Below are 72089 nucleotides of genomic sequence, written 5' to 3'. Positions count from 1 at the left end.
TCCCCATTTTACAGATAACTGAAGCATAGAGAAGTTGTGACTTGCCCAAAGTCACACAGCTGACAAGTGGCAGAGACGGGATTCGAACCCATGACCTCTGACACCCAAGCCCGGGCTCTTTCCACTGAGCCATGCTGCTGAAGTGGCGTAGCCACTCTCTTCCGCCGGAAGCTGCCGGAAAATGTCTGGATACTGAAACTCTCCCGTCACCTGGGTCTGACTCAAGGAAGGGTCAGGAGGGAGAACTTTCCCAGGTGCAGAAAGCTGGACTGCTAGCATCCTCCCAGAGCAAAGGGAAGAATCGGCCAGAATACCAAGTAGCAGATGTCATACTCCTTCTTCTAGTTTATGACGTCTCTAGACTGTAAGTTTCCTCTGGACTGTAAATTCACTGTGGGCAGGGAGCCAATTCTGTTATATTGTAGAAGCAGCGTGACTCAGTGGAAAGAGCCCGGGCTTGGGACTCAGAGGTCATGGGTTCTAATCCCAGCTCTGCCACTCGTCAGCTGTGTGACTGTGGGCAAGTCACTTAACTTCTCTGGGCCTCCGTTACCTCATCTGTAAAATGGGGATTAAGGCTGTGAGCCTCACGTGGGACAACCTGATTACCCTGTATCTACCCCAGAGCTTAGAACAGTGCTCTGCACATAGTAAGCTCTTAACAAATACCAACATTATTATTATTATTATTCTCCCAAGCTCTTAATACTGTGCTCTGTACATAATAAGAGCTCAATAAATATGATTTTTTATGGTGTTTGTTAAGCGCTTACTATGTGCCAGGCCTGTGCTAAGTGCTGGGGGTAGATATAACCTAATCAGGTTGGACACGGTGCATGTCCCAAGTGGGGCTCACGGTCAATCCCCATTTTATAGAAGAGGTAACTAGTGAGTCCGTTGTGGGCAGGGATTGTCTCTATTGCTGCACTGTACTTTCCAAGCGCTTAGTATAATGCTCTGCACACAGCAAGAGCTCAATAAATACGAATGAATGAAAGAATGAATGAATGGAAAATGACTTGCCCAAGGTCACACAGCAGACAATTGGTGGGGCCAAGATTAAAACTCAGGTCTTTTTGACTCCTGTGATCCATGTTCTATCCACTGGGTCATGCTTGACTGATTGATTAATCAGATTCAGGAACATTGGATAGCAATTTATTTTTCTTAGCTAAAAGGAAAGAAACAGTGGATTTAACCAAGTCTGAGTTCCATTATAAACTTAGATGTTAGAACCATGTTTATTGGCAATATGAATGCTTCCTTTTCATAATAATATTAATGATAATGATGGTATTTGTAAAGTGCTTACTATGTGCTGAGCACTGTTCTAAACGCTGGGGGAGATACAAAGTATTCAGATTGTCCCACGTGGGGCTCACAGTCTTAATCCCCATTTTCCAGATGAGGTAACTGAGGCACAGAGAAGTTAAGTGACTTGCCCACAGTCACACAGCTGACAGGCGGCGGAGCCGGGATTAGAACCCATGACCTCTGACTCCCAAGCCCTCCCAAGCCTGTGCTCTTTCCACTAAGCCACACTGCTTCCCCATCATATCACTGGAAGTTCCACTTCAAAAATGCACTAACCCCATATCAATACAACAATAAATGTTCCAGCAACTTCATTCTCTGTGACTGGTTCTCTGCAAGTTTAAGGCTCCTTCCTTGCTGAAAATGAATAATGGTATTTGTTGAGCACTTAATATATGTCAGTCACTGTACTAAGCACTGAGGTTTTGTCAGGTTGGACACCGTCCCTGTCGTACAAGGGGCTTACAGTCTAAATTGGAAGGAGGAGGATTTAATTCCCATTTTTGCAGATGAGGTAACTGAGGCCCAGAGAAGTGAAGTGACTTACCCAAGGTCACCCAGCAAGCAATTGTCAGAGCTGGGATTAGAACCCAGGTCCTCCGATTCCCAGGCCCATGCTTTTTCCACTAGGCCATGCTGCTTCTCAGAAGTAGTTCACAATTACTTTTTCCTTTTCAGATAGCAATGCCAGTTGATTAACGTTTGTATAGTTAAAATCCTAATGAATGTGTCCTTGTAACAATTCGGGCAACCTTGGAGCCTTTGCTCTAAATCTGAATGAAGCTCCAAAAGGGCATTTCTTGCTACGTAATTCACACAGTGGAACTGAACCAACTTTCTTGCTTTCCAAGTAAGCTTCTCTGTATCCAAAATTAAGATTTATAAATGTTTAGTCATCATCACCCCTCTCGGGATCGTACCTGGAGAGTTTCCGGTACTCTACCAGTCTCGACTAAGGAAGGAAGAGTCAAACAGAGGCTTATCCATTGCGTTCCCAGCTTGCCCGGTGGCTAGCGAGCGGCAGGCAATCTGCTACAAGTCAAAACTCACCTGTGCCGGACAGCAGCGGCATTGGAGAGTTGAGGGCGGAAACTCACCTTTACTGTGTGGGAGAAGGCAGTGATAAACCCCTTCTGTATTTTTACCTAGAAAACTCTCTGGATACACTCCCAGAATGACTGCAGGTGGAGGTGGGGCGTTCTGGGAGAGGTCAGCCTCCTCTCTGATCTCATCTTCCTCCTGCGTCTCCCCACTCCAGTCTATTCTTCATTCTGCTGCCCAGCTCATCTTCCTACAGAAATGCCCTGGGCCTGTCACTCCCCTCCTCAGAAACCTCCAGTGGTTGCCTATCAACCTTCTCACAAAACAAAAACTCCTCACTCTTGGCTTCAAAGCTGTCCATCCCCTTGCCCCCTCCTACCTCACCTCCCTTCTCTCTTTCCGCTGCCCACCCCGTACGCTCCGCTCCTCTGCCGCTCACCTCCTCACCGTCCCTCATTCACACCTTTTCCACCGTCGACCCCGGCCCACTTCCTACCAGTGACCTGGAACGCCCTCCCTCCTCACCTCCCCCAAACTAACTCTCTTCCCCTCTTCAAAGCCCTACTGAGAGCTCACCTCCTCCAGGAGGCCTTCCCAGACTGAGCCCCCTCTTTCCCTCTGCTCCTCCTCCCCTCCCCCCCGGTCCCCTACTCCTCCCCCTTCCCCTCACCTCAGCTCTGTGCTTATTTATATATATTATTTATTACCCTATTTATTTTGTTAATGAGGTGTATAACTCCATGATTCTATTTATCTTAATGATGTTGTCTTGTTTGGCTCTGTTCTGTTTTGCTTTGCTGTCTGTCTCCCCCGTTCTGACTGTGAGCCCGTTACTGGGCAGGGATTGTCTCTATCTGGTGCTGAACTGTACATTCCAAGTGCTTAGTACAGTGCTCTGCACATAGTAAGCACTCAATAAATACCACTGTATGAATGAATGAATGAATACCATAACACTCTGTAGACTATAAACTCCTTCTAGACTTTAAGCTCGCAGTGGGCAAGGAACCCAACTCTGTTATATTGTGCTCTCCCAAGTGCTCAAGCAATGCTCTGTACACAGTAAGTGCTCAATAAATACGATTGCTTGATGCTTGTCACCTTGGTAGCTTTCGAAAAGAACAAAAAGAATTTCATTCAATCATATTTATTGTTTGAATAGCAATTTCTTTGGAAGGTTTCCATTCATTTAGAGCCCCATTCTTGAGGGCTAGACTCTCTCCTGAGTAATAATAATGGTAATGGCATTTGTTAAGGACTTATTATGTGTGAAGAACCGTACTAAGCACTGGGGTAGATACGAGGTAATCAGGTCAGATACGGTCCCTGGTCCACATGGGACTCCCAGACTCAGTAGGAGGGAGAAGAGGTGTGAAATCCCCTTTTTGCCATTGAGGAAACTGAGGCACAGGGAAGTGAAGAAACTTGCCCAAGGCTGCACAGCAGGCAATTGGCAGAGACAGGATTGGAACCCTAATCCTCTGACTCCCAAGCATGTTCTCTTTCCACTAAGCCATGCTGCTCCTCTATTATAATAATAATAATAATAATTACGGTATTTGTTAAGTGCTTACCATGTACCAAGCCAATAACAGATAGAGTCAAGTGCTGGGGTAGATATAAGGTAATCAAGTTGTTCCACATGGGGCTCACAGTCTCAATCCCCATTTTACAGATGAGGCAACTGAGGCACAGAGAAGTTAAGTGACGCCTAAATTCACACAGCAGACAAATGGTGGAGCCGGGATTAGAACCCACGACCTCTGATTCCCAAGCCCGTGTTCTTGCCACTAGGCCATGCTCCTGCAAAAACAGCATAAATTGCTTAAATTCAAACATGACAGCAACAAGGGACAGTTACCGTGTGTGCTTGGTGTGGTCGGTTCTGTTTGTCCGCTCTGTATTTTTGCAACCCTGTCCATCCACCGGTATTCTCCACCGTGGAGAAGCAGCATGGCCTAGCGCATAAAACATGGACCTGGGAGTCAGAAGGATCTGGGTTTTAATCCCAGCTCTTCCACTTGTCTGTTGTGTGAGTTTGGGCAAGTCACTTCCCTTCTCTGGGCCTCAGTTCCCTCATCTGTAAAATGGGGATTAAGATCGGGAGTCCCCATGTGGCACAAGGGCCGTGCCCAACCTCATTAGTTTGTATCTATCCCAGTTCTTAGAACATTGCTTAACGTATAGTAGATGCTGGACAAATATCATCATTCTTCTTATTATTATTGAGTTTCATTATCGATGATGTCCTCAAATATGGAGGCCTCGTGTGTGTGTGTGTGTGTGTGTGTGTGTGTGTGTGTGTGTGTTATGCAGCTCAATCTGGAAACGGCTAGTTCCAATCACATCTTGCACTTCTCTCCAGAAATAGAACATAACAGAGCCAAGAATGAAGCGTTTGCATTTTCCTTTGAAAACTGCAAATTGATAATAAATTGATAATAATCACTTGTTTAAAAAGGGGCAGTGATCAAAAAGATGAAGCGATTTTCTATAGGTCCTCAAATATTGAAGAAAATAGTATTTGTGGTAATAAAAAAGGCTTTAATGATTACCCTAGGATTTCATATCCTGATACCCCATTAAGTAGACTTAATTGGTTCATGAAAATAGAGTGTTAAGCGAAAGAGGACCCAATGAGGTATAATACCCTAACGAGGAAAAGGCATTAATGCATTCCCAGATTCAAAATATTGACTAAAATGATATGAATATATTAAAAATCATGAGAAAAATGCAATAAATAGAAACGATCAAATAGCAATGTACATATGCGCTGCTAGTAAAATATTATTCACTGGATGTTTCATATGGGTCCATATGCAAATATTTAGTTTTCAGGATGTTATTTTTCACATCTGATTGGGCACACAGACATCTTGTGCTAACACACTACAGTTCTCTCATTTGTTGCCAAACAGAGCACAAAGAGTTGTTAAAATGGGCTTTTATTCTCTCTATTTAAATCAGTCAGAGTACTTCAGAGGTTGAGGGGGATGGGAAGAGACAGAGGAGGAGGTATTGAACCCAGGGAAACAGGCTCTGAAACTTGGCAAATTATCTCGAAGTCAGAAAGTGCTATAAGAAAGACCAGCAATTAAGTTCTGCTGTTGTAGGGAAAGCACTAAAAAAGAGCATTTTAACAGGATTGCTACAGTATTTTATATATTGATAGCATAATGGAGCTTGAAATCCTTTGAAACTCCATTCTATAGGGAATGTGTCTATCAACTCTTGCTATATTGTACTCTCCCAAGTACAGTGCTAGATGTGGAGTTGATTGATGCGTAATTAAGACTAAAAGGGAGTAAATTCTTTCAAAGAAACTTCTGATCTGTATTTTCAAGCATACATTTCTGGAGGTTTGTACTTTCTTATGTTCTATCAGGTATGCTCATGCATGTCCCTATTCTTTGGTACTCTAAATATTGGCAGGCTGAGATAATTTAAATCCTAGCCCTGTGGGGCACAGGGCAGAGATGTCTGAGACAAGCAATCAATATTTCCTAAAACCTCAAGATTGAATAAAACAAGTTTAGCATATAATGCGAAACTCAATATTACAAAGACCATTGTTTCTTTTTCTATTTAGACAATCGGGGCACAGTGACAGAGCAAGGAACTCTATGTCAGAAGATCTGGAGCCAAGTCCCAGCTCTGCCACTGGACTATATCGTGATCAAGGGCTAATAACTTGACCTCCCTGAGCCTCAGTTTCCTCCTCTGCAAAATGGGGATAGGATAGATTGTGAGTTTATGTGCTTGATCTCCTAACATTCGAAGCAGTGTGGTCTACTGGAAGGAGCATGGGCCTGGTAGTCAGAGGAACTGGGTTCTAATCACAGCTCTGCCACTTACCTGATCTGTGACATTAGGGAAGTCAATCAAATGATCCGTGTCTCGGTCTCCTCATCTGTAAAATGGGATTTAAATCCTACTCCCTCCTACTGCGAGCCCCGTATGAGACAGGGACTATCTCCAGCCTATCTTGTATCCTATGCTGTGCTTAATATAGTGTTTGGCACACATAATTATCATTGTTATTCTGTCTATTCCAGTATCTAGAATATAGTATTTAATAAAAACCATACACAGAAGTCTTTTTTAACAGAGATCTCCTTGGACGATGGACAAATTAAGTATCGAGCCTGACTTTCGGTCCAGTTGAAGAGCTACGTTCTGCAAGTAAGGAGGACTTTGTTGAAGACCCAGTTCTGCCTGATGATATTCTGGCAACATGCTGTGTCCCTGACCCTCTATTTGGTCTTTATATTCAATTATTTATTTAGCTAATTTTTATGGTGTCTGTCAAGCTCTTACTCTGTGCCAGGTACTGTTCTAAGTGCTGGGATAGATACAAAGCTAATCAAGTTAGAAACCATCCCTGCCCAACATGAGCCTCACAGTCTTAATCCTCATTTTGCAGATATGGTAACCGAGGTACAGAGAAGTGAAGTGATTTGCCCAAGGTCACACAGCATTTAAGTGGCAGAAGCGGAATTAGAACCCAGGTCCTTCTGACTCCCAACTAGGCAAAGCTGCTTCCCCTATTTCACCTGACACATTGTGCTACTTCCTGCCGGGCCTTTATTCCTCCTTCTGTTCTATTTGTAAAGCATTTTTTGTCAGCCTCCCCATTAGACTGCAGGTTACTTGAGGGCAAGGATTGTGCCTCTTGTTTCCATTGTATTCTCCCAGGAGGAAGTAACATTGCCAAGTGAACAGAACCTGGGCCGGGGAGTCAGAGGACCTGAGTTCTAATCCCGACTCTGGCAAATGTCTGCCATGTGACCTTCTGCCAGTCACTTGACTTCTTTGGGTCCTCATCTGTAAACTCAGAGGTCATGGGTTCGAATCCCGGATCTGCCACTTGCCAGCTGTGTGTGTGTGGGCAAATCATTTAACTTCTCTGTGCCTCAGTTACCTCATCTGTAAAATGGGGATTAAGACTGGGAGCCCCGCGTCTCCCCAGCGCTTAGAACGGTGCTCTGCACATAGTAAGCGCTTAACAAATACCAACATTATTAAACCGACAAACTATGAGACCATGTAGGATAGGGACCGTGTCCAACCTATAGTCTTGCATCTATATTTTTGCACTTAATACAGAGCCTGTGATATAGCATGGGCTTAAAAGGTAGCATAAAAAGGGATTAATATAATGCTTCACATGCAGAAAAGGAAGCAGTGTGGCCTAGTGGATAAAACATGGACCTGGGAGCCAGAGAACCTGGGTTCAAATTCCAGCTCCTCCACTTCCCTGCTGAATGACCTTGGACAAGTCACTTCTGTGCGCTTTTGTTCCTCAACTGCAAAACGGGGATTCAATACCTGTTCTTCCTTCTGACCCCATGTGGGACAGAGACTGTGTTCGACCTGATTAACTTCTATCTCCCCTGGTGCTTAGGGAGGTGCTTGACAAATACCCTTAAAACGGCTGCTCATTAAATAGAAATGAAGGAAGGAATGGTTAATAAACTCTAAGAATCCTATCTGCCTGCCGACGGATATCCTGTCATCCGAGTTCTGGGCTAGCCCTGAGGGGGCTCACTAGAGGACATGTCTCACCAAACATTAGTCCCACTGATATGCCTCTCGGCCTACCTCTAGGATGACTTGGGGCAAATTCGAGCCAAAGAAGCCATTTTCCTTTTCAGAAAATTCTTTAAGAATAATAACCTGGCCCTGGGCGGATGTGGCTAGTGTCAGTTGCTAATGCCATAACCTAAATGGAAAAAAAATTGATGTCATTCTAGTTTTAAACATAAATCTGGAGGGATTCAAGCTTATTTCTGAAAATAGGATTAAACTTTGAACGAATCTTACAAAAGAATCATTTTTTATTTGCCTGTACTTCATCGCTGTGGGGGTTCACTAGTGCCCCGTGACATAAATCATGATTTGAGACAAAACATGGACCTCACTGGAATAAATGGCAGGGAAAATTACCTTTTAAGATGCCCGTGCAGGCTATCGAATTCTTCATAATAACAGGGAAAATAGTAATTATTGAAGGAAGTTTGCACGGCTGCTGCTGCATTTATTTTGTGGCTTGAAGAGTTCAGTCTCACATTTGTCAATCTGGTGTCTTTCACAGGCTTTCAATTCACTCTAATTGAGAGGCACATCCCTATTTATATCTTTCACATGGTGCAAGGGATGCACGCTCTATTTAAGTAGAAGGGCCAAGCCTTGAACTGGGAATGTGGACGTCATTCCGGCTCCGTTTATTTCCAGTGGTTTCTAAATGCAGTGTCAGTTCATTTGAGGATTACAATACCCAGAGGATCTAAGGAGCAGAGATTAGGCGGGTGCTGGAATGATTCCGGATGTCCAGCTGACCGGAGGTCTGAAGATTGCTAGAGGTGAGCTATGTCTGTGGGCCTGTCTTTCATCCCTCTCCACTTTCTAATAGTAATGATGGTGTTTGTTAAGCATTCACTATGTGCCAAGCACTGTTCTATGCGCTGGGGTAGATACAGGGTAATCAGGTTGTCCCATAAGGGGTTCACAGTCTTAATCCCCATTTTATAGAGGAGGGAACTGTGGCACAGAGAAGTGAAGTGACTTGCCCAAGGTCACACAGCTGACAAGTGGCTGAGTGGGAATTAGAACCCACGACCTCTGACTCCCAAGCCCGTGCTGCTCTTACTATGATCCAAGCCCTGTTCTAAGCGCTGGGGTAGATACAAGTTAATCAAACATAGTCTCTGTCCCATTTGGGGCTCAGCTTCCCATCCCCAATTTTACAGATGAGGTAGCTGAGGCACAGAGAAGTGAAATGATTTGCCCCAGGTCATGCAGTGGACATGTGGCGGGGCTGAGATTAAAACCCAGGTCCCTCTGACTCCCAGGCCCATGCTGTGTCCTCTAGTCATGCTGCTTTCTAGACAGGGACTTTGACAGAAACTGGTGGGAAGGTGTAGATAATAATAATAATAATGATGTTGGTATTTTTTAAGCGCTTACTATGTGCAGAGCACTGTTCTAAGCGCTGGGTCAGGTTGTCCCATGTGAGGCTCACAGTTAATCCCCATTTTACAGATGAGGTAACTGAGGCACAGAGAAGTTAAGTGACTTGCCCACAGTCACACAGCTGACAAGTGGCAGAGCCAGGAGTTGAACCCATGACATCTGACTCCAAAGTCCAGGCTCTTTCCACTGAGCCACGCTGCTTCCCAGTGCAGAAGAGTGCTCTGAACACAGTAAGCACTCAATAAATAGGATTGATTGATTGATAGACCCTAGAACTGGGTGAATCTGACAACATTATGCCATTGGATGCAACCCAATAGAAAATTGCCTTGGAAGAAAAGGTGGCCACTGGAGATTCTTGAGGAGTTGGGAGAAGTGGATTGAATATTTTTTATTGAAAAAAGATCTGGACTGCACAATCAAGTATGGACTGGAGTGGGGAGAGATAGGAGGCTGATACAGTAATCAAGGTGGGACATCCCAAGTGCCTTGGATAATGAGAGTAGCAATTTAGTTGGAGAGGAAAGGGTGGTTTTTATCAATGTCGTGAAGGTAGAACAGACAGGATTCAGTGACAGATTAAATTTGTGGATTGAATGAGAGAGTTGAGTCGAAGATAATGCCAAGTTTATGGGTTTGTGAGAAAGGGAGGATAGTGGTGTTGTCTACAATGATGGTAAAGTCAAGGGGTTGACAGGGCTTTGGTGGGAAGATGAGGAATTCAGTTCTGAACATGTTTGGTCTAGACTGTAAACTCACTGTGGCCAGTGCATGTGTCTGTTTATTGTATTGTAATCTCCCAAGTGCTTAGTACAGAATTGCACCCAGTAAGCATTCAGGAAATAGGATTGATTGAGGTGTTGGTGGGACATCTCGGTAGAGAGATCCTGAAGGAAGAGGGAATGGGGGACTGCAGAGAAGAAGAGAGGTAGAGTTAGAGTGGGAAATTTAAGAATCATTCACAATGAGATGGGAGGTTGAAGCCATGGAAGCGAATGAGTTCTCCAAGGAGGTGCACGTTCATTCATTCAGTCGTATTTATTGAGCCCTTACTGTGTGTACTTACTGTACTAAGCGGTTGGAATGGACAATTTGGCAGCAGAGAGGGACAATCCCTGCCCAACAACGGGCTCACAGTCTAAATGGTAGATAGAGAATAGAAGGGGACCCAGAACTGAGCCTTGAAGGACCCCCACAGACAGAGGGTGGAAGGCAGAAGCGGAGCCTGAAAAAAAGACAAAGGAGTAATATAGAGATAGGAGAGGACAGTATCAGTGAATCCAAGGTTAGGTAATGTTTCAAGGAGAGGGGGTTGGTCTACAGTGTCAGAGGCAGTTGAGGGGATGGAAAGTAGATTGGAAGGGATCATGGAGAGAATTGGAGGAGAGAAAATGGAGGAAGCCGTTGTAGGTAATTCGCTCAAGGAGTTTGGAGAGAAATGGTAGGAGGTAGATGCAGTGATTCCTGAAGGGATCTGTGGGGTTAAGGGTGGGGTTTTTTGTTTTTTTTAGGACAGGAGAGATATCATCCTGTTTAAAAGCAGTGGGGAAGAAGTAGGAATGGAAAGTGAACTGTTGAAGATGGACATCAGGGAAGGAAGAAGGGAGTGGACAGGTGTTTTAATAAAGTATTAAGGCATGGGTCAGAGTCACAGCTGGAGGATGGGGGTTAGATTTTGAGAGAAGGCTAGAGATCTCCTCTTGACATAATGTTGGGAGAATTGGAAGGGTCCGAAAGGGTGCAGGAGGAAGGAGGAGCCTGGAGAGAAGCAGGTGACCATCTTGAAATGAGAAAGTGCTCACAGGAGCAAAAAGATTATTCAGGTAAGGATTGTTCAAGTTAATTCAATGGTTGCTGTTTAAATGGGGGCAGCTGAGCTAATTTGCCCGTGAGGGTTTGAGAAGAGGGTGGTGGATCTTCAGGTCGGATGGGTACTACAAAAAGAAAACAGGTTAATGAGTGGGAAAACAGTAGGCCTCCTGTCACTTTCCGGCAATGAATTGTTTTGACGAATGTTTTTATTTCAAGATGTATGCATGGTTCCCCCGGACGCACATCTGTCCAATCTGTTGGAGCTTGGGTAGAGGGGCGTTACTTTGATGAAGTCCTTTATCATTATTGGTTCTGCATATGTTCACTTTGTAAATTTCACCCCTTATCATTTGCACTGAATCACATTTCTCTTTGCAAGATGGGCAGGATTTTCTTTGTAAACATGGACATGGAACATGTTTACCAACTGTGTTGTATTGTACTCTCTTAAGCATTTAGTACAGTGCTCTACACCCACTAACTGCTCAATGATTTTGATTGATTCATTGATTCCATTTGAGGGATGCTCTGCGCATGTTTTTGTTTTTGTTTTCAGGTATTTGTTAAGCGCTTACTATGTACCAGACACTGTACTAAGCCCTGGGGAAGATACGAGGTAATCAGGTTGGACACAACCGAGGGACACAGTCCATATCCCACATAAGGCTCAGTCTTAATTTTCATTTTACGGATGAGGGAACTGAGGCACAGAGTAGCCAAATGACTTGCCCAGGTCACACAATGGAGAAGTGGCGGAATCAGGCTTAAAACTTTTTGATCCTTTTGACTCCCAGGCCCTTATGCTCTCCACTAGATCACAGTGCTTTCAGGGTGATTCTTGGGCTTGGGTTTCTGTGAACTATTTCAAATTTTGTTCTCACTCAGGGAAGGTCCTTAAAATATTTCTGAATTTTAATGTATCTTTCAAAAGTGTGACAAGCCCCACAAAAGACTTCCACCTTCCGTATGGATAGAAAATAGCTTTATTTGTAATTTTCTTTGACTTTTCCAACATCTCTGTGAAAGAAACGAAAACAATTTTCTCAGCACTATAGGATTCCTCAGTAGACCATCTTCTTGATTATTTGCCCGACGATATAACGCGAACAAGTCTACCATCGTTTTTTCCTTATTCCTCAGGCCAAGAAACAGATAGAGTTTGTGTTTATTTGTCTTACAGATGTTAGGAAGTCTGGCAGTGTCTTTTACAGCCGACATTTAAATCATTTTGATGCTTCTTGCCTTTCAAACGAACAGTGCTTCGCACATAGTAACTGCTTAACAAATACCATCATTATTATTCCAGGCCAACATACCACTCTGGGCTATTTGTTGGAAGTCTTATTAAGTTTGTGTGGCTCCTCAACAGAAAATTTGGTCCTGATGTAACACTTCCTTTCTTTATTAAGACCTTTTCCCCAGTGGGCTGGAGCTTCATTTATAGTATTGATCCTTCTCTGAGTTTTTCAGAATCTATTGTTCAATCTGTAGCTCCAAAACAAACTATGCTTTCGGTGCTGGCTATTACCCCTCTAAGTTACCTGGGAGAGTAATGGATTTCCCTCCTTTGCTGGGTGAGCCCAGACCCTTTTCTATTAAGGAATTCAAAATTATCTCTGCTTCTATGAAGTCCATAAATCCAGCACCACCCCATCAAATTATCCTCCCCGTGCACCTGATTCTACTTCTATTCTTTTAGCCAATTCCTTTTTTCAATAATAGCTCCAAGGCTGATGGGTTCTATCTAGGCCGCCATCACTGTCCCCACCATTTCCAAGAGATGCAGTCCTTGCCTTAAGGGCGGCCCAGACTGGACTGGGGTGAGATAGCGGGAGAGGGCAGGTTCTGGTAATGGTGACAGTGGCAGAGGAAGAAGGGGAGGATTGGGATGAAGGTCAGAGGCAGTGGCAGAGTGGGAGCAGTCTGGACCCTTTTCCCAAAGCATTACCCTCCTTAAAAACTACGACCATCCTCCCAGGTGAACTGGTGGGCTGCCGTGGCACAGTAGAGAAGCAGCGTGGCGTAGTGGATAGAATTCGGGCCTGGGAGACAGAAGTTCATAGGTTCAAATCCCAGCTCCCCCACTTGTCTGCCATGTGACCTTGGGCCAGTCACTTCTCTGGGCCTCAGTTACCTCATCTGTAAAATGGGAATTGAGACTGCGAACCCCACATGTGACAGATGACTGTGTTTAACCCGATTTGCTTTTTCCTCCTTAATGCTTGGTACAGTGCCTGACACATAGTTAGTGCTTAACAAATACCATAATTATTATTACCTTGCTGCCTCATCCTTTTTTTATAATATTTGTTAAATACTATGTGCCAGGCACTGTTCTAAATGCTGAGGTAGATACAAGTTGATCAGGTTGGACACAGTCTCTGTCCCACGTGGGGCTCACAGTCTTAATCCACATTTTACAGATATGGCAACTGAGGCACAGAGAAGTAAAGTGACTTGTCCTAGGTCATACAGCAGACAAGCGGAGGAGCTGGGATTAGAACCCACGTCTTGATTCCCGGGTCTGTGCTCTGTCCACTTTTCCGTGCTGCTTCTTACGCTCCAAACTTTATTAGTTCTGGAGCTAACTAGTTTGGCTTAGTGACAAGGGAGAGGAACCAGGGAAGAGGGAGGTGGAGCATTCTGGTGAGTCTGACTTCTACTCCTCCCATAGTGGCTTGATTTTCCCTCCTCCTCCTCCTTGTCTCCTGGCAGTCACCAGGGCTGAGGATGATGGAGGGGGGTGGCCAGGATGAAGGGGTCTTGGTTGTTCATCCTCTGCCTCCTCTCTGTCCCACTCCTGGATGGTTTTGGGGGCTTGGGCACACACGCTTCACCCTGGGGTCTTGCTCTTTCTAAAGCCATGGTCATAGCAGGGTGGAAAACCTGCTTTTCCCCTCAAGTCTTGGTGACAACCACGGTGTAGGGATTGTGAAGTAGCTGTGGTTCCTCACACCTGGCTAGGAAGGGATGAATGCAGCAGGGTGTTGGATTGGTGGGAACATGGAAGGATTTTTCAGGAACATTCTCTTTGTTTCTATGTCTGTGTCCCACTATTATCCAGGAATGGGTTTTTTTAAAAAATCTTCAGTTCATGTAAATTGGAAAATATCAACTGTAGTAAATCTCTCTCTCTCTCTGTGTGAGTCTGTCCCTCTCTCTTTCTGTCTCTCTATGTCTCCGTCTCGCTTTATCAGAACTCCCAGGTTGTCTCCAAAGCACAGACAAGTCTGGCTGTGAATTCGTACCTCTGCCTGCTCATCTACTAATAATAATGTTGGTATTTGTTAAGCGCTTACTATGTGCAGAGCACTGTTCTAAGCGCTGGGGTAGATACAGGGTAATCAGGTTGTCCCACGTGAGGCTCACAGTTAATCCCCATTTTACATCGAGGTAACTGAGGCACAGAGAAGTGAAGTGACTTGCCCACAGTCACACAGCTGACAAGTGGCAGAGCCGGGAGTCGAACCCATGATCTCTGACTCCGAAGCCCAGGCTCTTTCCACTGAGCCACGCTGCTTCCCCATCTACTATCTACCAGATGGCACACTTCACTCCTCTAACACCAACCTACTCCACCTCCACCTCATTTCTCTTGCCATCGATCCTTTGCTCATGCTCTCCCTCCTTCCTGGAAACTCCTGCCTCCTTCATATTTGGCTTGTCTTCCCCAGGAAGGTTTCCCTTTCTAGCCTTCACTCTCCACCTGATTCTCCCTTCCGGGTCACCTGAGCACTTGGGTTCATAATCTTCAGCGCTTTGATATTCACTTGCCTACCTCACCCCCAAACATTATGTATAATCCTTATACTGTGTTGCTTCCCACGTCTGTAATTAATTTGTCTTTCTCCTGGACTAGATTGTAAGCTCCTTGTAGGCAAGGATCATGTCTACTAACTACATTGTAATAATAGTAATGATGTTGATGGTATTTAAGTGCTTACTATGTGCCAAGCACTGTTCTAAGAGCCGGGGTAGATACAGAGTCAGCAGGTTGTCCCACATGGGACTCAGTCTTAATCCCCATTTTACTGATGAGGTGACTGTGGCAAGTGACTTGCCCAAGGTCATACAGCAGACAAGAGGTGGTCAGGATTAGAACCCACATCCTCTGACTCCCACGCCCATGCTCTTTCCACTAAGCCACACTACTTAGTTTCCCAAGTGCTTAGTTAAAACACTCTGCACAGGTGCTAGATATTCATTTATTCAATTGTATTTATTGAGCATCTACTGTGTACAGAGCACTGAACTAATCTGTTACCGATTTGTACATTCCAAGCGCTTAGTACAGTGCTCTGCACATAGTAAGCGCTCAATAAATACTATTGAATGAATGAATGATTGAACTAAGCAATTGGGAAAGTACAATACAATAATAAGCGATGATATTCCCTGTCCACAGCGAGCTTACAGTCTAGAGTGCGGGGAGACAGACAACAATACAAATAAATAAGAATACAGATATGTACTCTTCCATTCTATGTCTGGGATTTATTTTAATGTCAGTCTGCCCAGCTAGATTCTAAACTCCTGAGGGCAAGGATCAAGTTTACTGACTCTATTGTATTGTACTCCTACAGGTGCTCAGTACAGAGTAATAATAATAATAATGTTGGTATTTGTTAAGTGCTTACTATTGGGCCAAGCACTGTTCCAAGCACTGGGGTAGATACAAAGTAATCAGGTTGTCCCATGTGGGGCTCACAACCTTCATTCCCATTTTACAGATGAGGATACTGAGGTACAGAGAAGTTAAGTGACTTTCCCAAAGTTTCACAGCTGAGAAGCGGCGGAGCAGGGATTAGAACCCATGACCCCTGACTCCCAAGCCCGGGCTCTTCCGCTAAGCCACGCTGCTACAGAACTCTGCCTACAGTAAGTAATTAATAAATACTACTTATTGATTGAACCAAAAAGTTGCAAAGAAATAGGCTTTCTGCCGCCTAGGGGGTAAGGATGTCAAGCAATCAATCAATAGTATTTACAGAGTGTTTACTGATGATCATGGTATTTGTTAAGCACTTACTATGTGCCAAGCACTGTTCTAAGCACCAGGGCAGATACATGGCAATCAGTTTGTCCCACATACTGTGTTCAAAGCACTCTACTAAGCGCTTGGGCAGTGTGGCTTAGTGGAAAGAGCCTGGGCTTGGGAGTCAGAGATCGTGGGTTCTAATCCCGGCTCCTCCACTCATCTGCTGTGTGACCTTGGGCAAGTCACTTAACTTCTCTGTGCCTGTTATCTCATCTGCAAAAATGGAGATTAAAAAAATGTGAGCCCTACGTGGGACAATCTGATTATCCTGTATCTACCCCAGCGCTTAGGACAGTGCTCTGCACATAGTAAGTGCTTAATAAATACCATAATAAAATACCATAATAATAAAAAGAGAGATACCACAACCAGCAGGGTGCTGGAGAGAGCAGCATGGTGCTTTCAGTGGATTTGCTGGGTGGGAATGGGAGTTATCTCAGCTTTATTATTATGGTATTTATTATTATGGTATTTGTTAAGCGCTTACTATGTGCTGAGCACTGTTGTAAGCGCTGGGGTAGCTACAGGATAATCGGATCGTCCCAGGTGGGGCTCACATTTTTTTTTTTTTAAATTCCCATTTTTAAAGATGAGGTAACTGAGGCACAGAGAAGTTAAGTGGCTTGCCCAAAGTCACACAGACAGGTGGCAGAGCCGGGATTAGAACCCCATGACCTCTGACTCCCAAGCCCGGGCTCTTTCCACTGAGCCACATTGCTCAGCTTCTTCCCCTCCTCTCCTGTCAACATCCTCTCTCCACTCCAGAGACCCACCCTCCCTGGCCATTTATTCTGGGACTTTTTCCCCAGCTCCCTCTTCACCCCTGCCCAAACCCCACCCACCCAATGCAGTATAATAATAATAATAATAGTGATGGTATTTGTTAAGCGCTTATTATGTGCCAAGCAGTCTTCTAAGTGCTGGGGTAGATACAAGGTAGTCAGGTTGTCCCACGTGGGGCTCACAGTCTCAATCCCCATTTTATAGATGAGGAAACTGAGGCACAGAGGAGTTATGTGACTAGCGGGGGTTAGAACCCCTGACCTCTGACTCCCAAGTCCCTGCTCTTTCCACTAAGTCCCGCTGCTTCTCTGTCTTCTCTGTTACTTCTAGTGTAGAGGATAGAACAAAGGCCTGGGAGTCAGAAGGTCATGAGTTCTAATCCCAGCTCTGCCATTTGTCTGCTGTGTGACCTTGGGCAAGTCATTTCACCTCTCTGGGCCTCATCACCTCATCTGTAAAATGGGGATTGAGACTGTGAGCCCCATGCAGGACAGGGAATGTCCAACCCAGTTAGCTTGTATCCATCCCAGCACTTAGTACAGCCTGGCACATACGTAGTAAGCCCTTAAAAAATCTCCTAATTATTATTTTTATTATTATTTTGGATAAGAACTTCCCTGGGGTAGTTTCCATTAGATGGGAAATAACTCTCTGATAAAAAATGTGAATTTTGGCTGAGTGGCAGAAGAGGTGCTAAATGAAGGGGAAAAAGGACAGGGGGTTAATTCCAAACTCAGTAAAAAGGAAGGGAGCCCGTTCTCTGATGTCCTCCACCACAAATGTACATTCACAGGGCCACTTTTATTTGCTCCCTAGATAAAGGGGTGCACACAGCCATAAAATACTCAAAATCACTTCCAAAACAAATGTGCCCTTATGTTCTAGAATATCTGAACATTGGTTTCAAAGCCAATTGGCTATCAACCTGCCTTGCCAAGTGATGTGAGGTGATTTATTGAGTTTGAGAGTCCCTTACTGCAGGGGGAATTTTTCTTCTGGCCTAATAAGCACTCGCACAAACTCCCATATTTGATGTTTATTGACAATTTACAGGGCTTGTTTAGAGGTCAAAATTTTTGTACACTTTAGCAAAGCTTCTTTGAGGATGAAACTGAAAGTCGAAGTCCTTCCCATCTAAACAATGGGAGAAGACATGCCTATGTTAACTATGGAAACTGCCCGGAACTTTTGCCCAATCTCTACTTATTTTTCAAAGTCTTTCATTTTATTTATATGTTCTAGAATATCTGAACATAATTTCAACACCAGTGGACTCTCTCCCTGTCTTGCCAGGTGATGTGAGCTGATTGATAGAGTTTCAGATTCCCTCACTGCAGGAGGAATTTTTCTTCCGGCCCTAATAAGGATAAGCCAGACCAGACTTTCTATGAGTAACTGCCCGGAGAAGTGAGGCCAGAGCAGTGAGTATCTAGAGCTGTAAGGCCAAGAAGATCAACGTCTGGAGTCGTTAGGCCAGGGCAGTAAGCGTCTGGAGCCGCGAAACCGGGGTAGTTGAGTATCCTGAGCCGTGAGCCCAGGGAATCAAGTGTCTGGAGCCATGAGGCCAGGACAGTGAGTGTCTGGAGCTAAATAATAATAATCATAATAATTACGGTATTTGTTAAGTGCTTAGTATGTGCTAGGCACAGTACTAAGTGCTTGGGTGGATAGAAGCAAATTGGGTTGGACACAGTCCCTGTCATTCAATCGAATTTATTGATTTATTACTGTGTGCAGACCACTGAACTAAGCGCTCGGAAAGGTACGATATGGCAAGAGACTGTGACAGACCCTGCCCACACAAAGGCTCACAGTCTCAATCCCCATTTTACAGCTGAGGTAACTGAGGCCCAGAGAAGTCAGTTGTCTTGTTCAAAGTCACGCAGCAGATAAGTGGAGGAGTTGGGATTAGAACCCATGACCTTCTGACTCCCAGGCCCGTGCTCTATCCACTACGCCAGGCTGTAGGCAGTAAGCACCTGAAGCTGGGAGGCCAGTATAGAGGCATTCATTCATTCAATTGTATTTATTCAGCACTTCCTGTTGGAAGCACTGTACTGAGCACTTGAGGCATCGATTGTGTGGAGTGTGAGGCGGATTCAGCGAATGTCTGGAGCCGTGAGCCTAGGGTAGTGAGTGTTTAGAGTTGTGAGTCTAAGGTACTGTCTAGAGTCGTGAGGCCAGGGCATTTAGTGTCTGTATCTGCGAGGCAGGGTAGTGAATGTCTGGAGTTGTGAGGCCAGCAAAACAAGCGTCTGGAGCTGAGAGACCAGGGCAGCGCGTGTCTGCATCTGGAAAGCCGGGAGAGTGACTTTCTGGAGCTTTGAGGCCAGGGAGGTGAGTGTGTGGACTTGCAAGGCCAGGGTAATAAGTGCCTAGAGCTGTGAGGCCAGGACAGCCAGTTTCTGGAGCCGTGAGACCAGAGCAGCGAGTGACTGCATCTGGAAGGCCAGGAGAGGGAGTGACCGGAGCTGGTCCTGGAAGTGTCTCAGTGCCTGACCTCCCCTCCACACCCCCAACCTCCACCCTCTTCCTAGAGACCTGACACGGGCAGTGGAACCCCTCCTCCCGACCTTGTCGTCTACGCCGGAGCAGAAAGGCGTAGGTTAGTCGTAGGGAATTGTCCGGTCCCCCCTGACTGTGCCAGATGATTGGCAGTTGTTCCACACAAGTCAGATCCGGTCTGCAGGAAACCGATCAGAAGGCGTGGACGGTGAGTGCGCCCTAAATCAAATTCTTCAGCTGGATGGAGTATGATCCAAGAAGAGTACGGAGGGACTCCCATAGGACAATCAAATGAAGTTTAGCAAGCGTGCCCCTCTATTGCATAACCCCTGCACTTTCTCTTCTCCCTCCTCATCCTCCACCTGCCGTTCTCTTAACCCCCCCTCCAGTCCTTGGCTTTGCAACAGTGGGAGGTGGAGAATACAGGCTGGACCAGGGGGTGCTGAGAGTTGGAGTAGTAGTGAGAGTCTTGGTGTATTTAGTGATATTGAAGCTGTTGAAAATCAGTTAAAAGAAGAATAATAATAATAATTTGCTGTATTTGTTAAGCGCTTGCTATGTGTCAGGCACTGTACTAAGCTCTGGGGTGGATACAAGCAGCGTGGCTCAGTGGAAAGAGCCTGGGCTTCGGAGTCAGAGGTCATGGGTTCCACTCCCGGCTCTGCCACTTGTCAGCTGTGTGACTGTGGGCAAGTCACTTCACTTCTCTGTGCCTCAGTTCCCCCATCTAGAAAATGGGGATTAAGACTGTGAGCCCCACGTGGGACAATCTGATTTCCCTGTATCTACTCTAGCGCTTAGAACAGTGCTCTGCACATAGTAAGCGCTTAACAAATACCAACATTATTATTATTATTACAAGCAAATTGGGTAGGACTGTGTCCCTGACCCACTTGGGGTTTACAGTTTTGATCCTCATTTCACAGATGAGGTAACTGAGGCACAGAGAATTGAAGTGACTTACTCAGTATCACACAGCAGACAAGTGGCAGAGTCAGGATTAGAACCCAGGTTCTTCTGACTTCCAGGCCCATGCTCTATCCACTAGGCCATGCTGCGGTGGGGGTGCAGGGGGGCCAGGGAGAAAGACCCACTGGGGTGTAAAGGGGCAGGAAAAAAGGGAGGGCTAAGCTGAGGATTGGGTGGAAGGGGAGCAAGGATGGGGTAAGGTTGCAAGCGTGGCTCAGTGGAAAGAGCACGGGCTTTGGAGTCAGAGATCATGAGTTCGAATCCCGGCTCTGCCACTTGTCAGCTGTGTGACTGTGGGCAAGTCACTTCACTTCTCTGGGCCTCAGTTCCCTCATCTGTAAAATGGGGATGAAGACTGTGAGCCCCACGTGGGACAACCTGATTCCCCTGTGTCTACCCCAGCGCTTAGAACAGTGCACGGCACATAGTAAGCGCTTAACAAATACCAACATTATTATTATTATTATTATAAAGGTTTTTTTTTATGGTCAACTCCTGAAGGACAGGGAATGTAAATGCTAATTATGTGTATTGCATTCCCCGAAACACTTACTACAGTGTTCTTCACATAGCAAGCAGTCAATAAATACCATTTATTGATCGACTTGTTAAGCACTTACTAAGTGTCAAATGGTCTACTATGCTCTGGGGTAGATACAAGATAATCACATTTAACAGATGAGGAAACTGAGGCCTCGGGAAATTAAGTGAAGTTATTTTCCAGGCCGATCTGTGAAGTGGAAACATAAACCGTTACCACTGAAGATGAAGTGATTTCTATGGAACTGATGGTGGACCTTAATCTTCCCTTTCTTAATTTGACATGATTTATGGCCAACTACAAGATAGAATTGATATTTCGCTTTCTTTGACATGTCCATAGGAAATCTATTTCACTGAGCAAATAAGATGATCTTTTGGTGATTTTTATTGCTTAGGTTGGTGAGGAATGAGGGATTGAAAGACAGATTTTGTTGTTGAGAATTACTGAGCAGTATCAACTCACAAGCCTGGTCATCTTTCCTATGGAACAAAAAAACCCCTTTGGTTTTCCCATGGAGTTATTTGGCTATTTCAGTCTGTTTGACAATCTAAATGTCCTCATTTGGAGAACACAGTTACTTGACATTTATAGTTGTTAATACATAGAGAACTCATTCCCATTCCCTTCTCCAGTTGTTTCAGAATTTGAATTTCCTCCTCAAACCCCTTGTTTCCCTGCCTCCCCCCCGCCCCCCGGCCGTACACTTTATTGAGAAAATTGAAACTATGACCTGATCTCCCTACAAACTCCCTTGCTCCTCTCCAGTCCCTTCCTCCTCCTGCCTCTTCTTAAACTCTTGCATCTTTTCAAGCCGTTACTCAAGAGGAGATCTTCTGCCGCCTTTCAAAATCCACCCCCTCCACCTGCACCTCTGACCCCGTTCCTTTGCACCTTTTCAAAACACCCTCTCACTTCTTCCCTCCCTGACTGCCCTTTTCAACTGTTCATTCTCCAGTGGCTTTCCCCCACTGCTTTCAAATATGCTTCTGTCTCCACTACCCTTAAAGACAAACACCAGGATAATGACCGGACAGCCATAACTCATCCTTCTGCTTCAAAGTGGTGTGAGTGGCCAATGAGTTGCCTGTGAGTGAGCTATAAGTGAGCTGAGAGTGAACTACGAGTGGAGGATGTATTCCAGAGTGGAGAAGAGCTCTCACTCATCCTTGTATTTTTAAAATGTTGGAGCCTTTGTCCCATGGATAGAAATTACCCTGACTCTGCATTTTATATTCAAATAGCGGACAGATTTCAAGTGTGAATTGTTATTATTCGAATTGAGAAACAGCATGGCATAATGGATAGAACACGGGCCCGGGAGACAGAAGGTCATGGGCTCTAATCTTTGCTCTGCCACTCATCTGCTGTGTGTCCTTGGGCTGGTCACTTCACTTCTCAGGGCCTCAATTACCTCAACTATAAAATGGGATTGAGACTGTGAGCCCCACGTAAGACAGGGACTGTGTCCATCCAGATTTGCTTGTATCCACCCCAGGGCTTAGTATAGGGCCTGGCACATAGTAAGCGCTTAGCCAATACCTTTATTATTATTATTTTTCAGGTGACTTTTTTTCTCATTTTCTTTTTTCTTCTCTTTGACCCCCAATTCTTGACTCTGTCCCCTGCACTAGACGGCTCAGTAAGCAGGCAGGAAAGGGCACAAACAGGGCTAGAACCAGGGTGAAAGGAAATGTTAATGACCACTGAGCCACTGTATCAAGAAGCCAGACAATAACCTAACAGTTGCCTGGGGCTTAGAATTTGAATTTCAAACTTTGAGGTTGCTATCACCACATAAAGTGGGATTATAAGTACATGCATATTCGCATATCCCAGCTCTACCACAAATCTGCTGTGTGACCCTGGACAAGTCACTTCACTTCTCTGTGCCTCAGTCACCTCACTTGTAAAATAAGGATTGAGACTGTGGGCCCTAAGTGGGACACAGGACTGTGTTCATCCCCATTTGCTTGTCTCCACCCCAGCGCTTAGTACAGTGCCTAGCACAGAGTAAGCTCTTAACAAATACCATTATTATTATTATTAAATAACTGTCTCCTTTGTCAATAAATGGGCAGGGGAGAGACTTCTTTCAATAATACTTGTTAAACACTTAAAATGTGTCAAGCACTGTACTAAGCACTGGGGGGGATAGAGAATCAAGTTGGATTCTGTCCCACATGGGGCTCATCCTCATATATTCTTTCCCCTCCTGGCTTTCATTTCCAAGTTTTCCTCACCACCACGACCCTCCTATGTGGTCATGCCTATGTGTGTGGCTTGAGCTGGAGTCAGCTACTTCCTGAAGGAGGATTGGAGGAAGACCGTCCAGCTAGTAGCATCATGTCTGTCTCCCCCTCTAGACTTTAAGCTGTTGTGGGCAGGGAATGTGCCTGTTTACTGTTGTAGTGTACTCTTCCAAGCCCTTAGTACGGTGCTCCGCACACTGTAAGCGCTCAATAAATATGATTGAATCAATGTGGGCCACCTGAAAAATTATTTCACAAAAAACAAATAGTGATCAGCAGACTGGAGAAGTGGCCAACATATATATAAATACATCTACTTCTCCAGTCTGCTGAGCACTGTAAGCTTTTATATATACATATATGTATTTGTTAAGTGCTTACTATGGACCAGGAGTGCCAAACACTCTTTTAATGCTAAACTTCTCACTGCATCTCTATCTCATCTATTTCACCACTTTCCTCTGGGCCAGGTTTCGCCTCTGGCCTGGAAAAGCCTCCTTTCTCAAATCCTACAGACAATGTCTCTCCCCCCTGCAAAGCCTTATTGAAGGCACACCTCCTTCAAGAGGACTTCCCTGACCAAGCCTTATTCTCTTTTTCCTCAACTATGTTGCCCTGACTTGCTCCCGTTATTCATCCCCCTTCCCAGCCCCACAGCACTTATGTCCATATCTTTAATTTATTTATTCATATTAATGTCTGTCTCCCCCTCTAGACGGTAAGCGTGTAGTGGAAAGTGTTTGTTATATTGATACTGTAACAATAATAATAATACCGATGGTATCTGTTAAGTGCTTACTCTGTGCCAGGCACTGTACTAAGCACTGAGGTGGATACAGGCAAATTGGGTTAGACACAGTCCCTGTCCTGCATGGGACTCACCGTCTTCATCCCTATTTAACAGATGATAAAACTGAGGCCCAGAGAAGTGAAGTGACTTGCCCAAGGTCACACAGCAGACAAGTGATGGAGCTGGGATTAGAAGCCATGACCTTCTGATTCCCAGACCTGTGTTGTAGCCACTACGCCAAGCTCTACCACATGTTTATTATAGTGCTTTGCACACAGTAAGTGCTCAGTAAATAGGATTGACTGACTGACTGGCTGACTGACTAAGCTCTGGAATGGATACAAGCTCATCAGCTTGGACACAGTCCCTGTCCCACATGGGGCTCACAGTCTTAGTCCCCATTTTTCAGTTGAGGTAACTGAGGCACGGAGAAGTGACATGACTTGCCCAAGGTCACACAGTAGACAAGTGGCAGAGCGGGAATAGACCCCAGGTCTGTCTCACCCCCGGCCCCCTGCTCTATACTCAAATCCACACTGCTTCTCTAACAGTTTATTCTTTATGGTTTAATGATCTGAAATTATAGTTTCTAATCCCAGTGGAATGCTCTCATTGGCAAATGCAAAGTATAACTTGGGCATGAGTCTCATTTCCAATTTCCAATGGCTATTGGTGAACTGAGAGAGAATCAAAAACTATTCTGTGAGTTTCTCACCTGTACCTTGTCAGTCCATGATGGTCCTGTCCTTTTTTATAGTATTTAAGTGCTTACTATGTGCCAGACACCGTTCTAAGCACTGGTGTAGTTATAAGATTCACAGGTTGGACACAATCTCTGTCCCACTTGGGGCACAGAATCTTAATCCCCAATTTACAGATGAGGGAACTGAAGCACAGAGACGTTAAATGACTTGCCTAAAATCACACATCACACAATTGGCAGAGTCGGGATTAGAACCCAGGTCCTTCTGACTCCGAGACCTGTGCAGTATCCACTAGGCCCCTGCAGTCCTGTTGATTGACTGGGAGATGATGAACCTATGCCGATTGGCAAAGCCCAACAAGTAGTTTTTCTCAGGCTGACGGGTCAGAGCTTCCCAGTGGATGTTTGGAAGCATCTGTGAGGGAAACGTTGGTGTTAGAGAGATTTCCCTTCAAATTGTCATTAAACAAACTGGGTGAATCAGTCTGGGTGTCTGGCACATTTTGGAAAGGAATGCAGCCTTTGGGAAGCAAATGGAGATTTTCACTACCAAAAATAGCCAGGTTTTCCCTGACCAGGGGAGTGATGATGAATAGAGACTGTCTATATAACACTCATGGCAGTACAGGATCTAATAATAAACAATGGAACAATCAGGAGGGGGATTTTTTTTCTGTGGGGATTTACTCATTGTGGATTTTTATGTCTGACAGGGACTGTGTCAAATCTGATTTCTTTTTATCTACCTCATCATCTAGAAGAGCATTTGACACAAAGTGCCTAACAAATACTGTAAAAAAGTTTTTGGTGAAAATATTGCAGTTTAGGACCAGAACCTATAGCCCGGTGATATTTTACCTGGCAAAACGCTGACTACAAAGACAAGTCAGAGTGTTCTTATTAGAATGGATGCAATAAATCATGGCACTGTACCTTAAAATTCTCTCAAAACCCCACCTGCTCCAAGAAGTCTTTCCTCTACCCCGAATCCCATTTATCCCAGCAGCCCTCATTCATTCATTCAGTAGTATTTATTGAGTGCTTACTATGTGCAGAGCACTGTACTAAGCACTTGGAATGTACACATCGGTAACAGAGACAGTCCCTGCCCTTTGATGGGCTTACAGTCTAATCGGTGAAGACAGACAGACAAGAACAATAGCAATAAATAGAATCAAGGGGAAGAACATCTCATTAAAATAATAGCAGATTAATAGAATCTGGCTTCCGTCCCCTCCACTCTACCGAGACTTCTCTCTCTAAGGTCACCCATGACCTCCTTCTTGCCAAATCCGATGGCTCCTACTCCATTCTAATCCTCCTTGACCTCTCTGGGGCCTTTGACACTGTCGACCATCCCCTCCTCCTCCATACCTTATCTCACCTTGGCTTCAGGGACTCTGTCCTCTCCCGGTTCTCCTCTCACCTCTCCGGCCGGTCATTCTCGGTCTCCTTCGCCGGAGCCTCCTCCCCCTCCCATCCTTTAACCGTCGGAGTTCCTCAAGGGTCAGTTCTCGGCCCTCTTCCGTTCTCCATTTACACTCACTCCCTCGGTGAACTCATCCGCTCTCACGGCTTCGACTACCATCTCTACGCAGATGACACGCAGATCTACATCTCCGCCCCTGTCCTCTCCCCCTCCCTTCGGGCTCGCATCTCCTCCCACCTCCGGGACGTCTCCGCCTGGATGTCGGCCCGCCGCCTAAAACTCAACATGAGCGAGACTGAGCTCCTCATCTTCCCTCCCAAACCCGGTCCTCTCCCAGACTTCTCTATCACCGTGGATGGCACGACCATCCTTCCCGTCTCTCGGGCCCGCGATCTCGGTGTCATCCTTGACTCGTCTCTCTCGTTCACCCCACGCATCCTATCCGTTACTGAGACCTGCCGGTTTCACCTCTACGGTATCACCGAGATCCGCCCTTTCCTCTCCACCCAGATGGCTACCTTACTGCTACGGGCTCTCATTATATCCCGGCTAGACTACCGTGTCAGCCTTCTCTCTGACCTCCCTTCCTCCTCTCTCTCCCCGCTCCGGTCTATTCTTCACTCCGCTGCCCGGCTCATCTTCCCGCAGAAACGATCTGGGCATGTCACTCCCCTTCTTAAACAACTCCAGTGGTTGCCCATCGACCTCCGCTCCAAACAAAAACTCCTCACTCTAGGCTTTGAGGCTCTCCATCACCTCGCCCCTTCCTACCTCTCCTCCCTTCTCTCTTTCCACCGCCCACCCCGCACGCTCCGCTCCTCCGCCGCCCACCTCCTCACCGTCCCCCGGTCTCGCCCGTCCCGCCGTCGACCCCCGGGCCACGTCCTCCCGCGGTCCCGGAACGCCCTCCCTCCTCACCTCCGCCAAACTGATTCTCTTCCCCTCTTCAAAACCCTACTTAAAACTCACCTCCTCCAAGAGGCCTTCCCAGACTGAGCTCCTCTTCTCCCTCTACTCCCTCTGCCACCCCCCCCTTTACCTCTCCACAGCTCACTTAACTTCTCTGTGCCTCAGTTCCCTCATCTGTAAAATGGGGATGAAGACTGTGAGCCCCACGTGGGACAACCTGATTCCCCTCTGTCTACCCCAGCGCTTAGAACAGTGCTCTGCACATAGTAAGCGCTTAACAAATACCAACATTATTAAACCCTCTTTTTCCCCTTTTCCCTCTGCTCCTCCACCTCTCCCTTCCCATCCCCACAGCACTGTACTCGTCTGCTCGACTGTATATATTTCCATTACCCTATTCATTTTGTTAATGAATTGTACATCGCCTTGATTCTATTTAGTTGCCATTGTTTTTACGAGATGTTCTTCCCCTCGACTCTATTTATTGCCATTGTTCTAGTCTGTCCGTCTCCCCGATCAGACCGTAAGCCCGTCAAACGGCAGGGACTGTCTCTATCTGTTGCTGACTTGTTCATCCCAAGCGCTTAGTATAGTGCTCTGCACATAGTAAGCGCTCAATAAATAGTATTTATTTATGAATGAATGAAAGAATCAAAGTGATGTACATCTCATTAACAAAATGAATAGGGTAATGAAAATATATACAGTTGAGTGGACGAGTACAGTGCTGAGGGGATAGGAAGGGAGGGGGGGAGGAGCAGAGGAAAAGGCTCTTAGCATGTGAGCCTGCAGTTGGGTAGCGATTGTCTCTATCTAGTGTGGCTCAGTGGAAAGAGCAGGGGCATTCGAGTCAGAGTTCATGGGTTCGAATCCCAGCTCTGCCACTTGTCAGCTGTGTGACTGTGGGCAAGTCACTTAACCTCTCTGGGCCTCAGTTACCTCATCTGTAAAATGGGGATTAAGACTGTGAGCCTCACGTGGGACAACCCTGTATCTCCCCCAGCGCTTAGAACAGTGCTCTGCACATAGTAAGTGCTTAACAAATGCCAACATTAATTATCTGTGGCCAAATTGTACTTTGCAAGCGCTTAGTATAGTGCTCTGCACACAGTAAGCACTCAATAAATACGATTGAAAGAATGAATGACTATTTGGCGGTCCATGGCACTTACGTATACATCTCTAGACTGTCCGCTCGTAGCTCTAGACTGTAAGCTTGCTGTGGGCAGGAATGTGTCTATCGTATTGTGCTCACACAAGTGCTTACTACAGCACTCTGCACACGGTAAGTGCTCAATTAATACGATTGAATAAATATCAGTTATTTCATTCATTCAATAGTATTTATTGAGTGCTTACTATGCACAGGGCACTGTACTAAGATCTTCGAATGTATTTCAGTGCCTGATACCCATCACATATACCACTTCTTTATTCATCTTTTTCACCCAACCATTATTATAGTATTTGTTAAGTACTTAGTATGTGCCAAGTACTTGCTAAGCACTAGGGCAGAGACAAGATGATCAGGTTGGATTCAGTCCTTGTTCCTCTTGAGGCTCACAGTCTCAAGTAGGAGGGTGTGGATTTAACTTCAATCTTCCAGTTGAGGAAATGAGGCACTGAGAAGTGCAGTGACTTGCCCAAAGTCACACATCCAGCAAGTGGCAGAGCCAGGATTATAACCTCGGCTTTCTGAATCCCAGGCCTGTGCTCTTTCCGTTAGTCCAGGCTCCTTGCCCTGCTGGTAGAATCCTTGTCCTCCCTCCTGCTCCTCTTATTTGTAAATAATTAGTATATCATCATGCCTCTTCCATTAAGTTGCACAGTCTTTGAGGGTAGGGGCTGGATATTTTGCTTCTGTTGTACTTTCCCAAGAACTGACTAAGCGCTCGATAAATATCGACTGATTAAAAAGGGGGAAAAAAAAAGCAAAATGCTGCTGTTGGCTCATTTACTAAAGCCAAGACTGAAGCTAGAGAAATCTTTAGTAATTGATTTTTACCAGATTGACATCAGCCTCTCATGTGGAAGCAGCTGAAATTTAAAATGCTTCAGTAAAGGAGCCATAATAAGAATATTGGCAGCAATTTTAGCTTTTAAATTAGGCCTGTGAAAGAAGACCCACCAGTTCGTTTTCCCAAATTTTCATTCAGGCTTTCTCTAATCCATTTTGTGAAACTGTCTCTCAGATCAATCAAGAATAAATAGAAAATCGCCAATTCTCAAGCTTTTCTTCAAATACAGGAAAGGCTTATGCAAATGTTTTTGTCTCGTTCCTTCTCATTTTTAGAGCTACTAATTGGGAATAAGGCCTGTCTGTTGATGGTGAGAAAATTAATTGGCATTAAAAATGGTAGGAGTAATTTGTCGTTCAATTAATTGATCAATGGTATTTATTGAGTGCTTACATTATGCAAAGCACTATACTAAACACTTGAGAGAATGCATTATCATGGAGTTGTTAGACACATTCCCTGCCTACAGTGAGCTTACAGCCTAAAGGGGTAGACATTTATACAAATATGATTTATAGATATGTACATAAGTGTGGTGGGGCTGAGGTGGGGGTGCATACCAAGAGCCCCAAAGTCATTTTTTAATCCATTTTGTGAAATAATAATAATCATGGTATTTATTAAGCACTTACTATGTGCCAAGCCCTGTTCTAAGCACTGGGGTAGATACAAGGTTATCAGGTTGTCCCACCTGGGGCTCACAGTCTTAATCCCCATTTTACAGATGAGATAACTGAGGCACAGAGAAGTGAAGTGACTTTGCCCTTTCTTGAACGCAGCATTACTCCCAGGGCAAGACCTAAGTGAAGCAAGCAGTGTAAGGTAAGGCAGCTTTAGGAACATGGGCAAGATGTGACCCTATTCCCTAGGCTGTGAGCTTGTCGTGGGCAGGGAAGGTGTCTGTTTATTGTTATATAGTACTATCCCAAGTGCTTAGTACAGTGCTTTGCACACAGTAAATTCTCAATAAACACAGTTGAATGAATGAATGAGAGGCAGTTTTGTCTAGTGGGCAGAAGAATCAGAAGACTTCAGTCAATCATATTTATTGAGTGCTTACTGTGTGGAGCACTGTACTAAGCACTTGGGATAATACTATATAACAATCAACAGACACCTTCCCTGCCCACGACAAGCTCACAGCCTAGAGAATAGGGTCACATCTTGCCCATGTTCCTAAAGCTGCCTTACCTTACACTGCTGGCTTCACTTAGGTCTTGCCCTGGGAGTAATGCTGCGTTCAAGTAAGGACAAAGTCACTTCACTTCTCTGTGCCTCAGTTATCTCATCTGTAAAATGGGGATTAAGACTATGAGCCCCACGTGGGACAACGTGATAACCTTGTATCTACCCCAGCGCTTAGAACAGTGCCCGGCACTGTACAATACAACAATAAACGGTCACATTCCGAGCCCACAGTGAGCTTACAGTCTACAGGGGACCTGGGACCTTATCTCTGTCGACTACACTGACCATTAAATTCATAAACCTCAGTTTTCTCCTCTGCATAATGGATTGGTAACACTACCAAAGGGCTATTGTGAGGAAGAAATTACTTACATGAAAGTGCTTTGGGAAAACTAAGGTTCCCCACTTATTCAAGGTGTTGATACTCTGACCGAAAAATCTAATCATCATAGTAAAAATGGTTTAATTGAGTTCCTACAGAGTAAAATGCACTGAAATAAAAACCTTGGGAAAATACAATAGAAATCTGAGACCCGTTCCCTGACCTAAATGAGCTTACTCTCTCACAGGGGAGACAGGCATAAAGACATTCACAAATAGATTAATCAAAATGATTAACAAAATAACTCTGTGCATGAAATAATAATATTTGTGATATTTATTAAGTGCTTCTACTTGCCAGGCACTCTACTAAGTGTCGAGGTAGATACAAGAAAATTGGGTCAGATGCAGTGCCGGTCTTATATAGGGCTCAAATTCATACTGCCCGATTTACAGATGAGGTAATTGAGGCACAGGGAGGTTAACTGATTTGCCCAAGGTCACACAGAAGAAATTAATGGAATCACTTATCCTCTCCTGCCTTGATTACTGGAGCAGCCTCCGTGCTGACCTCCCAGCCTCCTGTCTCTCCCCACTTCAATCCATACTTTACTCTGCTGCCCAGATCATTTTTCTACAAAAGTGTTCAGAACCCGACAACCCGCTCCTCAAAAATCTCCAGCGGTTGCCCATCCACCTTGGCATTAAACAGAAACTCATCTTTGGCTTTAAAGCACTCAATCACCTTGCCTCCTCCTACCTGATCTTGCTACTCTCCTACTACAACCCAGCCGGCACAGTGAGCTCCTCTAATGCTATCGTATCTCGATCTCATCTATCTCACAGCCGATCCCTCGGCCATATCCTTTCTCTGGCCTGGAATGCCCTACCTCCTCAAACTCTTCCCCGCTTCAGAGTCTTATTGAAGACAAACCTCCTCCAAAAGGTCTTTCCAGACTAAGCCCCCCTTTCCTCTTCCACTCCCTTCTGCGTGGCCTTGAATTGCTCCCTTTATTCATCCCCCCTTTCCAGTCCCCCCCACACATGTACTTACTTGTAATTTATTTATATTAATTGTCTGTCTCCCCCTGTAGACTGGGAGCGTGTTGTGGGCAGGGAATGTGTCGGGTTATTGTTATATGGTACTCTCCCAAAAGCTGGTACAGTACTCCACATAGTAAGCGCTCAATAAATACGATTGCATGAATTGATGAAGAAGACAAGTGGTAGACTGGGATTAGAACCCAGGTCCTTTGACTCCCAAGCCCATGCTCCTTTCTTCTATGCCATGCTGCTTCTATGATTTTATATATATTTACCATTGCTGAGGAGGTATAAAAACAATGAAATAAGTGCTAGAGGTGGTTACTGGGTTTTTATAACCTGAGATGATTGGGTTGGTACAACCTGGGGTGTTGAGAATTAATTGGGGAAGGTGTATTGAAGAGAAACAGTGTGGTCTAGTGGATAGAGCATGGACTTGGGAAGCACCTGGCATCTAATCCTGGCTCTGCTACTTGTCTGCTGTGTGACTTTGGGCAAGTCATCTAACCTCTCTCTGCCTGTTACCTCATCTGTAAAATGAGGATTAAGACTGTGAGCCCCATGTGGGACATGGAACTTGTACCTACCCCAGCACTTAGTACAGTGCCTCTCACACAGTAAGCACCTAATGAATACCATAAAAAAAATTTGGATTTAAACATGGGGAGGAAGAAAGACCTCTGTATGTCTCCTAGATTTTCCAAGGGGTAATTCGTGCTCTCTTTGTTATTTATTAGGGAGAGGAAGTATGAACATAAAGAACAAAGTGATGAAATGGCTTTGATATGATGCCCAAAAGGCCAGGGATAGGATGGGAGAAAAACATTTATATCCCCTCCTCTAGACTGCATGCTCGTTGTGGGCAGGAAAAATACGTGTTTATTGTTCTATTGTACTGTCCCAAGTGCTTAGAACAGTGTTGTGCAAAACCGTAAGCGCTCAATAAATACAACTGATTAAATGCATGAATGTATGAACCACGTCTCCCCTTCTGCTTCCTCTAGACTATATGCTCCTTTTCATTCCCTGCTCCTTGAGGGTAGGGAATATGATTACCATCTCTGATTTATTGTACTCTCCCAAATGCTTAGTACAGTGCCTTTGACACTGTGGACCAACTCCTTCTCCCGGAAACATTCTCCAACCTTGGCTTCACTGATCCTGTCCTCTTCTGGTTCTCTTCTTATCTCCCTGGCTGTTCATTCTCAGCCTCCTTCGTGGGCTCCTCCTCCCTCCCACTCCCTCAAGGTTCTGTTCTGGGTCCCCTTCTATTCGCCATCTACACTCATTCCCTTGGAGAACTCATTCGTCCCTATGGCTTCAACTACCAACTCTATGTGGATGATTCCCAAATCTACATTTCCAGCCCTGATCTCTCTCCTTCTCCCCAGGCTTGCACCTCCTCTTGCCTTCAAGACATCTCTAATTGGATGTCCTTCCGCCACCTCAAACTCAACATGTCCAATACGGAGCTCCTTATCTTCCCACCCAAACCCTGTCCTCTCCTGGATTTTCCCATCATAGTAGATGGCACCATCATCCTTCCTGTCTCACAAGCCGTTACCCTTGACATTAACCTTGAGTCCTCTCTCTCATTCAACCCACATATTCAATCCGTGATTAAATCCTTCAAAACATTGCTAAAATCCACCCTTTCCTCTCCATCCAGACCACTACAACATTACTACAATCACTAATTATCCTATCATGCCTAGATTACTGCATCAGCCTCCTTGCTGACCTCCCAACCTCCTGTCTCTCCCCATTTCATTCCTTACTTCACTCCGCTGCCCAAATAATCTGTCTACAGAAACGTTCAGGACACGTCACCCCACTCCTCAAGAAACTCCAGTTGTTGCCTAACCACTTCTGTATCAAACAAGAACTCCTCACCATTGGCTTTTAAGCTCTCCATCACCTTGCTCCCTCCTACCTCACCTTGCTTCACTCCTTCTCCAACGTAGCCTGCACACCTCACTCCTCTGCTGCTAAACTTCTCACTGTTCCTCGATCTCGGCCCTCTCCCCGTCGGCCCTTGGCTCCCATCCTACCTCTGGCCTGGAAAGCCCTCCCTCTTCAAATTTCACTCTTTCCCCTTCAAAGCCTTACTGAAGGCATATCTCCTCCCAAGAGGCCTTCCCTAAGCCTCACTTTTCCTCATCTCCCACTCCCTACTAGAGAAGCAGCATGACTCAGTGGAAAGTGCACGGGCTGGGGAGTCAGAGGTCATGGGTTCAAATCCCGGATCTGCCACTTGTCTGCTGTGTGACTTTGGGCAAGTCACTTAACTTCTCTGTGCCTCAGTTCCCTCAACTGTAAAATGGGGATTAAGACTGTGAGCCCCATATGGAATAACCTGATTACTTTGCGTCCTCCCAGCGCTTAGAACAGTGCTTTGCTCATAGTAAGCACTTAACAAATGCCATCATTATCACCCAGACTTGCCTTTGCTCTTCGCCCCCTCCGCACCCCACAGAACTTATGTATATACCTGTCATTTTATTTATTTATATTGATGTCTGTATATTTGTATTGCTTTCTGTCTCCCCACCTCTAGACTGTAAGCCTGGTGTAGGCAGGTATTGTCACTCTTTTTATTGCTGTATTGTACTTTCCCAAGTGAATAATGTTGGTATTTGTTAAGCGCTTACTATGTGCCGAGCACTGTTCTAAGCACTGGGGTAGACACAGGGGAATCAGGTTGTCCCACTTGGGGCTCACATTCTTAATCCCCATTTTACAGATGAGATAACTGAGGCACCAAGAAGTTAAGTGACTTGCCCAAAGTCACACACCGGCCGAGCCGGGATTCGAACCCATGACCTCTGACTCCAAAGCCCATGCTCTTTCCACTGAGCCACGCTGCTTCTCTGTGTTTAGTGTTTAGTACAGTGCTCTGCACACAGTAAATGCTTAATAAATGCAATTAAATGATTGCATAAATACCACTGACTGATCTTGCCACTATTCTTACTCTGAGTCTATTGATGTCTAACTCCCCCTCTAGACTGTAAGCTCATTGTTGACAGGTAATGTGTGCTTATTGTCATATTGTACGCCCCCAAACGCTTAGCTCAGTGGTCTGCACACACAGTAAGGGCTCAGTAAATGTGACTGACTCACTGGGCTGTCACCTGGCTCATAAGTGCTTTAGAAAAAAATGGTTTTTTTGAGAAACAAGACTTAATCATTTTTAAGGGTAGCAGGCCGGTATGAAAACTGGTTTGCTTGACTTAACGTTAATAATTGTTTGTCCTCCTTTGAAAATATTTTTCCTCTTTTTCCATAATTTTGAATGTTGACCTGAAGCCATCTTATGCTTGACTGATCGCACCGATATTGTATGCATCACTGTTTCTAAAAACGCAAGGTCTTTTTGCCTAGTCCCAATTTAAAATCATGGATGATTTGTCCTACAAAAATGTAAATGTTCATTCCAGGTGGTTATACGGTTATAACATAGCATGAGATTTTTCATCACCAACCACAGGAGGATGATTCTTGAACCTCATTCAAAAGCTGATATTAAGTGAATTTTCCATGAACACACTGCTCCCTTTATCTTAATCTCACAGCTGGAAATGGAGTCAAAACAGTTACTTTGAGAAAATAAAATATTCAGAAGACAGCCCTCTTTGGCATTAAGACAAAGGGACAATGGGGAGAAGATGGGGAAGAAGAGGGAATTATAAAGGGGAGAGTACAGAAAAGGGACCAGATGAAAAAGGGGAGAAGATGGGAAAGAAAAGGGAATCAGAAAGGGAAGAGTATGGGAAAGGGGAGAGGATGCTGATGATACCCAAATCTACATCTCCAGCCCCGATCTCTCTCCCTCTCTGCAGTCTCACATTTCCTCCTGCCTTCATGACATCTCTACTTGGATGTTATCCCATCACCTCAAATTTAATATTGCTAAAATCCAAACTTCTTATTTTGCTACCCACACCCTGTCCTCCCGCTCACTTTCCCATCACTGTTGAGGCACCACCATCCTTCCCGTCTCACAAGCCTTTACCTTGCCGTTATCTTTGCCTCCTCTCTCTTTCAACCCACATATTGAAGCTGTCACTAAATCCTGTCAGTTCTACCTTCACAAAATTGCCCGAATCCACCCCTTCTCCATCCAAACTGCGACCACATTAAGCAAGCGCTTATCCTATCCCGCCTTGATTATTGTATCAGCCTCCATGCTGACCTCCCTGCCTCCTGTGTCTCTCCACTCCAATCCATACTCCATTCTGCTGCCGGGATCATTTTCCTTCAAAAACCTTCAGACCATGTTTCCCTACTCCTCAAGAAACACATCAAGCAAAAACTCGCCATTGGCTTTAAAGTACTCCATCACCTTGCCCGCTCCTAACTCAGCCCGCACACCATTCCACTTTGTTCTTCTAATGCTAACCTTCTCAGTATACCTTGATCTTGTCTATCTCACCACTGACCTTTGACTCAGATCCTGCCTCTGGCCTGGAATGCCCTCCCTCTTCCTAGCAGACGGATAATTGCTCTCTTCCACTTCAGTAAGGCTCATCTCCTCCAAGAAGCCTTCCCTAACTAAGCCCCCTTTCCACTTCTCCCACTCCCTTCTGCGTCGCCCTGACTTGCTACCTTCATTCATCTCCATCCCCACAGCAAATATGTATATATCTGTATATATATATATCTCTATAATTTATTTATGTTATATTAATGTCTGCCTCCCCCTCTAGATTGTGAGCTTGTTGTGAGCAGGGAATGTGTCCGTTTGTTGTTATATTGTACTCTCCCAAGTGCTTAGTACAGTGCTCTGCCCACAGTTAGTAGTCAATAAATATGATTGAATGAATGAATGAATGGGAGGAAAAAGGAGAGAATTAGAAAAGTGAGGGAATGGGAAAGGGGAGAGGGGAGATGACTGGAAAGGGAAAGAGGTGGGGATGGGGTAGAGAAGGGTATGGAATAGGCCAGTGTGTGGAATAGAAAAGGAGATGGAAAAGGTGAGGAGTTGGGAAGGAAAGAGAGGAAGGGAAGATTTATTCATTCATTTAATCATATTTATTGAGAGCTTACTATATGCAAAGCACTGTACTAAGCTCTTGGGAGAGTATAGCGATAGACACTTTCTCTGCCCACAGTGAGGCTTCAGTCTAGAGGGGGAGACAAATATTAATATCAATACATAAATTAATTACAGATATGCACACAAATGCTGTAGGGCTGGGAGGGGGTGGATGAATAAAGGTAGGAAATCAGGGTGAAGCAGAAAGGGACTGTGAGACCCTTGTGGGACAAGGACTGTATCCAACCCGATTTGCGGGTATCCACCCCAGAGCTTCGTACGGTGCCTTGCACACATTCAGTGGTTAAAAATACAATTATTACTATTATCCAAGGCCGCAGAGACTTGCTGAGGGCAGGCCAGGCCACTGGCGCGTGCCGGATGGAGCGGGATGAGAAGAGCTTGTGCTCACCTGCCATCCAATGAGGCATGCAGCCACCATCTTGGGCCTTCCTTCAGCCTCTTTCTAGCTCAAAGTGCTGGGGAGACCCAGGTACTTCCTGCTACTTCTCCAAGCACCTAATACAGTGCTTGACACATAGTTGGTGCTCGATAGCTACCACTGGTCGACTGACTGATTGACAGCTTAGCTTTTTTCTGAGAAGAAAAAGCTAATGGTGCCAAGTCTGTGGTTGGGTACCTGTGCTCCTGGACCGTATTTGATTCCAAAGAAAATCATTCTTTGCTTTTGAGCCACAGGTTCCCCACCGCTGTTCTGGAGGGACATAGAGAGCCCTACAGTGTCTCTGTTGGTAGTTTTCCAGCTCCTAAAAATAGAGTTCTAACATCGACTCAAGTGTACGGATGATGCAGAGGGAGGGCGAATACCATGGGGATATGAGAGATTAGTCAGGGAAGGCTTCCTGGAGGAGATATTAACCTTTTGGATGAGTTTGATCCAGTGGGAATTTTCCTCTGAACATTTAGCACGGGACAGTTTCTGGCCACGAAGCACTGGAAAGAGGTCATTCCACAGACATAAAATCCATCTTATTTGGAATTCAGCTATGCTTGTTCGGGTTAGTAAGCTGAAAAAGCTGGCTTCATATTAAGGACATTTTAAAGGACAACTTGAAACAATTTCACATTGCACCCTCAGTGAATAGGAAATGGAGTGAGTATTCAGCACCCAGTTGCTGAAAATTGTTCTTTTAGTCAAATTTAGGGTAGACATGCACTTATTTTTAATGAAATAGATCCAATACTACTAAATATTACCAAATATGCATATTGTATTTTTAAGGAGCACCAGTGCGTATTTAACAGGATGATTATGTTTGGGATAGAGGGTTAGAATCCTATAATTTTTATCCCTTTAAATGATTAAGCCTTCATTTCCTTTTCTCCTTATGCCTCACCCTGATTTGCTCCCTGTTTTCACCCCTTGCTCAGCCCCAGAGCACTTGTCTACATATCTGTAATTTATTTATTTTTACAGTGTCCCCCTCTACACTGTAAGGTCATTGAGGGTGGGGGATGTCTTTTATACTATTGTATTGTACTCTCTCAAGAACTTAGTATAGTGCTCTGCACACAGTAAATGCTCAATAAATACGACATTGATTGGTTGATTAACTGGTGGACTAAGCGCTTGGGAGAGAAGAGTACAAGACACTTAGCAGAGAAGACTGTGACTCCGATTAGGGATTCTGCCTGGCTTTGCCCTGAGAAGCAGCATGGCCTAGTGGCAAGAGAACAGGCTTGGGAATCACAGAATGTAGGTTCTAATCCCCGCTCTGCCGCTTGTCTGCTGTGTGACCTTGAGCAAGTCGCTTCACTTCCCTGTGCCTGTTACCTCATCTGCAAAATGGGGATGAAGACTGTGAGACCCGTGCGGGACAGGGACTGTGACCATCCTGATTTGCTTGTATCCACCCCAGAACTTAGTACAGTGTCTGGCACGTACTAAGCGCTTAACAAAGACCATTATTATTATATTATTGATCGATTACTGGTGCTGTTCCTTTTCAGGTGAGAATTTTGAGGATGAGGATTAAACCGCCAATGAAGGTTTATTGTGTGCTGAGCACGGTTCTAGAATCTTGGGAGTGTTCACAAGGAGTTCCCAGACTATCGGGGGAGACAGACATTAAAATAAATTGCAAATATATATGTAAATTCATTCATTCATTCAATAGTATTTATTGAGGGCCTGCTATGTGCAGAGCACTGTACTAAGCGCTTGGAATGTACAGTAAATGCTATGGGCAAAGGATGGGGTGAATATCCACTGTTTACAGAGTACAGAATCAAGTGCATAGATGTAGCAGAAGGGAGAGAATTCAATAACTTTCCCTACACCTTGAAGATCTTTACCCAAAAGGGTACGGTTCCAAAAAGGCAACGTTCTGAAGGATTCCACGTAATCTAATAGAATCCTCCTCCCACAGACATTTAGTTCTATGTGTTTGTCTTTTATCAAGGTGATTTCACTTTGGCAAGGGAAAACTCCTTTCACTTGGCCACCATCTGTTACTGAAACGGCAATAGTAAAGTGTTTGGTGGTAAAACACTAAATGTAACTGAATTTCTATTCACAGGAATAGTCTTTGTAAGAATTCTTTTCTGGGAGGCGAGGTTCTGAGGCTAAATCGATGACCTGAAAGTAAAAAAAAAAAAATACAAAATCGATGCATAACTGCTTAGTGTCTTCAAATCTCTGGATTAAAGGAAGATCTCTACTGAGGTACAGTGGAGTTATACTGTGAAATTCAATCTGTTTCTAAATCATTCAGGTTCTTTCTTCTAAAATCAATCCTTGATAGCAATACCTTTCAGTGCAAATGCAGTATCCAAGTCAAATGTAAAACTGGATTCTAAAATAACCATGGAACTACCAAATTTGATCATCTCACAGTCATTTCATTTTTCAAGTATACACTAAACCGGCAAACATCGACTTTCTAAACAAATGCACTTGAGGAAAGTTATATTAAAAGTGAATGATCAGTTCCTGGTCAGTTTGAAAATGTATCATTGGGGCCTACCCCCCTCAAAAAAAAAAATCAAGTTAAAGAATTTACAACCCACCAAAATCCATTTTAAAAAAAAGTAGCCGTGGCCTTACTTCCCCTTCTGCATCTGAGTTTACATAACAACCCTGCCTCCCACCCGAAACATAAGTAATAATAATAATAGTGTTGGTATTTGTTAAGCGCTTACTATGTGCAGAGCACTGTTCTAAGTGCTGGGGTAGATACAGGGTAATCAGGTTGTCTCCATTTTACAGATGAGGTAACTGAGGCCCAGAGAAGTTAAGTGACTTGCCCACAGTCACCCAGCTGACAAGTGGCAGAGCTGGGATTCGAACCCATGACCTCTGACCCCCAAGCCCAGGCCCCTTCCACTGAGCCATGCCATTTCTCAGCTCAAAAATTTGGTATTTGTTAAGCGCTTACTATGTGCAGAGCACTGTTCTAAGTGCTGGAGTAGATACAGGACAATCAGGTTGTCCCACGTGAGGCTCACAGTTAATCCCCATTTTACAGATGAGGGAACTGAGGCACAGAGAAGTGAAGTGACTTGCCCACAGTCAGCTGAGAAGTGGCAGAGCCGGGATTCGAACACATGCACTCTGACTCCCAAGCCCGGGCTCTTTCCACTGAGCCACGCTGCTTCAGAGAGTATGAGCTCTATTGCCTGCGTAGACTCAAAATGCTCCATTCGAGTTCATTTATGACTTTCTCATGTGCACAATTTTGGATTGTAGCTTAGTGGGAAGGAACCACGTTAGTTTGAATTTCAGTCAGGTGCATGGAGGCACTTATGGAAAGCTATTCTGACTCTGAGGTTTTGAATATTAGAAAACACATAGACTATAATTGCTCTTATTTGTGCTACAAAATTCATGAAGAATTAATGAGCTGTGTATCCCCATCAGTTTTACTGAATTGCTGAATTAACTTTCAACATACCATCTATCAGGGCAGAAAATCATTTAGAGAGGAAAAAGGCGTTGATCTATGAATGACGTTATTCTAAGAAATAGCAATAGCGTTTCTGATTCCAACCGTGCAAAAGTGAGTTTACTCCCTCTTCTCCTGCATGGAACTCCTTCCCTCTTCAAATTCAAGAGAACCCAGCTCACCACATCTTCAATCTTCATCTCTAATCACTCTAGATGCACTTCTCCACCTCATATCACCCCAATTCCCACTTCAGTCATTCTGCACCCCACAACACTTGTGTATTCACAACCCTCTGGAGCACTTGTACGTCTGAATCAATCAGGAGTATTAAGTGAATGCTTATTGTGTAGAGCAGTTAATCAATCGATCAGCAGAGAAGCAGCGTGACTCAATGGAAAGAGCCCGGGCTTGGGAGGCAGAGGTCGTGGGTCCTAATCCCCGCTCCTCCACTTGTCAACTGTGTGACCTTGGGCAAGTCACTTAACTTCTCTGTGCCTCATTCATTCAATAGCATTTATTGAGTGCTTACTATGTGCAGAGCACTGTACTAAGCGCTTGGAATGTACAATTCGGCAACAGAGACAACCCCTGCCCATTGATGGGCTCACGGTCTAATGGGGGGAGACAGACAGACAACAACAATAGCAATAAATAGAATCAAGGAGATGTACATCTCATTAACAAAATAAATAGGGTTCCCTCATCTGTAAAATGGGGATGAAGATTGCGAGCCCCACGTGGGACAACCTAATTCCCTAGTATCTACCCCAGCGCTTAGAACATAGTAAGCGCTTAACAAATACAACGTTAGTATCGTTAGTAGTATTTATTGAGTGCTTAACTGTGTGTGCTGAGCATTTGGGAAAAATATAACAGAGTTGATAGATGCATTTCCTGCCTACGAGGAGCTCTCGGTCAAGCAGCGTGGCTCAGTGGAAAGAGCCTGGGCTTCGGAGTCAGAGGTCATGGGTTCGACTCCCGGCTCTGCCACTTGTCAGCTGTGTGACTGCGGGCGAGTCACTTGACTTCTCTGTGCCTCAGTGACCTCATCTGTAAAATGGGGATTAACCGTGAGCCTCACCTGGGACAACCTGATGACCCTGTATCTCCCCCAGCGCTTAGAACGGTGCTCTGCACATAGTAAGCGTTTAACAAATACCAACATTATTTATAGTATATGTAGATGTCTTATATACCATCTTATTCCTCTAATCTGTAATTTAAGTGTTGGTCTCCCCCCGTAGGCTGTAAACTCTTGAAGGCAAGGATGGTGTCTGCTAACACGTACTCTCCCCAGTGCTAGTACAGGTCTCTGCACACGGAAGATACTTAATAAATACTAATGTTTGATTGAAAATAGAGGTGTTACTTATTGCCCACCTATCTCCACATCAAACAGAAACTCCTTACCATAGATTTTGAAGCACTCAGTCACCTTGAGCCCTCCTACGATACCTCCTTGATCTCCTACCACAACCCAACCAGCACACTTTGCTCCTCTAATGCCAACCTTCTCACTCTACTTCCATCTGGTCTATCTCACCACTGAACTCTCACCCACACTCTGTCTCCTGTGTGGAATGCCCTCCCTCTTCACATCCAACAGGCGATTCTCCTCCCCACCTTCAGAGCCTTAATGAAAGCACGTAACAATAATGACGGGGGTATTTGTTAAGCGCTTACTATGTGCTAAGCACTGTTCTAAGCCCTGGGGTAGATACAACGTCATCCGATTGTCCCACGTGGGGCTCACGGTCTTAATCCCCATTTTACAGATGAGGTAACGGAGGCACGGAGAAGCCAGATGACTTGCCCAAAGTCAAACAGCTGCTAAGTGGAGCTGGGTTTAGAACCCACATCCTCTGACTCCCAAGCCCGTGCTCTTTCCACTAAGCCACACTGCTTCTCTTCTCGAAGTCCTTCCGCAGCTAGGCCCTCATTTCTTCTTCTTCCGCCCCCTCTGCATCACCCTTGCACTTGGATTTATTCCCTTTATTCACCCATCCTTCAGCCCCACAGCACTAGTGTATATAGCTGTAATTTATTTATTTTTATAATAATGTCTGCCTCCCTTCTAGACTGTAAGCTCGCTGTGGGCCGGGAACGTGTCTACCAACTCTGTTATACTGTACTTCCCCCAGGTGCCTAGTACAGTGCTAGTCACACTTCAAGTGCTCAATAAATAACCACTGATCACTACATTAATACTTACGGATTCAATACAGTAATAATAATGGTATTTGTTAAGTGCTTACTATATGCCGAGCGCCGTTCTAAGCGCTGGGATAGATACAAGGTTATCAGGTTGTCCCACGTGGGGCTCACGGTCTTAATCCCCATTTTACAGATGAGGTAACTGAGGCACAGAGAAATGAAGTGGTTTGCCCAATGTCACAGAGCAAATGGCAGAGCCGAGATTAGAACCCACTTCCACTGACTCCCAAGCCCATGTTCTTTCCACTAAGCCTTGCTGCTTCTTACCTGTGATTCAATATGTGATATTTGAATATGTAATAATAATAATGCGATATTTAAGCACTTATCATGTACTAGCGGTGTTCTAAGCACTGGGGTGAATACAGTCCCTGCCCCATCTAGGGCTTACAGTCTTAATTCTCATTTTACAGATGAGGGAACTGAGGCACAGAGAATTAAGTGATTTACCCAAGATCATAAAGCAGACAAGTGGCAGAGTCAGGATTAGGTTGGGGGGGAGGAGGTAATTGTGTGTGTGTGTGTGTGTGTGTGTGTTTATTTATGTCCTTGTATCTTTCTGCCTAATAAATAATAATAATGTTGGTATTTGTTAAGCGCTTACTATGTGCAGAGCACTGCTCTAAGCGCTGGGGTAGATACAGGATAATCGCGTTGCCCCACGTGAGGCTCACAGTTAATCCCCATTTTACAGATGAAGTAACTGAGGCACCGATAAGTTAAGTGACTTGCCCAAAGTCACACAGCTGACAAGTGGCAGAGCCGGGATTCCAACTCATGACCTCTGACTCCCAAGCCCGGGCTCTTTCCACTGAGCCATGCTGCTTCTTGCCCAGTTCATGTGTTTGTCCAAGTCCCACCTCTCCAGACCCTGGCACATCTATGTCTGTGTCCTTTCTCTCTTGAAGCATTAATTCATTCATTCAATAGTATTTATAATAATAATAATGTTGGTATTTGTTAAACGCTTACTATGTGCCAAGCACTGTTCTAAGTGCTGGGATATAATAATAATAGTGTTGGTATTTGTTAAGCGCTTACTATGTGCAGAGCACTGTTCTAAGCGCTGGGGTAGACACAGGGGAATCAGGATGTCCCACGTGGGGCTCACAGTCTTAATCCCCATTTTACAGTTGAGGTAACTGAGGCACAGAGAAGTTAAGTGACTTGCCCACAGTCACACAGCTGACAAGTGGCAGAGCTGGGATTCGAACTCATGACCTCTGACTCCAAAGCCCATGCTCTTTCCACTGAGCCACGTTTACACAAGGTTATTAGGTTGTCCCACTTAGGGCTCACAGTCTTGATCCCCATTTTACAGATGAGGTAACTGAGGCCCAGAGAAGTGAAGTGACATGCCCAAAGTCAGACAGCTGATAAGTGGCGGAGCAGGGATTAGAACCCCTGACCTCTGACTCCCAAGCCCATGTTCTTTCCACTAAGCCACGCTGCTTCTACAACTGGAGGTGCTGGGGATCGAACCGGGGGACTCATACAGGCAAAAGATGCACTCTACCACTGAGCTACATCCCTGAAGCAGCGTGGCTCAATGGAAAGAGCCCGGGCTTGGGAGGCAGAGTTCATGAGTTCGAATCCCGGCTCTGCCACTTGTCAGCTGTGTGACGTTGGGCAAGTCACTTCACTTCTCTGGGCCTCAGTTCCCTCATCTGTACAACTGGGATGAAGACTGTGAGCCCCATGTGGGACAACCTCATCACCTTGTAGCCCCCCAGCGCTTAGAACAGTGCTTTGCATATAGTAGGCACTTAACAAATACCATCATTATCATTATTACTCATTGAGCACTTAATGTGTGCAGAGCACTGTACTAAGTGCTTGGAGAGTACAATTCAGCAACAAATGGAGACAATCCCTACCCAACAACGGAATCACAACAATACCATCATTATCATTATTACTCATTGAGCACTTAATGTGTGCAGAGCACTATACTAAGTGCTTGGAGAGTACAATTCAGCAACAAATGGAGACAATCCCTACCCAACAATGGAATCACAATAAATACCATCATTATCATTATTACTCACTGAGCACTTAATGTGTGCAGAGCACTGTACTAAGTGCTTGGAGAGTACAATTCAGCCACAAATGGAGACAATCCCTACCCAACAACGGAATCACAGCCTAGAGACAGTGACAGAACCGGCGAGGAGAGACACAGAACCAGGCAAAGAAAGGGATGTAGGAGGAGAGAGGCGCCCAGACTCCGTGTGCAGGCTCTCCTTGGCCGACTCAACCTTTGTTTCAGACATAAGGTTTTATCGAGTCTTATCGGCTATAAATGTGCCCTTCCTCACCCTAATTCCCCCAGCCATTCCTTCTTGTTATCTCCATTTCTTTTGTGCGGATTTAAAAAGGTAACTGCTCAAGTTACTCTCTTCTGTTTCAGCATTTTAACAGCAGGTCGAAGGCTTTGTACTGTTGGCTAGTTTAATTTCTTCAGAGACTAGGTTCAGGCCTTATAAATACCATGGACATTTCGCTTTTCAGACTGCAAATTTCACTTTCTCTTACTAGCTGCTGTCCGTCTTTAACCTGACTTAATGACTTAACTGTCTGTCACTGTAGGAAAGCAAAAACAGAAAATTAGGGTAGTCTAAGATGAGGTCTAATATTATCCCTTTACTGATAATTGCGGTGTCTGTTAAGTGCCTAATATATGCCAAGCACCGTGTCTAGTCTTGTGCTGTCGAGTCGTCGCTGACCCACAGTGACTCCATGGACGCATCTCTCCCAGAAGGCCCCACAGCATCTGCAGTCGTTCCGGTAGCGGATCCGTAGAGTTTTCTTGATAATAATAAGGAAGTGGTTTACCACTGCATTCTTCCGTGCAGTCAACTTGAGTTTCCGCCCTCGACTCTCTCCCATGCTACCGCCGCCCAGCACAGGCAAATTTTGAGTTGCAGCAGCTTGCCTTCCACTCGCTAGCCACTGGTCAAGCTAAGAATGGAATGAGTTTGCCTCTGCTTGACTCCCCCTCCCAGAGCTGAGACTGGTAGAGTTCGGGAAACTCTCCAGGTGTGATCCTGAGAGGAAAGCAATGGGCTAAAAACAAGTTATTCAGGTTGGACGCAGTCCCTGTCTCACAAGGGGATCACAGTCTTTAGGAGGGAGTATTCATTCATTCAATAGTATTTATTGAGCGCTTACTATGTGCAGAGCACTATACTGAGAGTACAATTTAATCCCCATTTCGCAGTTGAGGAAACTGAGACCCAGAGGAGACTTTCCTAAGGTCACATAATCACACAGCAGGCAAGTGGTGGAGCCAGATCCTCTGACTCCCAGGTCCATTCACCTTCCACTAGGCCTTGCTGCTTCTCAAGATAATCAGGTCCTACATGGGACTCACCGTCTAAGTACGAGGAAGAACAGATCTTGAATCCCCATTTTGCAGATGAGGGAACTGAAGCACAGAGAAGTGACTTGTCCAAGATCACACAGCAGATAAGTGGCGGAGCATGGATTTGAACCCAGGTCCTCTGACTCCTTGACTGATCCTTCATTTCCTTTCCGCACCCTCCCTTCTGTTTCTCCTAGGTGCTTGGAACTGTACCCGCTAAGCACAGAATATTCATCTGACTCAAGCCCACAGCACTAATGTCCCTGCTTCTGGAATTCATTATTATTATTATTGTATTTGTTAAATGCTTACTTTGTGTCAAGGATTTTTCTAAGCTCTGTGGTGGATACAAGCTAAACAGGTTGGACATGGTTCCTATCCCACATAATAATAATAATAATAATGTTGGTATTTTTTAAGTGCTTACTATGTTCAGAGCACTGTCTTAAGCCTGGGGTAGATACAGGGTAATCAGGTTGTTCCACGTGAGGCTCACAGTCACTCCCCATTTTACAGATGAGGGAACTGAGGCCCAGAGAAGTTAAGTGACTTGCCCACAGTCACACAGCTGACAGGTGGCAGAGCCTGGATTCGAAACCGTGACATGGGGCTCACAGTCTTATTCCCCATTTTCCAGCTGAGGTAACTGAGGCCCAGAGAAGTGAAGTGACTTGTCCAAGATCACACAGCAGACAAGTGGCAGAGCTGGGATTAGAAAGGCCCAGAGAAGTGAAGTGACTTGTCCAAGATCACACAGCAGACAAGTGGCAGAGCTGGGATTAGAAACCAGGTACCTCCGACTCCCAGGCCCGGGCTCTATCCACTAGGCCATGCTGCCTCCCTAATTTATGTTAGTTTGTCTCTCCCTTCAGGGTTTTTGCGGGCAGAGATCATGTATAAAAATCTATTCTTACTGCACTTTTCCAGTTTCCTTAGAACAGGGCTTAGAACATAGTAAAGTTCAGTAATAGTAAAGTTCATAGTAAGTGCTCAGGAAATACCCCTGATGGATTGATTGATATGTGTGTGTGTGAGTGTGTGCACTGTTTAATTGTAACTCAAGTAACTGAGTTTCTGAGGTTGGAGACAGGATTCCCTTAGAGAAGGAGCTTACATGAGAGCAGACTGGATAATCCAAAACTAGGTGGATAGTAAAAGGCATAAAGGACCTCAAGAGCAGTTGTCTCATGCTGTCGGGTCGTCTCCCACCCATAGTATCGCCATGGATACACCTCTCCACCTCCATCTGCAATCATTCTGGTAGTGTATCAAGAGAGTTTTCTTGGTAAAAATATGAAAGTGGCTTACTACGGTTTCCTTCCAAGCGGGAAATTTGAATCTCTTCCCTCGACTCTCTCCCATGCCTCTGCTGCCCAGCACAGGTGAGTTTTGACTTGCAGCAGATTGCCTTCCACAGCCCAAGCTAGAAATGGAATGGACAGGCCTCTGCTTGACTCTCCCCCCTGTAGCCGAGACCGGTAGAAGACTGGAAACTCTCTAGGTGTGACCCTGTGAGGGGAATCCAAAACTAGGTGGATAGGAAAAAGCACAAAGAGGTCAAGAGCAGTTACTTGAGACTTTTGGCTTGAGCTACCGGCTTGCAGCAGCGAAGGCAGAAAGGTGACTTCCCTTATACCCTACTCTCTCACGTGCTTAGTACAGTGCTCTGCACACAGTAGGTGCTCAATAAATATGACTGATAAATTGATTCTCGTTTCCCATAGCTGCCTGTCCTGCCTTAGTGGCTCAGCTCCTCGTCCCGTGCCAGGTTGAAGCTGCTGTTCCTTGATTCCTTGATTCTATTTATTGCTATTGTTCAGGTCTGTCCGTCTCCCCCCATTAGACCGTAAGCCCGTCAAAGGGCAGGGACCGTCTCTATCTGTTACCGATTTGTACATTCCAAGCGCTTAGTACGGTGCTCTGCACATAGTAAGCGCTCAATAAATACTATTGAATGAATGTTCCTACTCTCCAAGAGTTTCGATGCTGGGGGAGTATCGAGAAGCGAGGCCTAGTGGAAAGACCACAGACCTGGGAGTTAGGGGACCTGGGTTCTAATCCAAACTTCGCCACTTGTCTGCTGTGTGGCCTCGGGCAAGTCGCTTCACTTCCCTGTGCCTCAGTTTTCTCATCTGTAAAAAGGGATTCAGTGCCTGTTCGGCCTCCCATCTGTAAGCCCCAAGGGAACAGGGACTGTGTACAACCTGATTATCCCCAGCATTTAATGTATTGTTTGGCAGCGTGGCTTAGTGGAAAGAGCCTGGGCTTGGGTGTCAGAGGTCATGAGTTCGAATCCCAGCTCTGCCACTTGTCAGCTGTGTGACTGTGGGCAAGTCACTTCACTTCTCTGGGCCTCAGTTACCTCATCTGTAAAATGGGGATTAACTGTGAGCCTCACGCGAGACAACCTGATGACCCTGTATCTCCCCCAGCGCTTAGCACAGTGCTCTGCACATAGTAAGCGCTTAACAAATACCAACATTATTATTATTATTATTATTGTTGGCACATAGCACTTAAATGTCTTGTAAGAGAAGCAGCGTAGCTCAGTGGAAAGAGCCTTGACTCGTCTCTCTCGTTCACCCCACGCATCCTATCCGTTACCGAGACCTGCCGGTCTCACCTTTACGATATCGCCGAGATCCGCCCTTTCCTCTCCACCCAGACGGCCACCTTACTGCTACGGGCTCTCGTTATATCCCGGCTAGACTACCGTGTCGGCCTTCTCTCCGACCTCCCTTCCTCCTCTCTCGCCCCGCTCCGGTCTATTCTTCACTCCGCTGCCCGGCTCATCTTCCCGCAGAAACTTTCTGGGCCTGTCACTCCCCTTCTTAAACACCTCCAGTGGTTGCCTATCAACCTCCGCTCCAAACAAAAACTCCTCACTCTAGGCTTCGAGGCTCTACATCACCTCACCCCTTCCTACCTCCCCTCCCTTCTCTCTTTCCACCGCCCACCCCGCACGGTCCGCTCCCCCGCCGCCCACCTCCTCACCGTCCCCCGGTCTCGCCCGTCCCGCCGTCGACCCCCGGGCCGCGTCCTCCCGCGGTCCCGGAACGCCCTCCCTCCTCACCTCCGCCAAACTGATTCTCTTCCCCTCTTCAAAACCCTACTTAAAACTCACCTCCTCCGAGAGGCCTTCCCAGACTGACCTCCTCTTCTCCCTCTACTCCCTCTACCGCCCCCCACTTCACCTCTCCGCAGCTTAACCCTCTTTTCCCCCCGTTTCCCTCTGCTCCTCCCCCTCTACCTTCCCATACCCTCGGCACCGTACTCGTCTGCTCGACTGTATATATTTTCATTACCCTATTTATTTTGTTAATGAAATGTACATCGCCTCGATTCTATTTAGTTGCCATCGGTTTTTAGGAGATGTTCTTCCCCTTGACTCTATTTATTGCCATCGTTCTTGTCTGCCCGTCTCCCCCGATTAGACCGTAACCCGTCAAACGGCAGGGAGTGTCTCTATCTGTTGCCGAGTTGTTCATTCCAAGCGCTTAGTACAGTGCTCTGCACATAGTAAGCACTCAATAAATACTAATGAATGAATGAATGAATAAATGAGCCTGGGCTTGGGAGTCATAGGTCATGGGTTCAAATCCCAGCTCTGCCACTTGTCAGCTGTGTGACTGTGGGTAAGTCACTTCACTTCTCTGTGCCTCAGTTACCTCATCTGTAAAATGGGGATTAACTGTGAGACTCACGTAGGACAACCTGATTACCCTGTATCTACCCCTGTGCTTAGAACAGTGCTCGGCACATAGTAAGCACTTAAATACCAAAATTATTATTATTATCTTATGCCGGCCAGTCATCTCTGTCCTGTAGTGACATCTCTCCCAGAAGGCCCCACCTACATCTGCAACCGTTCTGGTAGTGTATCCAGAGAGTTTTCTTGGTAAAAATATGGAATTGGTTTACCATTGTTTCCTTCCACACAGTAAACTCGAGTCTCCGCTCTTGACTCTCTCCCATTCCGCTGCTGCCCACCACGGGTGAGTTTTGATCTGTAGCAGATGGCCTTCCACTCGCTAGCCACTGGCCAAGCTAAGAATGGAATGGGTAGGCCTCTGCCTGACTCTCCCTCCTGTAGTCTAGCTGGTAGAGTGCTGGAAATTCTCCAGGTGTGACCCTGAGAGGGGACTTAAATGCCACTGTTATTTTTCTTATGCCAATAATGTATGATATTTTTATTATTTTTCCTAGACTAAGCAATGGTATTTAGAGGAGGTATTCTTTTCCCAGATCTCTCTCTCTCTGTCCTCGCTCCACCCCAGGCAGCCATTTTTATTGGGTCTTCCTGCCTCAGACTCGGCTGTCCTTGCTCCTCTGAATGTAGGGGTCCCTCAAGGTTCAATTCTTGGTCCCCTTCTATTCTCCGTCTACGCTCACTCCCTTGGAGAACTCATTCGCTCCCATGGCTTCAACTCTCATATCTATGCAGGTGACACCCCAATCTATATCTCCTCCCCTGTTCCCTCCCTCTCTACTTGGATGTCCTCCTGCCACCTAAAACTCAACATGTCCAAGACAGAGCTCCTTATCTTCCCTCCCAAACCCTGTCCTCTCCCAGACTTTCCCGTCACCGTGGATGGCATAATAATAATAATAATAATGTTGGTATTTGTTAAGCGCTTACTATGTGCAGAGCACTGTTCTAAGCGCTGGGGTAGAGACGGGGTCATCAGGTTGTCCCACGTGAGGCTCACAGTCTTCCTCCCCATTTTACAGATGAGGTCACTGAGGCACAGAGAAGTGAAGTGACTTGCCCACAGTCACACAGCTGACAAGTGGCAGAGCTGGGATACGAACCCATGACCTCTGACTCCCAAGCCCGTGCTCTTTCCACTGAGCCACGCTGCATACTACCCTTCCCGTCTCACAAGCCCACAACCTTGGTGTCATCCTTGATTCCGCTCTCGCATTCACCCCACGCATCCAATCCGTCACCAATTCCCGCCGGTCTCACCTTCCCAACATGGCCAAGATCCGCCCTTTCCTCTCCATCCAAACCGTACCACGTTAATACAATCACTCATCCTGTCCCGACGGGCTTACTGTATCAGCCTCCTTTCTGACCTCCCAACCTCCTGTCTCTCCCCACTTCAGTCCGTACTTCACTCTGCTGCCCGGATTATTTTTCTACAGAAATATTCTGGGCATGTGACCTCTCCTCCTCAAAAATTTTCAGCGGTTGCCAATCAACCTCTTTATCAAACAAAAACCTCCTCAAAACTCCCCATCACCTTGTCCCTTCTAACCTCACCTCCCTTCTCTCCTTCTCCACACACTCCGCTCCTCTGGTGCTAATCTTCTCCTCACTGTGTCTCGTACTAGCCTGTCTCACTGCCGACCCCTGGACCAGGTCCTACCTCTGGCCTGCAATGCCCTCCCTCCTCAAATCTGCCAAATAATTGCTCTTCCTCCCCCTTCAAAGCCTTAATGGAGGCACACCTCTTCCAAGAGGCCTTCCCAGACTAGGCCCCTTTTCCTCAGCTCCCCTTCCCTTCCACATCCCCTCAACTCACTCCCTTTGCTCTCTCCCCCTCCGCCCCCCCAGCACTTATGTATATATCTATAATTCCGTTTATTTATATTGATGCCTGTTTACTTGTTTTGATGTTTGTCTCCCCCTTTTAAACTGAAATCCCGATGTGGGCAGGGCTGAATTGTACTTTCCAAGTGCTCTGCACACAGTAAACACTAAATACAATTGAATGAATGTAGTACTTTATTGTTCAGTCATTGAATTAATCAATGGTTGGGCACTTTTCAGGCCGAGTATTTCCCACATAGTGAGGAACTCCTGAACACCTTAGGAAGGAGGTGTTAAGAGAATTCTATTCTAGTCAGTGATTTATGTTCAGCTCCCACTTAGTGCTATATTTTGCTGAACCTTTTTGCAGTGTGTGTGACAGGGACCGACCAAGCCTAATTACAGTCACATATTCTTTCCCATCACTTAGCACAGTGCTCATGACACAGAAAGTGTTTAATTAATGCTACTACTACAGCCAAATAAGGACTATGAACTACTACTAATTGTGGTATGTAAGCACTTACTCTGTGTTAAGCAATGTACTAACTGCTGGGGTATATTAAGAATAATCAGGTTTGACACAGTCCCTGTCCCACACGGGACTCACAGTCTAAGTAGGAACGAGAACATACGTTGAATCCCCATTTACAGATGTGGGAACAAAGGCCCAGAGATGTTAAATGATTTTCCCAGGGTCACACAGCAGACTAGTGGCAGAACCGGGATTAGAACCCATGTCCTCTGATTCCCACGCCCTTGCTCTTTCAACCAGGCCATGCCATTACTCCTAAAGAAGCAGCGTCGCTCAGTGGAAAGAGCCCGGGCTTGGGAGTCAGAGGTCATGGGTTCTAATCCCCGCTCTGCCGCTTGTCAGCTGTGTGACTTTGGGCAAGTCACTTCACTTCTCTGTGCCTCAGTTACCTCATCTGGAAAATAGGGATCAAGACTGTGAGCCCCACGTGGGACAACCTGATCACCTTGTATCCTCCCAGTGCTTAGAACAGTGCTTTGCACATAGTAAGCGCTTAACAAATACCTCCATTTATTATTATTATTATTATCAGTTCTATTATTGCTACTAGTACTATTATTGTGTACCTTCCCTAGGAAGGTCAGCAGGCGACCGAAAGCTTAGAATGAAAAGAGCAAAAACTTTGCTACGTCTCTTAAACGAACTCAATCTAACAATAGGCAGGGATGGCCCAGGGGATGTTGATTCATTCAATAGTATTTATTGAGTGCTTACTATGTGCAGAGCACTGTACTAAGCGCTTTGAATGTACAATTCGGCAACAGAGACAATCCCTGCCCGGTGACGGGCTCACATTCTAAACGGCTGACTGATGTGGGTCTCTGCCTGGGGAACTGAGATGTCATTGTGGGCGTGAATGTGTCTGTATCGTTATACTGTACTCTCCCAAGTGCTCAGTACAGTGCTTTGCACACGTAAGCGCTCAGTAGATATGATATCCAGGAAGATGCAGAGGTGACACCCAACTGCCCCAGGCAGCTTCCTTGCTGTCTCATCATGGATGCTAGTATGATCAGCAGCTTGGCTTAGTGGAAAGAACACACAGGCCTGGAACTCAGAGTACGTGGGTTTTAATTCTGGCTTCACCACATGTCGCCTGTGTGAACTTGGGCAAGTCACTTCACTTCTCTGGGCCTCAGTTACCTCATCTGTAAAATGGAGCTTAGGACTGCGAACCCCACATGAAACAGTGACAGTGTCCAGCCTGATTAATTTGCATGTGCAATTTACTTGGCACATAGTAAGTGTACAACAAATAATGCAATTATTATTATTTTTCAAGGTCTACACAGCCCAGCAGTGCTCAGGAAATACAAATCTCTCCCAGTTGCCCTCCCTCCCTCTGAATTTTCAGGGAGTCTATTTCCTTGTTTCTTTCCATCCTTCTCCCTCCTCCCATGCTCTTATATTCTCCAGGCATGGGAGGGGTCAGTGGCAACCGGGTGCCAAGATAATCATAATAATAATATTGATGGTATATGTTAAGTGCTTACTATGTGCCAGGCACTGTTCTAAGCACTGGGATAAATACAAGGTTATCAGGTTGTCCCACGTGGGGCTCACAGTCTTCATCCCCATTTTACAGATGAGGCCACGGAGGCACAGAGAAGCGACATACCCACAGTTACACAGCTGACAAGTGGCAGAGCCAGGATTAGAACCCAAGACCTCTGACTCCCGAATCTGTGCCCTTTCCTCTAAACCATACTGTTAATCGTACTACCATCCACTACCAGATGTGACTAGCACTGACTTTTTGGGCAAGGGCCTAGGCCTTAGGCATCCAACTGATGGGGTGCAGAATCACCATCATCGTTGCGGTATGTGATAAGCGCTTACTATGTGCCAAGCACCATATTAACACCTGGGGTAGACAGAAGATAAGCAGGTCCCTCATGGGGCTCTGACGAGTATATTTTGCACTTTGTGCAAAACAACATGCTAAACCTGATGCCTTTTGGCATATCGATTCCTGTAATCGCAGCCGGGTGTACAGATAGGCTCCGAGAGAAGAACAGATGATAATATATATCGTTTTTATTATGACTATTGATTTGCCCAACACTCTACTGTCTGACTCTATGTAAGGGATGTCAGGTTTATAGCCCCTACTAGGCTACCCGAAATCTCAGACCCTGCAAGCGAGCCAGGGTTATGCTCTTGCTGTGGCCGGGGTAGAGGGTCGAAGAAAAATGAGCTAAGCCGAAGACGCCGGCATTAACTTGGCCCCGGGACCCACTTCTTGAGACGAACTCTTTTTAACATTAACTTGACCTCTAATCTACTTCCTAAACTAACTCTTTCAATAAACTCGACCCCCAGCCTTAACAAGGCAGCCGGCCGGATTAGCAATCGAAGATGGGAAAACCGGAGAAGAAGGAAAATTGCACTGTCAAGCCCCAAATGATAAAACCAAGCATACCCGGAAGACGCTCGATGTTACAGTCAACAAGAAGAGTATAAGGGGAGGGGGAAATGAGACCCGGGTTGCTGCTCGCTGTCCTCCGAAGGGAAGGCAGAGACAGCCAGGGCCCCGGGGACCTCTTAGGCCGGGGACGCCGGTGCCGGTCCACCTCGTTAAGGACCCGAACACCGGATGAGATCCATCACCTCGCTGTAGGACAACTCTATGCCTGTTTTGGGAGGGGTTCGGTTGCGTTTATTGCTATAGCTGAATCTCTGACTTTCTTTTGATTGCACACTGTATAGTAAAATATCTAGTTTCTGACTAAATTGTGATGATCTCTCCCTCGGTGGCCCCAATATGCGAGCCCTCTATTATGATCTCAGTTAATTAGTTGGCCACTCAGGACTCGACAGGCCCACAGTCTTTGTAGGAGGGAGAACAAATGTTGAATCCCCATTTTGCCGATGAGGGAACCGAGGCACGAAAGTTCAGTGACTTACCCGAGGACGCACAACCGGTAAGTGACGGAGCGGGGATTGGAACCCAGGTCCTCTGAGTCCCAGGCCTGTGGTCTTTCCATTAGGCAACGCTGCTTCTAGATTAAACACGGAGTGCTTTGTCCCCAATATTTTGTCTCATGAAAACACATTCCACAGAGATAATCTGTTATCACAGAGCGAATTACAGGACCTATTTAAAAATGAAAGCCGTGAGGATCTAGATCACTCTTTCCGGTGTTCTGCAATTATATGTTGTGGAATGAAATCAGAAGAAAGGATAAAAGGCAACTGACTAAAATAGTAAAGGCCCTTGGTGACGGTATACATATATACACCAAGGGCCTTTACTATTTTATATACAAAATACATATTTAATTATATTTATATATATATTTATATATTTTAATTATTTATATGTTTATAAATATATTTTATATATATAAAAAGAACACTTTAATAAACCACACAAAAACAGCTTTTAATTTTCCAGGGAATGGACAAACCTTATGAACTCATTTACACCCACCTTAGCACTTATGTACATACATGTGCTAAATATTGTCCATTTGACTTACAAACATTTTATTCTTTAAGGAAGGTCCCTGTGGGCAGGGAATGTGTCACTTCTTTATTCTACATTTCCCAAACGCTACAAGGTGTAATGGATAGAGCCCGGGCCTGGGAGTCAGAAGGACCTGCGTTCTAATCCCTGCTTTGCCACTTGTCTGCTGTGGGATCTTGGGCAAGTCACTTCACTTCTCCGTGCCTCAGTTACCTCACCTGTAAAATGGGGACTGAAACTGTAAGCCCCATGTGGGACAGGGACTGTGTCCAACCCAATTTGCTTGTATCCACACCAGTGCTTAGTACATAGTATACCCGTAACAAATATCATTATTATTATAATAATAACTATGGTGGTATTTGTTAAGCGCTTACTAGGTGCCAAACACTGTTCTAAGCGCTGGAGGGGCAGATACAAGGTGATCAGGTTGTCCCACGTGGGGCTTGCAGTCTTAATCCCCATTTTCTAGATGAGGGAATTGAGGCACAGAGAAGTTAAGTGACTTGCCCAGAGTCACACAGCTGGTAAGCGGCAGAGCGGGGATTAGAACCCATGACCTCTGACTCCCAAGTCCGGGCTCTTTCCACTGAGCCACGCAGCATACCGCAGACAATACAAAAGCCTCATTTAATCTACTAATTTTAATGCGACATCAACAAGCATTGAAGCATCTAAGACATAGCAAAATTGGATAAAGGAATTGGTCGGGTAATAATAATGTTGGTATTTGTTAAGCGCTTACTATGTGCAGAGCACCGTTCTAAGAGTTTTAAAGCAGCATTTTTTTTTTTTATATTGCTGACTGATCGGTGGAACATTGTGCGACAGTCAGAATGATAGTCTGCAAGGTCAGAATGACTATTTCTAAAGGGGGATTTGCAACGAGGTCTTTTTAGATGGTATATTTACTATACCTCTATGGCCAAGTGGTTCCACCATGTTGTTTGGGGAGCCTGCCCATGTGAAACCCGTTGGCTGGTGGGGCTGGGTCCGTGCTGCTCCTGGAGGGAGGGACCACCGTATAACTTTCTAGCGGAGCAATGAAGTGGGGAATAGAGTTTGCGGCTGGGAATGTCATAAATTTGGGGTTGGCCTCAGACACCTCAAGGCATACCATTAGAGAAACGACATTTGGAACTTTGCGCACAGATCTCCAGAATTATTTCAGTCTTTATTTCAAAATTATGGTACTTGTTAAGCACTTACATTGTGCCAACCACTGTTCTAAGCACTGGGGTATATTCATGCATTCATTCAATCGTACTGATTGAGCGCTTACTATGTATTAAGCACTGTATTAAGCACTTGGAATGTATAATTCGGCAACGGAGACAATCCCTGCCCAACAACGGGCTCAGAGTCTAAACGGGGGAGACAGACAACAAACAAAACAAGTAGTCTAGCATCAGTATCATCAAGATAAATGGAATCATAGCTATATACACAAATTCAGATACAAATGAATCAGGTTGGACACGGTTCCTGTCCCACATGGTACTCACAGTCTTATCCCCACTTTACAGATGAGGGAACTGAGGTGCAGAGAAATGAAATGACTTGTCCAAGGTCACATAGCAGACTTGTGGCAGAGTTGGGATTAGAACCCAGGTCCTTCTGACTCTCAGGCCCATGGTCTATCTACTAAGCCATGCTGCTTCTCTATATATTTATTATTTATCATTCATTTTAATGGTGCTAAGTGCTTACTACATAGTAAACGCTGTTCTAAGCATTTGGGTGGATACAAGTGAGTTAGGTTGGACACAGTCCCTGTTTCGCAAGGGAGTCACAATCTAAGCAGGAGGGGGAAGAGGAGAACTGAGGCACAGAGACTTAAAGTGGCTTGATCAAAGTCACATAGCAAACATACTAATAATAACGTTGGTATTTGTTAAGCGCTTACTATGTGCAGAGCACTGTTCTAAGCCCTGGGGTAGATACAGGGTAATCATTTTGTCCCACGTGAGGCTCACAGTCTTCATCCCCATTTTACAGATGAGGGAACTGGGGCACAGAGAAGTTAAGTGACTTGCCCACAGTCACACAACTGACAAGTGGCAGAGCCGGGATTCGAACCCATGACCTCTGACTCCCAAGCCCGGGCTCTTTCCACTGAGCCACACGGCTTCTCTAATGCAGCAGAGGCCGTATTAGAACCCAGGTCCTCTGACACCCATGCCCGTGTTCTTCCACTAAGTCATGCTTGCTTCTCATGACCTTTGAGGGTGTTTTCTGCAACTCATCCTTCTCCCTCATCCTTGCCGTGACAGTGGAGATAAAAACAAATCACTCACTCCACAAAATCAAAACCTTTATTTCTAAGATGACTGAAAGCTTCAAACAGCTCCTAGGGAAGGCTCTAGTCTTACTGTTGTAAGTCTATTGTAAGTCTGTTGTAAGTCTGTTCTAGTCTTACCGAGGCGGATTCCTCACCCTTTTCATGAACTCCTGATGCACGGAAATATAAATATTTACATTTCCTTAGTGAGGAAACCAGAAAAGCTCTCATGCTTTTTCCTCTCTAGCAATACCTTAGGTAATCTATGAAGTGGAAACTGACCATTATCCTTTGAACCACATCTTGCTAGTTTTCAGCGCTCTTCAATATGAGAATATTTCAATGAGAAAATGTTCAGTTTTGTAAGAACTCAAAAAAGTGTTAAGTGCTTTCGGTATGGAAAGGAGAGGTCTGTCTTCTCCTGTCCTCTCCCCGTCCCTTCAGGCTCGCATCTCCTCCCGCCTCCGGGACGTCTCCACCTGGATGTCGGCCCGCCACCTAAAACTCAACACGAGCGAGACTGAGCTCCTCATCTTCCCTCCCAAGCCCGGTCCTCTCCCAGACTTCCCTATCACCGTGGATGGCACGACCATCCTTCCCGTCTCTCGGGCCCACGACCTCGGTGTCGTCTTTGACTCGTCTCTCTCGTTCACCCCGGCACATGCGATCCGTTACCGAGAACTGCCGGTCTCACCTTTACAGTATCGCCGAGATCCACCCTCTCCTCTCCACCCAAACGGCTACCTTACTGCTACGGGCTCTCGTTATATCCCGGCTAGACTACTGTGTCGGCCTTCTCTCTCATCTTCCTTCCTCCTCTCTCGCCCCGCTCTGGTCTATTCTTCACTCCGCTGCCCGGCTCATCGTCCTGCAGAAACTTTCTGGGCCTGTCACTCCCCTTCTTAAACACCTCCAGTGGTTGCCTATCGACCTCCGCTCCAAACGAAAACTCCTCACTCTAGGCTTCGAGGCTCTACGTCACCTTGCCCCTTCCTACCTCTCCTCCCTCTCTTTCTACCGCCCACCCCACACACTCCGCTCCTCCGCCGCCCACCTCCTCACCGTCCCTCGGTCTCGCCTATCCCGCCGTCGACCCCTGGGCCGCGTCCTCCCGCGGGCCCGGAATGCCCTCCCTCCTCACCTCCGTCAATCTAATTCTCTTCCCTTCTTCAAATCCCTATTTAAAGCTCACCTCCTCCAAGAGGTCTTCCCAGACTGAGCTCCCCCCCTTTTTCCCTCTGCTCCCTCTACCCCCCCTTCACCTCTCCGCAGCTAAACCCTCTTCTCCCCCCTTTCCTGTCCCACCCCCTCAGCACTGTACTCGTCCGCTCAACTGTATATATCTTCATCACCCTATTTATTTTGTTTAATGAGATGTACATCACCCTGATTCTATTTGCCATTGTTTTTATGAGATGTTCTTCCCCTTGACTCTATTTATCGCCATTGTTCTTGTCTGCCCGTCTCCCCCGATTAGACCGTAAGCCCGTCAGAGGGCAGGGACTGTCTCTATCTGTTGCCGACTTGTACATTCCAAGCGCTTAGTACAGTGCTCTGCACATAGTAAGCGCTCAATAAATACTATTGAATGAATGAAAGGTAAAATTATTTCCGCTTTAATTTTTGAATGAAAGAGTATTTAGAAACTCTTCGGCACCTCTGAATAGTTTATCATTTTAAAAATTTTGGGTTCTCAAACTGAGTTTCCATGATATTCTAAGCTTGCAAAGAAATGAATCTCAACAGATTTTGTTACTGAAGGAAGAATGGGTGTTATGGAGGTAGTTCTAGGTTGTACGCTCCTTTTGGGCAAGGTTTATGTTTTTGTCTTCTATTGAACTTTCCTCAGCATTTAGTATAGTGTTCTACACACAGTACAAATAATTCAGTCATTCAGTGGTATTTACTGAGCACTTACTGCACGGAACACTGTACTGAGCACTTGTGAGAGTGCAGCATAACAGAATCAGCCGACATTTCCTGCCCGTAACAAGCTTCCAGTCTAGAGAGGGAGGCAGACGTTAATATGAATAAATAATTTACCATATATGATTTAAAGCTGCGTATAAAAGTACGGTGGGGTTGGGGTGAGTACAAAACGTCCGGCGGTCACAAATCCAAGTGCATAGATGACACGGAGCAGAAAGCAAGATGCGGAAATGAGGACTTAATTAGGGAAGACCTCTTGGAGAAGATGTGACCTTAATAATGCTCTGAAAGTGGAGATGGCGGTGGTCTGGCGTATATGGAGGGGGGAGAGAGCTCCAGGCTAGGGGGAGGATGTGGGAAAGGGGTCGGGAGTGAGACGGACGAGATCGGGGCACAGCGAGTAAGTTGCCGCCAGAGGAGCGGAATACGTGGGCTGGGCTGGAGGTAAGGTGAGGTAGGAGGGGGAAAGCCGATGGTGAGGGGTTTCCATTTGATGCGGAGGTAGACGGGCAGCCACTGGAGGTTCCTGAGGAGTGGGAAGATGTGGGTTGAACGTTTGCAACGATAAATGATTCGTGCAGCAGAGTGAAGTATGGAGGGGAGTGGGGAGAGACGGGAGGTCAACGAGGAGGCAGATGCATAGGGACTCAGCCAATGATAGCGATGAATTCATCGGTTTCAATAAAGTCAACGTCCACGGAAATGGAGAGGAAAAGAGTTAAATCAACAAGAAATTAGGAAGATCTGGCAGGATTTGGTGATGGACTGTCAGCTCGTTGTGGGCAGGGAGCATTTCTAATGACCCTGCAGTATTGTGCTCTCCCAAGCGCGTGGCTCAGTGGAAAGAGCCCGGGCTTGGGTGTCAGAGGTCATGGGTTTGAATCTCTGCTCTGCCACTTGTCAGTTGTGTGACTGTGGGCGAGTCACTTCACTTCTCTGTGCCTCAGTTACCTCATCTGTAAAATGGGGATTAAGACTGTGAACCTCACGTGGGACAACCTGATTACCCTGTATCTCCCCCAGCCCTTAGAACAGTGCTCCGCACATAGTAAGCGCTTAACAAATACCAACGTTATTATTAGTAGTAGTACAGTGCTCAATACATACCATTGATTGATGGACTGATGGAGTAGATATGGGGTGAATGAGAGAGCAAGAGAGACAAGTCTAAGAAAATTTACTAGAAAACTTAGTTTCAGTGATGTTCCCTTGGTCACCCTGGCCTCTTTAAAAACACTGACATGAAAAAAATAAAATCAATTTAGGTCTTGGGCTATTTTAATGACAATATGGAACAGCAAGTCCTCTAGAGAATCCCAACTAGTTATGAACTTGAACCCATTAGCTTAAATCTGGATTAAGGGGCTAAATTGCTTTCCTCCACAGTTGTAAGGAAAATGCCTCTGTGATCTGCGGAAGCAGCATGGTGTAGTGGGTAGAACATTGGCCTGAGAGTCAGAAGTCATGGGTTCTAATGCCGGCTCCACCACTTGTCTGATGTGCGACCTTGGGAAAGTCACTTCACTTCTCTGTGCCTCAGTTACCTGTACAATGGGGATTGAGAGTGTGAGCTGCACATAGGACAGGGGCTGTCCAACTGGATTTGCTTGTATCCATCCCAGCGTTTAGTACAGTGCCTGGCACATAGTGAGAGCTTCACAAATACCACAGTTATTATCGTTTGCTTGTATCCACCCCATTGCTTAGTACTGTGCCTGACATGTAGTAAGCACTTAAATACCATCATTATTATCGGTAACCTTTTAATTTGTATTTGAATATTTTCTTCATTCATTATAAAAGAGTAAAAGCTATTTTTTTTAGATCCCCAATTCTGCAATTACTGCATTTCTCACAGTTGACTGACTGAGTGACTATTTACTGCCCTAATAATTTGGACCTAGAGAGCCCTGGGTAAGAGAACGGGAAAGACAGACGGGACCTCCTAGGATGGGAAGGAAATCTCCAGTTGAGGAGGGCTGATCCAGGCAGGGCTGGTTTCCCTGGGCCCTCGTCCGTGACCCGAACAGCAGCCCCTGTTCCACTTCTCCAAGCGAAATACAGGAGTACTGACCAGGTCAGCAATGCCCTCCAGGAGCTAGGGGAGGATTTCAAAGTCAATCATGCAGTAAGAGCTTACTGAGAAGCAGTGTGGCCTAGTGGACAGAGCAAGGGCCCGGGAGCCAGAGGGACCTGCGTTCTAATCCTGGCTCCCCCACGTACCTGCTGTGTGACCTCAGACAAGTCACTTCATTTCTCTGTGCCTCCGTTGCCTCATCTGTAAAATGGGGATTAAGAGAGCTAGCACCATGTCCAACCTGATTAATTTGTATCTACTTAGTACACTGTTGGCTCATAATAAGCACTTATCTAAAAGAAAGACCGGCACAACATCCTGTCACATCATTCACCTATCGATCAATTGTATTTATCGAGCACTTACTGTTGCAGAGCACTGTGGTAAGCACTTGGGAGAGAACAATACGATTTGGTAGAATTGGTACCGAAAGATAAAAACAAATAGAGCCTATTCAAGGGGCTCTCTCTCCATCAATAAGGGGATGAACCCTTGATCTAATGGAAAAAGCACAGGCTTGAGCGTCAGAGGACCTGGATCCCAATTCCAGCTCTCCCACTTGCCTGCTGCGTGACCTTCGGCAAATCACTTCTCTGTCTGACTCAGTTTCCTCATCCTTAAAATGGGGGTCAAATCCCTCTTCTCCCTCCTACTTTAGCCTCATGAGCCCTGTGTGGGGAAGGGATTGGATCTGATCTACATATAGTATATCTTCCCTAGTGTTTAGTGAACTACTTAACAAATACCACAATTATTCATTCATTATAATTACTAGCAGCGATGGTAATTATTATAATTAATTATGGTATTTGTAAAGCGCTTGCTATGTGCCAAGCACTATTCTAAGAACTAGGGTACATAAAAGATTATCAAGTTAGGCACAGTCTCTGTCCTGCATGGGGCTCACGGTCTAGGCAGGAGGGAGAAGGATTTAATCCCCATTTTACAGATGAGGAAACCGAGGCCCTGGGAAGTGAAGTGACTTGCCCAAGGCCACTCGTAGTCATGTGGAGGAGACGGTATTAGAACCCAGGTCCTCTGACATTGAGGTCCGTGCTCTTTCCGCTAAGCCAGGCTGCTGGTGGGGTTCTGTTTTGGCTCCCTACTAATCTTCCCTGTCATGTCCTTCTTTCCATTGCTCAACTTCAGTTTTGCCACAGCAGCTAGACGAATGCAGGCCAGTGGGACCCGACAGCCCAAGTAATCAATCATTGGTATTTATTGAGTGCTTACTCTATACAGGGTACTGTACTAAACTCTAGGGAGAGTACACTACCACAGAGTTGATAGACACTTTCTCTGCCCACGAGGAGCTCACGGTCTAGAGGGTAATAATAATAATGTTGGTATTTGTTAAGCGCTTCCTATGTGCAGAGCACTGTTCTAAGCGCTGGGGGAGATACAGGGTAATCAGGTTGCCCCACGTGAGGCTCACAGTCTTAACCCCCATTTTACAAATGAGGGAAATGAGGCACAGAGAAGTTAAGTGACTTGCCCACAGTCACACAGCTGACAAGTGGCAGATCTGGGATTCGAACCAGCGACCTCTAACTCCCAAGCCCGGGCTCGTTCCACTGAGCCATGCTGCTTCAGTGTTGGTATTTGTTAAGCGCTTACTCTGTGCAGAGCACTGTTCTAAGCGCTGGGGTAGATACAGGGTAATCAGGTTGTCCCACGTGAGGCTCACAGTCTTAATCCCCATTTTATAGATGAGGTAACTGAGGCCCAGAGAAGTGAAGTGACTTGCCCACAGTCACACAGCGGACAAGTGGCGGATCTGGGATTCGAACCCATGACCTCTAACTCCTAAGCCCGGGCTCTTTCTACTGAACCACGCTGCTTCTCTGCCGCATACGTTAAGTTAATTAACCCCGAATGATGTGAGCTGGATTTCTAAGCATGGCTTCCACATCCTCCAGGAAGAAAGTGATAGAGGTCCTGGAAAATAATGATGGTACTTTTAAGTGCTTACTATGTGCCAAGCACCGTTCTAAGCTCTGGGGTAGATACCAGCTAATCAGGACAGCCCCTGGCCCACATGGGGCTCACAGTCCTAATCCCCATTTTACAGATGAGGTAACTGAAGCAAAGGTTAAGTAACTTGTCCAAGGTCACACAGAGGACACGTTGCAGAGCTGGGATTAAAACCTTGATTCTTCTGATTCCCGGGCCCGTGCTCTATCCACTAGATCACACTGGATCATATGTCAATAAGTTAAGGGAAATTTGGGACAGATTCTCCCAAATTAACCCAAATTTGGTGTCAAAGGAGGGCTTTCAAAGGATCTGTTGACTCATCCAGGCCAATTAAATGTAACTGCAATACCTTCAGACAAGGTGGTGACTTTACATCATAACTGGCTCTTTTTGGGGGTGCAGGGTCTCTGACTGATCTTGTTTTTATTTTGGGTATTTCTCTGGTGTTTCATCATTCTTGATGTGTCATTCTTCAATCCTTTCTACCAGTCAAATCAATGATATTTATTGAACACTTACTGTGAGCAGATCACTGTAATAAGTGATTTGGAAATTTCTCCCTATTTGTGAAGCAGCATGGCCTAGTGGAGAGAGCACTGGCCTGGGAATCAGAAGGACCTGAGTTCTAAATCCCAGCTCTGCCATTTGTCTGCTGAGTGACTTTAGGCAAGTCACTTAACTTCTCTGTGCCTCAGTTACCTTATATGTAAAATGGGGATTAAAACTGTTAGCTCCATGTGGGACAGGGACTGTGTCCAACCTAATTTGCTTGGATCTACCCCAGGGTTTAGTACAGGGCCTTGCATATAGTAAGTAAATACCACGTTTTAAATTAATATCATTATTATAGACTGTGATTCCTTGGAGAGGCAGGGACCATGTCTAATTCCCACCTTTCATTCATTCAATCGTATTTGAGTGCTTACTGTGTGCAAACCACTAAACTAAGTGCTTGGAGATTACAACAGACACATTCCCTGCACACAATGAATTTACAGTCTGTGCATTTTCTCCCAGCTCTTAGTACAGTTCTTTGTACTCAGTGCTTTAAAAAAAAAATAATAATTAAGCGCTTGCTACATGCCAGGCATTTTACTATTACAGCTACTTCCTCTAGACCGTAAGCTTGCCTCTAGACTGTAAGCTCATCGTGGGCATGAAATGTGTCGGGTATATTGTCCTCTCCCAAGAGGTTAGTACAGTGCTCTGCACACAGTAAGTTCTCAATAAATAAGATGGATTGATGCTTCTACTATTACTACTTAGCATCTGGGTTTTCTGAAAACTAAAATTAGGACCGGAGCCTGTTGACGGAAAGAAAGAAGCAAAGGTTGCATTGCTCTGGCTTGTAGGTAGCGGAGGCACACGGTCTTTAGGTCACCCGATGAATTCTACAAACAGATTCGTTTAGGAAAGTTTATGCCAAATTCCTCTCCTGCAACTTCATCTCTGTGGAGGCACTGGAGGTCGATGAACCACCATGAAGATGGGGAAAGCTACAGGATTCACGGATCTGTCGGTGATCTTACCTCATTTGTATACCTAAAGAGTCACAGTAAGAGACAATCCTTTTAGGCCCTAAATCTAGCACCGGGTCACAGCTACTTTACAGAATTTTGGGTAAGTCCATCAGTCTCTCTTCATACATCATAGAAAAACAATGACCCTTTGACTAACTTCCTTAGTACAGTATTTACAAGTGTTCTTTCAAATCATTTAATGGAAGGGGTCCACAAGTGTCAGTATTATATTACTATTATTATTATTATAGAAACAGCCTGGCCAAGGGGAAGGAGCATGGACCTGGGAATCGGAAGACTTGAGTCCTTCCAGTTCCCAGCTCCTCCTCGTGCCTGCTGTGTGACCTTGTGCAAGTCACTTAACGTCTCTAGGGCTCCGCTTCCTCAACTAGAAAATGGGGATTCAATAGCTGTTCTCCTTCCTGCTTAGACTGAGAGCTCCATGGGGGGACGGGGACTGTGTTCTACCTGCTTAACTTGCATATTTACATTAAAACAGCACTTGACGTATAGTAAGCGCTTAAATACAATTGGTACTATTAATATTGTGAGGAAATTAGGTAATATAGCACACTGAACTGTTCTGTTCCAAAGACCGATCAGATTTGGAAAATGTGGTTCAAAAAATAGAATTAGGAGCTTTTGATCTCTCAATAGAAAAGAGCTTATTTTTGGAGAAAAATGAGTGAAGGCTCTTGATTAGATCTTGTACTGTGAATCATCTCAGCACATGTCATTCTTACTAGGAGAATAATAACTTGTTTTACTATTGAACTGCTAAGAGCGAAAGTCTCATTAGGGATGTACATCTCTTAACAACCATATCTGTGAAAGTGTTTTAAATTTTGGAAGCAAGGGCAAATCAATCACATCTGTGTTTTAAATTTCATAATAATAATAATGTTGGTATTTAAGCGCTTACTATGTTTAGAGCACTGTTCTAAGCACTGGGGTAGATACAGGGTAATCAGGTTGTCCCACGTGAGGCTCACAGTCAATCCCCATTTTACAGATGAGGTAACTGAGGCACAGAGAAGTTAAGTGACTTACCCACAGTCACACAGCTGCCAAGTGGCAGACCGGGATTCGAACCCACTAAGGCAATCAATGGTATTTACTGAGCACTTACTGGGTGCAGAGCACTGTATTACACACTAGAGAGTGTATAGTATAAGAGAGTTGGTAGACACATTCCAAGCCCACAGAAAGCTTCCAGTTTAGAGGGGCATCTCGTCTTTTGATCTCATCGGGCTCATCAATTGCAGATCTGTTTCACTGTTAGCCTAGCTCCAGCCACAAAGAAGGTAACAGAACTGAACTGGGCATCTAGATAACTGGTGAAAATCCGCCTCCGGACCCTGGAGCACTCAAGAATGGAAAAGCAACGAGGCCTTGGGGATTGAGCATGGGCCTGGAAGTCAGAAGGACCTGGGTTCAAATCCCAGCTCTACCACTTGTCTGCTGGGTGACCCTGGGAAAGTCATTTCACTCCTCTGGGCCTCAGTTACCTCATCTGTAAAATAGGGATTAAGACTGTGAGTCCCATGTGGGACATGGAGAGTGCCTGACCTGATTATGCGGTATCTATTCCGGAGCTTAGTATAGTGCCTGGCACATAGCAAGCACATAAATACCATTAAAAAAAATAGACCCAAGTATGTTCTTGACTGATGACAAATTCTGGAGCATATGGCGGACGAAAGAAAAGAGGATCACTGTCAATTACTGACATAGAAGTTAAAATGAATAATAAAATGAGAAATAGAATGAAGTAGTGTGGGCTAGCGGATAGAGCATGGGCCTGAGAGTAAGAAGGCCGTGGGTTCTAATCCCAGATCCTCTACTTGTTTGCTGTGTGACTTTAGGCAAGTCACTTTGCTTCTCTGTGCCTCAGCTCCTTCATCTGTAAAATGGGAATTAAGACTGTGAGCCCCACAAGGGACAGGCACTGTATGCAACCCAATTATCTTGTATCTAGCCCAGCACTTAGAACAGTGCCTGACACATAGTAAGCACTTAAATATAATTATTAAGTCCCTAAAAGCTAATTTGCTTTTTAATTCCATGGCAGAGTATTATCTTTGAGAAACTAACCTCCCTCCATTCTCCATACCCCTGTGGAAATATATGTGTTTCTGGAGGACAGAACTTTTACATGTTGATGCAGATAAGTTGGACAGATCCAATTGGTTGGGAGATTAGACATTTCTGGTCTTCAAAGAGATCCGGGCAGTCAAGCTGAAATCCCCGAGGTGAAATGAGGGTCCCTATTGTTTGCTATCATGGTTTTCCACCACTCCCACCCAGGTCTTCCCTCCCTTGAGTTTTGGGTTTTTTTTAACGGTATTTGGTAAGTGCTCACTATGTGCTATGCATTGTATATTTGGGTAGTTACGAGCTAATCGCATTGGACGGAGTACATATCCCACATGAGCTCACAGTCTTAATCCCCATTTTACAGATTAGGTCACCGAGGCCCTGAGAAGTCTAGTGACTGGACCAAGGTCACACAGCAGACAAGCGATGGAGCCAGGATTAATAATAATAATGTTGGTATTTGCTAAGCGCTTACTCTGTGCAGAGCACCGTTCTAAGCGTGGGGGTAGATACAGGGTAAACAGGTTGTCCCACTTGAGGCTCACAGTTAATCCCCATTTTACAGATGAGGTAACTGAGGCACAGAGAAGTTAAGTGACTCGCCCACAGTCACACAGCTGACAAGCAGAGCCGGGAGTCGAACCCATGACCTCTGACTACGAAGCCCAGGCTCTTTCTACTGAGCCGTGCTGCTGCCCCCTGGATTAGAAGCCAGACCCGTGACTGACTTCCAGACCCGTGCTTCATTCACTAGCCCCACCCTGCTTCCCTGCTTGGTGTAGAGAGACGTGTCCCTAAACTGCCTTTTCCATCAAACTCCATTTTTCTCCCATTCCTCCTGCACAGGTAATCCCCAGCCCTGGATCTCAACCACAGTCAGCTTCACCGGCTCCATAGATGAACCTTGTCAGATCTAGAATGATCCCAGCAAACTTCAGCCTCTTCAAACTCACCCTCACATACTCTGTACAACTTTTAGAAGTTAAAAAAAAGTCCCCCTTTTTTAATCCAAACTTCTGGTTAGCCCATTCAATTAGTTGTAAGGGAATGAGAGAGAAAAATGTTCATGGTTGGACTAGCAAATGAAGCCTAGTGTATCTGAGAATTTTGCATGACTCTCTGTCAAGCCACGGTCACTCAATCATTTTTACTGAGCTCTTACTGTGTGCAAAGCACTGTATCGAGCGCTTGGGAGAGTATAACACAACAATGCAACAAGGTAACCGACACACTCCCTGTCCACAAGGAGCTCTTTGTTGAGCACCCGGGAGAGACAAAACAAGAGAATTGGTAGACGTCCCCTGCCCACATGGAGCCTACGGTCTAGAAGGATTTTCCAATCATTTCATTTTAGTACTGAAGTAACTTTGACCCCTTCATTTATGACTCAAGGAACTCAAGATCTCCTCTCTTGGAAAATAACGGATGACTCAAACAAATGTGACATTTGGGTAAGCACCCAAAACACAAGAAAGTCTGTTCCAGGTGATTCACCTCTTTCACCTTATTGAGGAAAAGGATATGCATAATTTTTCTGGAGTCTTACATCCAAGATAGTCTTGTTTCATTTATTTTGAGCTATCGAAGAGCTGTACAGAATATAAAAACCTGATGATTCAAGAGTTCTGCAAAAACATCAGGTGGTGGCATTTTTCAGAATTTGTGGATGCCAGAGGAAAAGGATTTTATGAGATTTATTAAAGCTGACTTACTATACCTGGTGTTATCCGCCCCACCCCCGACAAACAGCAATTAAAAAAAAATAGTCATTGTCAGGAGAATCTTCTCTAAATTCAAGGGACGTGTTAGGGTGTGTATAAGGTCATGGGCTTTAATGCCAGCTCTGCCACTAGTCTGCTGTGTGACCTTGGACAAGTCACTTTACTTATCTGTGCCTCAGTTACCTCATCTGTAAAGCGGGGATTGAGGCTATGAGCCCCACATGGGACAGGGACTGTCCCTAGTTTGATTTGCTTACTTCTACTCCAGTGCTTAGTACAGTGCCTGGCTCACAGTAAGCACTTAAATACCACATTTATTATTATCATTATTAAAAGCCACCCAGTCTTCATTGTTGCCGTGGTAGAGAGGGAGCCAATCACTGATAACTCTGGGATTGTAAAATGGAGTTTATCATGTCTTTTTTTTTAAGGTATTTGTTAAGCTCTTACTATTGTTCTTTCCCAAGCCCTTAGTATATTCATTCCACCATATTTGTTGAGCGCTTGCTTCCTGTGTACAGGGCACTGTACTAAGCGCTTGGAAAGTACAATTCAGCAACAAATAGAGACATTCCCTACTCAACAACGGGCCCAGTGGTTTTCACACAGTAAGCGCTCAATAAATACGATTGAATGAAAGGTGGGAATTAGATAAGTCCCCGTCTCTCAGGGGATCACAATCTATAATAAAAATAACTGTGGCATTTCTTAAGTGCTTACTATGTGCAGGGCACTGTATTAAGTGCTGAGATAGATACAAGCAAATCAGTTTGGACTCAGTCCCTGTTTGACATGGGGTTCACAGTCTTAATCCCCATTTTACAGATGAACAGACCCAGAGAAGTGAAGTGAACTGCCCAAGGTCACACAGAACACAGATGACAGAGCCTCAGTTAGAACCCAGCTCCTTCTGAGATCCTTCTCAGATCCGTGCTCTATCCACTAGGCCACGCTGCTACTTCTATGGGCCTTCATTCAGTCATATTTATTGAGCGCTTACTGTGTGCAAACACTGTACTAAGGCTCCAGGAATTTGATATTCAAAGCGTGGCTCAGTGGAAAGAGCATGGGTTTGGGAGTCAGAGGTCATGGATTCAAATCCCTGATCTGCCACTTCTCAGCTGTGTGACTTTGGGTAAGTCACTTCACTTCTCTGTGCCTCAGTTCCCTCATCTGTAAAATGGGGATGAAGACTGTGAGCCTCACGTGGGACAAGCTGATTACCCTGTATCTACCCCAGCGCTTAGAACAGTGCTCTGTACATAGTAAGTGCTTAAGAAATACCAACATTATTATTAATTGCCTGGCATGAACCCATGTTAATTGGGGATTTGGGTTTCATATTATGCTCTCCCAAGCTCTTAGTACAACGCTCTGCACACAGTAAGCACTCAATAAATTATTGATAGTGTTCCATTATCACCTTACTCACTGAGCACTTCTTTTTTGACTATAAGTTATCAGATCTAGAGTAGCTAGTTATTAATAATAATAATAATGATAATTGTGGTATTTTTTAAGCACTTCCTATGTGCCAGGCCCTGTTCTAAGTGCTGGGTTAGATACAAGATAATCAGGAAGGACACAGTCCCTGTCCCACATGGAGTTTACAGTCTTGATCCCCATTTTACAGATGAAGTATCTGAGGCACAGAGAAGTTAAGTGACATGCCCAAGGTCACACAGCAGACACGAGCCAGAATTGGAACGCATGTCCTCTAACTCTCAGGCATGTGCTCTTTCCACTAGGCCACACTACATCTGTTTTAGAAAAGTGATTTTATCTACAAACTATACTGTATTCACCTAAGAGTTTAGTACAGTGCTCTACACATTATAAGTACTCAATAAAATGCCACCAATTGATTATCCAATATGATGCAAGTATGAAAGAATGTCCCACCCTTCTAAAGCTTTTATATTGGAGTGAGAACACTCCTTAATACACATTTGAAGAATGATTAATAGAAAACAAAAACACCAGCCTGCCAGAGTTTTTAGCAGTCCTTAAAGGTGAATAGGTTATTCAGGGATGGATCCATAGCAGAAGAAGAGTAAAAGGAAATAGAGGAGAGAGGGAGAAGGGAAGAAAAGGCAGAAAGGAAGAGCAGAAGCATCACGGCCTAGTGGATAGAGCACGGGCTCCGAAGTCGGAGGATTTGGGTTCTAATTCCAGCTCTTCCACTTGTCTGCTGTGTGACCTTAGAAATAACTTCGCTTCTCTGGGCCTCAGTTCCCTCATCTGTAAAATAAGGCTTAAGACTGTGAGCCTCATGTAGGACCATGAACTGTATCCAACCTGATTATCTTGTATGTAACTCAGCATTTAGAACAATGTCTGGAACATAGTAAATGCCTTAATGAACATCACTGAAAAACAACAACATGAAATTATCATTCATCAAAACCCCAAACCTTCAGAACTAAGAGTTAGCTGAGGTCACAGCTCCCCTACAAGGCCTTCCCCAAGTAATTTCTATTCTTCCCATTTTCTATTGTCCAAGTGCCAATTCGACCCTGACATGCCACCTAAGCACTTAGGTTTACCTCACTTCCCACACTGGTGTGTTCTTCCGGCTAGAGCCCGGGCCTGGGAGTCAGAAGGCCCTGGTTTTTAATCCCAGCTCCACCCCTTGTGTCCTGTGTAACCCTGGGCAAATCACTTCACTTCTCCAGGCCTCAGCTGCCTCATCTATAAAATCGGGAGTAAGACTGTGAGCCCCTTGCGGGACAGGGACTGTCCCAATTTTCTTGTCTCCACCTCAGCACTTAGTAGGGTGCCTGGAAAATAG

General features: G+C 45.3%; 2 non-coding genes across 2 annotated transcripts; both read right to left on the bottom strand.

Moving 5' to 3' along the window:
* Nucleotides 1-45711: 45711 nt before the first annotated feature.
* On the bottom strand, nucleotides 45712-45849 carry LOC114809365. The gene has a single exon (XR_003757152.1). It is a non-coding gene; the product is annotated as a small nucleolar RNA SNORA7 (small nucleolar RNA).
* Nucleotides 45850-50161: 4312 nt separating this feature from the next.
* Nucleotides 50162-50298, bottom strand: LOC114809876. Its single transcript, XR_003757648.1, has one exon. It is a non-coding gene; the product is annotated as a small nucleolar RNA SNORA7 (small nucleolar RNA).
* Between the last annotated feature and the right edge of the window lie 21791 nt (nucleotides 50299-72089).

The sequence above is a fragment of the Ornithorhynchus anatinus genome, chromosome 2 (genome assembly GCF_004115215.2).
Source record: "Ornithorhynchus anatinus isolate Pmale09 chromosome 2, mOrnAna1.pri.v4, whole genome shotgun sequence".
Lineage (NCBI taxonomy): Eukaryota > Metazoa > Chordata > Mammalia > Monotremata > Ornithorhynchidae > Ornithorhynchus > Ornithorhynchus anatinus.
The sequence above is the reverse complement of the archived record's forward strand: the minus strand, read 5'-3'. Positions and strand labels throughout refer to the sequence as shown.